At 42.0% G+C, this 72,089-nt stretch overlaps 1 protein-coding gene, 1 long non-coding RNA gene and 1 other non-coding gene across 3 annotated transcripts; 1 reads left to right on the forward strand and 2 right to left on the reverse strand.

Moving 5' to 3' along the window:
• Window positions 1-3,997: 3,997 nt before the first annotated feature.
• ABT1 (activator of basal transcription 1) lies at window positions 3,998-8,949 on the reverse strand. The gene is given in 4 exon segments (XM_036882651.2): window positions 3,998-7,291; window positions 7,293-7,627; window positions 7,788-7,993; window positions 8,674-8,949. Coding segments are annotated over 4 exon segments (846 nt in total). The 5' UTR covers window positions 8,936-8,949; the 3' UTR covers window positions 3,998-7,248.
• Window positions 8,950-21,981: 13,032 nt separating this feature from the next.
• LOC130681377 (uncharacterized) lies at window positions 21,982-38,698 on the forward strand. Its single transcript, XR_008994495.1, has 2 exons — window positions 21,982-22,575; window positions 38,380-38,698. It is a non-coding gene; the product is annotated as an uncharacterized LOC130681377 (long non-coding RNA).
• Window positions 34,514-34,600, reverse strand: TRNAY-GUA (transfer RNA tyrosine (anticodon GUA)). The gene is given in 2 exon segments: window positions 34,514-34,549; window positions 34,564-34,600. It is a non-coding gene; the product is annotated as a tRNA-Tyr (tRNA).
• Window positions 38,699-72,089: the final 33,391 nt, after the last annotated feature.

The raw sequence follows: 72,089 nt of genomic DNA on the forward strand, positions 1-72,089 counted from the left end.
TAAATATAATAAAATTTTATCTGCCAGTTACACCTCAATAAAAGTGAAATATGAACAAATGGCTATAAACAATAGCATGGATAAATATCACAAAAAAATGAATGAAAGAATTGAGACAAAAAATAAATACTGTATACTTGATTTATATGAAGTTCAAATGCAGGTCTTTATGGAAGCTGATTTGGGTGATACAAATAAAAAGAATAAATATATGGATTACAAAGAGTCAGTTTAGTGACAATCTTCAGTAGGGGGCTATTTCAACAGGAAGTCTTACAAGAATGCTGAAAAGTTCCATTTCTTAATCTTAATTCAGTATTATGTGGGTATTGATTCTATAATGATCTGTTAAACTGTACATTAAGGTCTCATACATTTTCTGTAGTATATGAAATACTTTTAAAGAGAAAGGACTAAAACATGTTTTAGAATAATATTTAAGTAAGTGGTGGGGAAAAGACAAATTTCCTATGCAGAAGGATTCCAAATAATTTATATATATACTCTGTCCTCAAGGAGGTGGAGCATACATAACTCCTTGCTCCTTTAACTGTAGGCTGCACATAGAAACTTTCTTCCAAAGAGTACAGTACAGAAGGTGAGAAAGGGTGATTTTACAGTGGAGAAATCTGATACATACTACCTCAGCCAGGTGATCAAGGTTAACATCAACAGTGGAAGTTATACTGACAGTATGTATCTTTGACATCATGTGTTGAAAATGGCATATTACCTCTGTGGTTTTCCTTCCAGAAACCCATAACCACTGTCTAACCATGAAAATCATCAGACAAGCCCAAATTGAAGGACATTCTATAAAACACTTGACCTGAACTCAAAATTGTCAAGATCATAAAAAAAAAAAAAAAAAGGAAAGCCTAAGAAATTATTCAAGCATCCTGAAACAGAAAATGGATACTAGGTAAAAACTGAGAAAATGTGAATAAAGTATGAACTTTAGTTGGTAGTAATGTGACAAAGCAAAAATTCTGTTATGTTCTAAATTAAGTGACATAAGGACAAGAGGATGAGGGAGAGAGACAAGGGAAGGTCATCAGTCAATAGTTGCAGGCTGCAGCTAACCAGAAACCCCACATTCTTGGATGAAATCATTTCAACAAGCATCTAGAAGATTCCCAGGACCACAGCATCCCCTTCATATATGATCAGTGTCTGACCATCAACAACCAATCTATGAGCTATCTCTATGGACTAACCACCTATTCCAGGACTTTGTCCACTTCGCATTGGCCTTCCTTCCTTATCTGTAGCCAATGTGAATTTAACTTTTTTTCCTAGAGACCTATCATAACTGAACCGTTTCTTGAGTCTGGTGGACAAGATGTTTCTGTTAACTGACCTTGGTGCTGGTGAAGCAGAAACTTCCTGTCCCAGGACTCAGTCTTTACCTGGCTCTCATCTGTAATGGCTCAATAAACCCTTTTATTCCAGATCTCTAGAGTTTTTGACTTGTCAAATGTATGAATAGTGGTTTCTTAATTGTAAAAAATGTAGTATAGTAACAAAAGATGTTCCTAATACAGGAATTTGATGTGGAATACATGGGAACTCTGTACTATCTTCACAAATTTTCTGCAGATCTAAAAATGTTCTAAGAAAATTAAGTTTAAGAAATAATATGCAAAAGGCTAAGTTAAGCTAAAAACATTTTTCTTTTGATTTTAAAATTATCTAAAGTTATAATTTTTTCAAATATATCACTTTTTCTTTGGATCTTCACTTGCTTTGTGTTTAGGAAGTCTTTCTGCATCCAGTCATCATTCATTTGACAGATTCACTCATAATGCTCTGATGTGCCTGACACCATTTTTAGTGCTGGGGATGCAGTAGAAATAGCATTCATTCACATGAAATACAACTTTTAGTGGTTGGATAAAAATTAACTACTAAGGCATTCATTGAAAATACTAATAATTACTGTTGGCAAAACTGTGAAGAAAGGGTCCTGCCATACACCTGTTTCAACCCGTTTGAAGGACAATTTGATGGTTCCTATCAATAATTATAACACAAATACCACTTGGGACAACAATTCCAATCCTATCTATCTTGCCGACATACTCATACCATACACATCCATATATGTACAAGGAAGTTCATCACAGCATTTCCATGTTAGTAAACAATTGGAGGCAAACTAATACTCATGTTAGCAAATGGTTAAAACTTTGTTATAATCATACAATTCCATGCAGTGGCTAAAAAGATTCTGAAGAATCAAACTATATTACTGTGACCACCAAAAAGCATGATACAATTCTACTATTTTTCTCCCATTTTTATATGCATAGAAAACGTCCCAAGGTACACTTTTCTCATTTACTCCAAGAAATGCGTTTTGGAAAACTGTTCTGGAAGAGTCAGTTTTCTCTGGCGGAGAGAATGTTTATGACCGAATTAGTAATTCCTAAATGGATTAAGTTGCAATTCCAAACCAGAGCTGCGGGGAGCGGGCAGGCTCAGGTTTCAGGCCAGGGTTCAGTTTGTGTGAAGCTGCAATAGTCTCTTCCAAGAAGAGAGTGGGTGTGTGTGGTGGGGGTCGGGGAGACGGGCGTGGAATCCGGATTATTCTCCTTCGCCTTCGGACGGGTCCTGGGACGCGGCAACCCATCCCTGGAGCTAGTACCCACTGGGCTCTCGGTTGAAGCGGATACCCACCAAAGCAGTTCCCCGGTTAGTAGACTGGCTTCTCTAGTGCATCTTCTGCCCTCCCTCCCCTTTTTGCCTTTACCGAGTGGTTTTCACTCAAATCCAGGATCTGCCTTCTTGTTGTTCCTGCCTGCGACGCACCAGATTCTGTTCTAAATTCTGCCTCCTCCTTAATGTCTTCATTCCTGAAAGGGGAGGTGGACGGAGGAAAATTCCACATTGATATTCATGGGAGCTTAGTTTGTCTCAGGAATATTCAGGATGTCATTTATATTGTAAAAATTTAGACACGCAGTTTAACCGACTTCTTTCCATTCCATTCCCCTGGCTATTACTCAGTCTTAGATAAGAGTTTTGTATGGATGTGGGAGTGACAGATGTAATTGACCCTAGGACAATTAACGGCATCTGCTGTGAATTCCAACTCGATTCCCTCATAAAGTGCAGAAATCAACACTGGTCCTCAAGAAATCTGCTAAAATATTAACCCTCGGCAAAACTGGTACATCCCTGAGGTTCACACGGAGTTTTTCCCTTTGTACCAAAACAACCTGCACATGGAAATGTAAATTGAGGAAGAGTGCTCTGATGACTTTTGTACATTTTTTAAACTTCACAACAAGCCCGGACACACCATAACAACCCTCTTACCTTAACAGACCCCATACAGACTTACTCTATTCATCTTCTTGGATAGGAGTGAAACTAAGTTGATTCAGAGTATTAATTGAAATAATAGGTTCATGACTGAGTCAAATTGTACAGGGTATGCTCTCTAAGGGCTTGGTCCAGAGGGAATCAAGATGACAGTTCCTGGGAAATGAATTTTCTTCCACCCATTTAAAATTTTATTCCTCACTCCACCTGTAATTTATCCAGCTTACCTTGCAGAAGATGTGAGCTCTTTATGAAGGACTGTTTGAACTAGAGCCTGAGATGTGGGCCTTGGTTATACTGATATTCCAAAGCCAACCAGCCTGGGAACACGATTTCTTTCATTCATTCAAAAAATTATTAAGCCCTATATGTTTTCCTAAGCTGTTGGCAACTTGATACTCCCTTTATCTAGTAAATGTGGCACTGGGCCCTCAGAATTCTGAATAAATGAATTATGACAATTGTCAAATTATGACACTGGATTTTTCCAGCTTGCTTGGAAGTCGTGATCTGAGGAAACAATCCACATGAAACAAACTCAAGAAAAGAACACAGAAACAAGGACATCGAATTTCGAAGATTGCCGGAGTCCAGCTCCAGCAGGGGGGCGTGAAGCCCAAAAGGATGAGACGGAGTCAGCATATGGAGAGACAGGACACAGAGTCAGATGGAGGTGATCTCTCGACAAAGTGTCGATGACAGCTTTATTTATACCATTTTGCACAAGGATATGATTATTTTTTATTGTTCTGATGATTAATTAGTACAGGCAGTATAGGCGAGTTTTCTTTCTTCTCCTTTCTAATCTATTCATGGTTGGTCAAGCGTTAGACAGGTGATGGTTTTTCTGTTCTTTGACCGAAACTTTTCCTATCAACATGTACTCTATTGTGTTTTACGTTTCTATGCAACGCAGTTTCTAAGTAGTGCATGTGACCACAGGAGCATGCAGTATGTAGCAGCGACTATGGCGTCTATCAGCTCAGGGCGAAATACAGGTCACCTAGTGCCACAGTTAGCTAGGATTCTTTCCCACAAAAATATTCTTAGAGGCTTTAATAAATTTATAATCAATCTAAAAATCATAAATTCATATCTTCACCTTATACCCCTTTATAGGACACAGTAGGCAGCAAACTAAATTTCCCCTTCTTATCTACGTTTCTCTTTCTTCTGTGTGGATACTAAAATCTCCCTGACATATACTACACAGGTCTATGACTCCACTACTGCAGCGACTAAAGTTCTTACATGGTGAACAATGCAAGGGCATTCATATCATAGAAACTGTTTCTGTTTTAACTACAAACCTTAAACTATAAACAATCACATCAAATATAATGTATGATTATTCATTTGATTTTTATACTTTATATGTGAATCTAATAAAATGTTAATATAGTAGGTAAATGCAAGATATAGACAGCATGATTTAGAACTGTAAGAAGGCAGGTGTAGATGATCAGGTTTGTGCCTACAGACCAGGTCTTAATCCAAGCTGAACAAGGGCAACAAAACATCCACAGGTGTAGAAGATTTCTCTCAAAACTAGGGGGGTGAGGTTCTAAGCCTCACCTCTGTTAGCCCCCATTTTCTCACCTGATGGCCCCCCTGTGACTGTGCCTGTCTTAAGTTGTTCCTCCCTTGAGGAATCTTACCCATCTCTGGCTAACCAGCCATCTTATGGGGCCATACAGGGAGATGTAAAGCTGGCGAGAGAGACGTAATATTCTTTGAAAAGGTTAGTTTTTCACTTCTTTTCAGATTTATGCTCTGTGGCTTCTATGCCCAGCACTTGTTTTGAGGTATCTTTACTTCCTGGAAAATTATGGTACTTGGTAATTTCACATATGAGGCACAAATTCTAGTAAAGGGCTGTAATTAGGAAAGAAGAAAAACAAACTATAGAAGTAGTAGAGGGAAGAAAACATGAGATGATTAAGTGTCAACAGGGTTATTCCATTCAACATTCTCTCATAACTCTATTTCTAGAAAACTTTCCATCACTAGTTTCACTAGCATTGTAAACAAGGGGGGCATTCTCAGTGGAAATGGGGCGGTCAATGTTTGACTAACAGTAGGTTTCGGTACTTTATGCCAAGTTCGCCATTTGGCCCCTGATTGTTCCATTCTTCAGGAGCACTGTCCTGAAAAGCTCCTGGGAAACTTATGTTCTCATCCTTTCCACACTGCTCAGTAAAGGTTAGCTTAGCCCTTGGAAACAATGCAAGCAAAAACAAAGCCAATAGTATAATGGAGAATAACAAAACCAAGGTGGGTAATAGAGGGAGCCAGCTGCGAAGGCCCCTGCTTTGTGGGGGGTCTTCCGCCAGCCTGAGCTTTGCTACACAGCTTGAGTAGCATGGCTCCCAGAAGATAACGGTTTAACATTTCACAGATGTGTTTGTGTGCTGGGTGTGAGAGATACATGAATTGTGGGAAATGTTATACCAAGCCAACCATAGTTTTTTACTGGATGGTCATTTTTATTCTACCAAATACAGTGTATGTATCAATTAATATCTTAATCTGGCTAGGTTATTTCAAAGCCAAAAATGTGGATGAATTCACTTTACCCAAAGAATACATGGATAATTGTATTTATGACAGTGAAATAAAAAATAGTACAAGCAAAACCCAATTATTGTAATCACTCTATCACTTCTTGTAAGTTTAACAGCCTGAATACTGACCAGAGTTTTTCATCTATATGAGGTGGTGTGTAGACTTCTTACTGTGACACCTCAATTTCTGGTTCCTCTTGGTGGCTTACATAGATTCTTTGTAGGCTCCAGGTTGCTTTGCATGTGAACCCTCCCTTGTTTAAGCCCCAACACACAGAAATGCACCTGAGGGGCAACATTTGTACCTGACTACCTCCTAAGCTTTACCACCTTTACAAGTGGTTTGAACCCAACACTCCATCCATGGAGCTTTGTTTGCAAGTGTAGGAGTGTATCAAGTTCTTTCAGAGTTCTATTCACTTTACAGGAATGCTATGGAAAACCTGGTGAAGACTGACCCATCTCTGATGACTGTGATCAGGAATCAGTTCCTCACTAAGAGCACTGCTCAACTTCCCAGAGTCAACCATGGCCTTCCATGGACCCCACTCCACCCCTTATAAGTATCTACCATGATGCCTGTGGTACTTCTGTATACTTATTTACTAAATATCTGTCTTTTTCTAGTGGTCTGTAAGACTCTTAACACCAAGGGCCATGTGTTATTACTTACTGTCACTATGTCCTCATATAGTGACTTAGTAAATGCTAAATTAGATAACTGATTGATAAAATGGGCTAAGAAACTAATCAGACAGATAGAAAAGGGTCCAGGTTGAAGTGGGGGCAGGGAGGAGTCTGAGGCCAGGAGATAGAGTGAAGGTAAGTGAATGAGGAACAAGAAGTCAGAAGTTGAAACTTATCCAACAATCCCCCTGCCCCATAAACTACAAAAGCATATAAAAATATTTTTTACTTTTCTATAAATATGTTTGGAAGGGGCTCCTAACCCCATCCCACCCCTCCTGTTAATCTTTTCTAAGTAAAAAGGATGCTGCTGCCACCATTTGCCTGTAGACAGTAACCAGCTGCCGGGACTAGCCATTATCCCTCTGGCTCTAAGTAAAAGCTCTTTCAAGGGCTAGGAAGCAAGACTTTTAGAGTGCCCTACTGGGCCAGAGGCAAGCAGCCAACGATCAAACAAAACAAAACAGTTATTTGCAGTAGTTGTAATCATGCTAGCATGAATTAGGTGCACCAGACAAGCGAGTTGGAGTGGGGAGGAGACCAACAAAACTTCTTTGCCTAGGCATTCATGGGACTCCTGGTCAGAGAAACACAATAAAATATCTGCATAGCTAGTCATTATCAGGTAGACAGGAAGCAGGCTAGGAGGTGGAAGGGACCTCTCTGCCTCTCAAGAGTTCCTGACCAGTGAGGGTTCCTCCATGTTCTCTGAGTGGCTGGGCTCCAAAGATCCTAGCAAGCAGCCCTGGGTTGGTGCGGGCCTGGTCCTGGGCATTGGCTAGGCGACACCGTTCACGTCCTCCTGGCCGAGCTGCCTTCCGGGCTCTCAGCTCCTGCTCTGTAGGACGCTGGGCAAAGGCCCAAGAGCCATCTGGGCGGGTAGAGTCCCCATCAGCTGCAAGGAAGCGCTGTCCCCGTTCCACACTTTGCAGATAGAAATCAGTCTCACGCTTGGCCTGGGCAACCTCGGCCCTAAGGCGCTGCCTGCGCACCTGGCGCTCAAAAGCAAGATGCTCACTCAGGTGGGACCAGGTGAAACGGTGCAGATACTACTGAGAGGAAAACAAGAAAAGATCTGGGTTGGGTAGGGCAAGTAGTCAGGGATGGAAAAGTGATGGGAGGGGGGCGGGGCCAACAAGAGGTCAGAGGTGCCTAAGCTGGGACTGGTAAGGCAAGAGGATGACGTGGCAGACAAGCCTAGCCTCTCACCTTGAGGTTCCATAAGTCATAACGGAAGGGACTGCGCCTGCGCGCGCTCATGGGCGTGCTGTGGAGACTGGCTGCCACACGCTTGGCTACTCGTTTGTCCCGGAACTCCACCCAGCCCTCGGTGTAGTCCTTGCTGTACTTGGACCGCTTTTTTCCTCTCATGGCGGAGGCTGCCGCTATCTTCTTCTTGCGCCTCACGAAACCATCTGCACACCGAAGACAGAGCAGTGGTCAAGGAGACTGACGCGGCACCCACTTAACTTCACTCCCCACCAAGTCCCCAAACCTACCCGCCGGCCAGGATCCCATCTCAAGATCTTTGCAAGGAAGGAGATAACTGTAAGATCCATTCTTCATCCCTGCACCTTTCCCCATATCTAATTCAATCCTTTCCTCAAATGTCAACAACTTAATCAGGTCTGCCCTGAATGTTTTATTCAAAACTCGCACAAACCCCCAACCCCAATTCCAATTAGTGCATGTGTGAGAGTTGGGGGCGTTTGATCATATATTTACTGTCTCTGGACCTGGGTCGCAATGACAAAGGGATGGGTTCAGTTACGTGAAAAAAAACACTGAGACTTTTATTCAGGCTGTACTCATTTAACTAGTAAATTCAGGTCAAAAAAGAGGAGTAGGTGGAATCAAGATTAGAAGCCAACAGCTAACTCTCCAAGAACTGTCAGCTACGCATATGGCGCTACCCATTCCACTCAGGCCTCCAAGAGACTTGCGCACTATCAATTTACTCAAAGAGCCATGCTCCGGACGCCGGTCCCCAACCCCCCTCAGTGCCTCCCACCCAGCACAGCTGAGGCAAGAAGGACTCACCAGCTAGCGAGCGCCACCCTTCTCCCTTCATTGCTGGGCCTGCGCACTCACTCACCTTCGGGCTGGAAAAAAACACGCCCGACTTCGCCGTACGCACTGAGAAGGTTCCGTACGTGCAGAGGCCGAAAGCGGGGCGGAATGTGGCCTAGATACACAATGCCCGGCACAACACGTTTCTTGCGGCCCCGAGCCGCCTCTTCGGATTTCTCCTGCCCCTCTTCTGCCTCTGGTTGCTGTTCTCTCCCTTCCGCAGGCTCTTGCTCGACAGATCCCTTCTCCGACTCCCTAGCTTCCATGCTTGCGGACATGTGATGCATGGCAGCCGTAAAGCGCTGAGCCATCTGACGCGAACCGCTGAGCGAGGGGGCAGGGCCGATGCAGGTGATGACAAATCAAAGAACAAGATTGCACCATGAAGGTGGGTCCAGGCCTAAGGGTCCAGAAGAAGGCGGAAGTGGAGTTCCAAGTCAGCGGGGAGATTGAAAGCGTGACTGCGATGTAAAAGGCCCATCATAGTAAAGTGACAGGCCCCCTGAGCTGGAGAGGCAGAACCAGAAGAGATAGATACCCAAATATAACATACCCTATAGAAGTTTTGGAAATTCAAGCCTTGTAAAAAGAATAGGATGCGGCAACTTCTTCCGGAAATTTCGGAGAACTATTTTGGGAGTAGGGGTGGGTGGTGAGTTTCTGTGTGTTCTACCTATCAAAATAGCATTTTACCCAAGGGACCCGGGTGTGACTACGGTTGGGATATGACCCACCTTTTAAAGGTTACTTAAATTTTGTGTAAAATTAAGTTTGACTTCTGAAATCTTAATTTTTCAAATTTTAGCAGTTTTGAATATTTTTAAATTTGAAGAGTTGAAAATGTAGTTTGACTTGGCAAATTTAAGTTTTGCAAATTTAAGTCGTGAGCTTTTAATTTAGTTTAAAAGATTAATTTTAAATTTGATTTTGTGAATAAGGTGTCCAAAAATTTTAAATGTGTGACAACTATTCCTCGTATTTTGAAAACTTTTTTGGCACCTATTAGACATTTGTAGTGATATATGCATATTTGTATTATAAATACATGTCAGGTACACACGGCCAGACTCAGGCAACTCCAAGGCGGCACGCCTAATTCTCGTCTCCGGGACCTATCTTCACAGGTTTGTCCTCAGGTCACCAACTACTTTTCCCTCCATGCGCTAAGCAATTGCAGAACTTACTAGGCCCCAGCGGTTCTGGCCTCTCGCAGGAGAGCCCCGGGGGTGATCCCTGACCCAAAGCAGGGCCTCTTTCCCCGCGCTGGCGCTGGACCTCAGCGCCTTCTGGTTGCGCGACTATGCCCCTGACCAAAGGATGCTGTCCACGTTCCTTTAAGGCGCAGCAGTTCCTGGTGCGTTTTGTGCAGTGCAGACTGCAAAAGGCAGCAGCCAGGAGTGCACACAAATAATCCGCCAGGTTTTTGCAAGGGGCCCCGGGCCAGTTTGAGGGCAATACTAATCCGCCCTTGCTCCATCCAGACAAAATTTCCCAGCCCACTCAAACAGGGGTGCAAAATAACCCATTGGACAGAAACGAGGCTGTAAGTCCTGGGAAAGGAAATCCCGGGGCAAAATACCACTAAAAACCAAAATCAGTCTAAGGGAGAAACAAAGTTTAAAATCCGGATTTTAAACTGCAACCCGGGCCGTCTCTCTTTCTTTCTCCAGCAGAAGCAAAACCGGCCTTCCCTCTCATCTCTCAAGTACATATAAACCTTCTGTTGCCCAGGTAATTACCCATTGATACGGAGATGAACTTCTCTCCACCCCTGAGGAATGATGCAAATACACTAAAGCCAAACTTTCTTCCACCTCTGAACGCCTAATTAATATGTAGATGTACTAAAGCCAGACGAGGTATTCTGGAAATATTACAATTTTACCCAGAAAGGCAAATGTGTCCACAGTTAAAATACGAGATCGCGAGCTATTTGCCGGACAGGCCTCCGAGTATTTCTAAAGTAGCAAGGCGCCGTGCTCTTTCTTGGAGCAGTCTAAAGATCTACTAAATTTGACTCGTGTTCTCATGCCCGTTTCATTAATTTTATTGAAGAGAACTGTTAGTTGCCCTCTACTCCCTTTTCGGAGGTGTAAAAGACGGTGAGAGGAGCAGACTGGGTCCACTTTTAATTCTTAATACAAATGTCTTCAAAAACATGGAGCAAGCAACAATGAATGAAATGAGAGCATATCTTGGATTGCTTAAATGGTCAGAGGCAGGGAGAGGGGCGTGCAACGGAGTAGATGCTGTCAATTGTGCCAGTGTGATGGACTTGCTGATAACTTATCCTATTTTCTCCTTATTTGAAATTGTCATTAATATAATGTTTATTCACGTAGGTGTCAACAGAGAGCCCTATAGGGGCGTCGAACCTCAGAAAAAAATAACATTTTTAGTGAAAACCTTGGAGCAGGACGTCCTTATTCTCATTCCGCATGACCCCATCTTAACTCCTTGAAATTATCAATCTCCCGAAGAACCCATCTTATTTCAGCCACCCAGTTGACTTTCAGGGAAGTAACTGTTTTAGTACACAAATGATAACCTGTGTCTGTGTTCATGTTTTCTCACACTCGTTAAAGGTCCGGGTCTGCATAGTATCACTAGAATCTCAACCAAAAGAGTTGCTGCTGCAAGCCAGTAACCTAAGGATGGTTGTGTATCAAACTACAGTCCTCTGCTTTACCAGCTGAGCTATCAAAGATCCTGAAGTACTTTGTTGTATAAACACCTTAAATAATATTTATCTCAATGGCCATTTTGCTTCTGTGTTTACTGTTGAAGAACATGCAAACATGAAGGAGTTCCCTAGGGTGCTGGGAATTTTCTAAAACTGACATGGATAGTGATTATAGACTATTAAAAAAATTAATGACCCTGGACTCTATAAAGATTTATATTTTTTACTGTATGTTTTAGGTCTTTAAAAAAAAACAGCACCAGTGTTCCTAGTTCTGCTGCCTTAGGTTTAATATAGATAGGACCATCACCTTTATTACTGCTGCTGTCCTTCTGTCCCATCCACTTAGCACCTCCTCTCTCTATTAGAACTGAAAGATAGATGGTAAGGTTAGCCTAAATACAGTCAATAGGGTTGAAAACGGACCTACTGTATTGAAAGAGTTGCTTCCCAGTTGTTTCCGGAAACATTGCAGTTCTCCCTTTTGAAGGAGAAGGGAAATAACTGTAGATGCAAATGTACTACACACAAAATATGAGAGGCATTATGTATGTGCCTGTGTGTTAAGCAATTGGGTGGCTTATATTGCAGTGGGGCAATTAAATGAAACACACCCCTCCCCAAATTAAAAAAAAAAAGTTAGACATTCCATTTATAGGTATGTTGTCATGCATTGCTAATTAGCACCAATTACGGAGTTCAGTTTGCTGGCACCTAAGACAGAAATGAATACCAATAGAGAAAACAGGAAGCCATCTAGACTGACTTTTCTTCGTGCTTTATTTATGGAAAAGATTTCTGGTGAATTTTTCTGATTAATAATCGTTGCTTATTAAAATCAAATTTCTGCATAATTGTAGTCTTGAAAAAAAATTAATTTTTCTTCAAAAAGTTCATCCAAATGATTTACATGAGAAATATCTGCAGCATGTAATTAATATTTAATTTATTTATTCAGTTCTTAGTTTCCATGGGAAACTAAAAATATATCGTCTAGTACATTTCTTTCCAATAATCTAACCTAATCTGGGGAAAATGTGAGAAGCCAGAATAGAAAAAGCCTAGAGAAATAAGCAGTCTCTGTGTGCTACAGTCTCTTCTGTGTAATACCAACCTTAAAAATAAAACAGTTATTTTACCAGCAAAACTGGGCTTATTTGGGAATAGCAGAAATTGCAATTCAGGACAAGCAAGCTACAGCAAAACCTCTACAACAAGTCTAGAGAACAGAGAGGGATGCTCTTTTATAAAAGAAAAGGACCGAATTAAGATAGTTGTTTGTAACCAAAAAGTCCTCTGGAGTAAACTGGAAGTCCCACAAATAGTGGCTTATCACTGACTGACTTGTGACAGTCTGTCACTGCCTAGGCTATTGCCAGAGTGGGAGAAGAACTTCCTTCCTCCTGCTGGGTGGGAAAGTAGTTAAAACAATGTGGACTTGCAGGGTGTCCAACTCTTTCAGTGGGGTCTGCAGTTTATGAGAAGTGGTGGGTGTCAGAGCTCCCACTGCTAGCCTCCTGACTCCACTTTAGTGAGGTTTCCCTTTCTCAGTTTTCACATTACCAAGTGTCCTTACTGAGTCTCGGAAACCAGACATGAAAGCAGCCAAACCCTAGGATTTCAATTCACATTGTCTCAAATAAAAACTTCACCAATTTTCATGGAGGACAGCAGTGGGACTTTTTGAAAGTTCAACACTTTTTTCATCAACTAGTGCCTATTGGGGATCCCAGAGCCTCATGTCTCACAGTTACATGGTATTACAAAGTTGATTAGTCTTAAAAATTTCTGTAACTGATCTCACAAGTTATTTCCTATACCTATAAGCTAATCTCAGTACAAAATTGGCACTTTAAGGCCTTTAAAGTTGCAATTCTGCCTGGAAGCTCTTTCCTCTGATAACCCCCTGGGGATACAAGGGCAAGTAATTCTTACTTTTCACACTGATTTGCAGGTTACCTTATGGGGAAACTTCCTTCATCTTCTTTCAGTCTGTTGTCAGAGCTACCCTCTTCTCTCTTGCTCCAGACCCAAGGTCAACACTGGCTTCTGTGTAAGCAAATCATTCCTGGAAATGCATCATCATCACTTGATTAACATCTACACTCACTGTGTATGTAGCACAGTAAATATTTGTTTTTCAAAAGATACTGCTAAGAAAATGAAAAATCAAACCAGAGATTGGGAGAAAATATTTGCAGAAAAAACAGCTGGTACAAGACTTTTATCCAGAATCCATAAAGCATTAGAACTCAGTGAGGAGGCAATTTTTTAACAACTCAATTTTTTTTAAATAGTGGAAGGATTTCAAGACACTTTACCAAAGAAGATAATGCAAATGAGAGATAAGTACATGAAAAGGAACTTGACATCATTACTCATGAGGGAAATGCAAAATTAAAACCACATGAGATGCCACTACATACTTACTGTAGGAGGCAGAATTCTAAGGTGGCCCTCAAGATTCCCACTCATAATGTCTGGAATAGTCCCCTCTCCATAAGTGTCTGTGGGACATGTGAATGTGTTGTGAACAGCTAACATTTAAAAGACTTACTATTGCAGGTGTTGTCTAAAGTCTAGAGAAACTGGAACCTTCATCTAATGCACATGAAAAAGTAAAATGGTACAACCATTTTGGATAACAATTGGTAGTCTCTTTGAAAGTTAAATATTCACTTACCATAGGACCCAACACTCTCACTCCTAGGTGTTTACTAAAAATAAATGAAAACATGTTGTCCACACAAAGACACATGCTCAAATATTTATCACCATATATTAGTTTTCTAGGACTGCCATAATAACATACCACAGACTGGGTGACTTAAACAAAAGAAATTTATTTTCTGACAGTTCTGGAGGTTGGAAGTCCAAGAGCAAGATGCAGGTTGAGTTGGTTTTCTCTGAAGCCTCTCTCCTTCCTTGCAGATGACCACCTTCTTGTTTCCTCTTTACGTGGTCATTACTCTGTACACACACAACCCTGGTGGCTCTCTCTGTGCCCTAACTCCTCAGGAAGACACCATTTAGAGTGGATTGAGGCACACCCAACAGCCTTATTTGACTATAAGGACTTCTTTCAAAACCCTATTTCCAGTGTAATCTCCTGAGATACTGAGAATTAGGGCTTCAACATATGAATTTGGGGGTGAGGGCATAACTAGTCCATAATAAATAAGCAGTTTATTAATAATAGCCAAAACCAATATCCATACAATGAACTACTGCTTTACAGTAAAAAGGAATGAATTACTGATACACACAATGGCAAAGATGAACCTCAAAAGCATTATGAGGGAAGGCAGACTCAAAAGGCCAATACTATATGATTCTATTTCTATGACCATCTGGAAAAGGCAAAAGTATAGTGAGAGAAAGCAGATGAGTGCTTCTGAAGACAAACTTTCTATATCATGATTGTTGTGGTAGTTATATACAAATATAAATTTCAAAACTCATCAAACTAGACACTTAAAAGGAATGAATTTCACTATATTTAAATTAAGTAAAGCTGATTAAAAATTAGACAAAACGTGGGTTAACCAAAAAAACCTCAACACCAGTGAGCTTCACCCTGTGCAGTCTATTTATTGCTGCACATAGTCCCCTCATCACAGATTCCCAATTTACTCTTATTCTTGTTCTTTTGCCCATAGTCCTTACTATTTTTCATATATATACAATTATACAAACTTACTTTCACCATATTTTTAAGTCTCTAACGCTTTAAAGCTGATGTTATTCAGAGTATATCCAATATTTTTAGTTGTCCTAAATGCCAGATTTGGAGGAAATTACCCAGTTGCTTTTATGAAAAGCACTATAGAAATACCTGCAAATCTTTCCCCAGTGAAGGAACCACTAAGTATCATTCAGAAGTCCTAGACTTTTCAGAAAATTAATGTTCTAATGGATTTTTATTTTGTGACCCAAAAAGAGAAGTCAAGTGTATTTGACTTTTAAGAAAGACAGTGGCCAGAATAACTGGTGGCCATATGGTGGGCTGTAAGGGACATTATTGCCTTTCAAAAAATTCTGATTCACATTCTTCTAGCACATGTAGGATTAAATTTCATAACTCCTTTGGAAATAGGTGTGACCATGTGACACATTTGTTTTTGCGAATAAGATGTCCCTTCTGAAAGTTTGAAAGCTAATGAGCAATCCACTAGATCCCTCTTTACCCTTACCCTGACAAAATAATTTATGATCTTGGTTGTAAAGGATCTATAAGTCAGGATCCCTGAATGGAACAGAGCCCACCATGATAGATTTATATGACACAGAAATGAGAACTTATGGTTATGAGTCCTGTGATTCAGGGTGGTAGAGGTGGCATGGGTGGGGGACAGGGGAAACCTTTTCTTTTTTGTTGGTACCTTCTACCATTTAGTTTTTGGGAACAGGTTTCCCCAAAGACAGACTAAAAATTACAGCATGAATCACCAAATCCAAGCCCTCTGGATTTTTTGGTGTTCTTGAAAATTACCAGATGAAAGCTTGTCTTAATGTTGAGTTTTACACCTACCTATTATTAGAATATGAGCATATTCTGTGTCATATATAAGACTCATATATGTATGCCATCTCTAGCCTAAGGTTTCTACGTTCATGGATGAAATGGCTATGGGAACCATGTTCTTTGTCTTGTTTCTACTTTAATTTCTGTTGGTAGTCAAAGCTTCCCAACACTCTACATCCTTCTACTTCAGCAGTAGCAAATATTACCTGGGAGCAGGGCAGATGTCTTCAGTCAAAAGCAAACCCACATGTGTGCAGCACACAAAGGGTTAGCACTCTGGGGTCTTAGCCATTCAACCACCTTGCTCTCTTTCATCTTTGTTTCACTACCAATATTTAGCACATCAGCCTTGCCTCAGTAAAAGATTTTGTTTATTCTGTTAAACACCAAAGCAAATTTAAATAAAATAAGCTTTCAGACAAATGAGTATCTGCATGCCTGTTCTCAAATCCTACCCTGTCTGCAGGGTACATCCCAACATCTATAAGTCCGGCACAGGGACATCACTTGCCCAATCTCCTTTACTAGCTCTAGTCAAATTTTATATAATTCAACTTCAATTTTCATTCCATAAATCACCATTTTCAGCTCTAGGAACACTACAGACTTTCTAAGGCATCTGAGCCTTTGTTTTAACTGCTCATTCTTTCAGGAATGATCTGGAAAATGTGTTGACCATTAACCAACTTTGAAGACTGTTTTCAAAGGTCAGCTCCACATTGAAGATATTGTTGGAGCCTCACCCATATCCTCTTGGAACTCCCTGGCCTAACTTCCACTTCCTGGTCATGTTCTGTTGAATGAGAACTTTCTGAGTGCTGATCCCACCCTACCCACACACATGGCAGTCCAAACATTCCATGGAATTGGAGGTTTAGAACAACCTCCAAGCAGTAACTTTGGTAATTGGTATATGGCTATCCTATCTCCCTTGTCCCTAAAGTTTGATCATTGTGGGGCATAGTTTCCACATTTCTATACCAGTGTTTTCTGGGATAAACAACTTGAACTCAAATCCTTGGATAACCCAAAATAACACAGTAGGTTTTTAAAGAAGTGTCCATGATGCTGTGCAAGAATAGGCAATAATCAGGGATATAAGTAGGAAATAATTAGAGGCTACATCAGTGGTCCAGGTGGAAATGATGATGTCTTGAAATGGAGCTGTGGAGTTGTGGCAGCAAAACTGGTGAGATGTTATAAGACCATGGATATATAATGAAGATAGAAATATTACCTGATTGATGTGGGGTGTGAGACAAACAAGACTCAAGAATTTCTCCAGGGCATTTAGCCAGAGAATCTCTAAAGATAGAATGAGGTGGGGATGATTGTGGGTAGGAAAGAAGATTGGTAATCCAGTTTTGATGAGTATTAACCTCTAAGCAGAGATATTGAGTTGATAGGAGTGTATGAATCTGGAGTTGGTGGGAGAGTCTAGGTTAGCCACATAATGCTGTACAGAGTTACCTGCACAGAGATAGCTTTAAGTCCATAAGACTGGAGGAGATTCTCAAAGTTTGAGGTTGGCAGATAACAGAGGTAGGCCAGAGGACTAAATACTGGGTGGGGATCAATATTGAGGATCAGGGAGAAGATGAAGAACCAATAAAGAGGATTGAAGAATTTGATCATTGGGAGCCAGATGAAATGTACCAACAAGATTGAGTGTCCCACTCTAGTGACACCACTGATGGGCCATGTAGGAGGTTGACAATCAGCCTCCTACAATGAAATTTTGTAACCCTGAGGTCATTGGTGACTGACAAGAGCCATTTACATGAAGAGATGTGAGAGTAATTGGAGTTAGTTTAAGACAGAAAGCAAAAATAGGAAAGATTCTTCTTTCAAGAGACTGTGCTGATACAGGGAGTGAAGGAATGGAGCAGCAGCTGGCAGGGGAAAAAAAGTCAAGAAGGGTTTATTTACAGAATGGTGAAAAAAGAACATGTTTGTGTATGAATGTGAACAGAGCTGGCTACATAATTGCAGGGCCCAGTGTAAAATGAAAATGAGAGTCTCTTGCTTAAAAAGCAAGAGAAAAGAGTCACCAAATATACTAAAATATAAAGCTTTTCCCTTCTTCCATAGTCTCTCTCTTGACTTATCATGATGCTTTTTTCTCTTTGTAATGCTGTTCTAAAAGAAAATCAAATGTTTAAATTATTAAATTAGTAAACTAATGTTGTAAATGGCAGTTTTAAATGCAAATATAAGAATATTTAAGTCATATTTGGAATCACCAAAAGTATACAATTCATGTTTTATAGCTCATACAAACCTGTGTATCTCATTAATACCCCAACAGTGGAAACACTTTTCAAAACTCACTCACTCCTTGATCATACATTCTACCAATGAAGGCAAATTCTGGCATGCTAAGACTCCCACCCCTTAAGATCCAATCACCACTGACTAGATGGTCGCCCACCCCTTAAGATCCAATCACCAACGACCAGATAGTTGCCCACCCCTTAAGATCCAATAACCAACGCAGAATACACCCTACCCCTACTCCTTAAAAACGCGCTTCCTCACCCACGAGCTGCTGCTCCCTCTATCTGAGGGCAGCCATTTTCTCTTTCAGATAATAAAATCTCTTGTATGGGCCCGCGTCTCCTGAGTCGTTCTGGGGTAAGGAGGGTCGCGGCGAGATACCCTTTCAACCAACACTTTTTGGCCTCCTGAAGAGTAAGGAAAGACCAAAAGGAAAAGAAAATATGGTTGCCCTATATTTCTATTTCCTACTATGTCATTTTCTGTATAAGTGGCTGGAGAATACAGGGGAGCAACATTAGTGAACAGTATGTGATTGGGTTCCTTCGACATTAGTGTTTTTTAGACCCTACCATTGCCTTCTTTCTGCCTCCTAAGCAAGTTTTGGTTCAAACAGAAACTGTAGCCTCTCTGTTCAGTCACAGAGGTAATGTTCAGTCTGAATGTTCAGTCACAGAGGTAACACACTTCCCTTTTACTCACTTTAAGTCTCTCTGAATGGTTCCCGTGGAATTCCATTGCTCACAGGGCATTGTCAAAACTGTGTGTGAGTGGGGTGGCAAGGAACTGCCACCTGACCTATCCCTTCTGTTCACATGAATGCTCTCCAGCTCTCCATTGCCCCACTGGACTTCACTTTCAAAACACAAGTTCAAAGATAAAATTACGAGGAATTTCAAGAGGGCAACAGCAGAGTATTAAACCAAGAGCAGGTCTTTCCAAACACAGAACCTCATGCAATGGCCCAGGCTGCACACCCTCATGGCCTCTATTTGAGAAGCTGAAATAGTCCCTTGTTTTAGACTGTACTCTTACACTATGCAAGAGAGAGGTGATTAAAAACCACAAAATGTCTCCATTTCTGCTGTTAGACAATATATCTTCCCCACTCTCCACCATCTCTCATTTGACCTTTTAAATACTCTCTTCCTTTTCCCCCCAAATCCTTCCCTGTACCCTTTTCCAACACTATTTCCCACTGTCATAGTGCCAATAAAGTGACCTTTTAAAAATACAAATCTACATAGGTAACTACAATTGGGAACAACTTTAAAGCCAATGCCCTCAAGGTAAAGAAAAAAAGTCATCAATTTTAATTAATGTTTATTCTAAAATAAAAATTTCCATCTTTGCAGGTGATACAATCTTTGAATCCCAAGGAGTCCTACACCCAAATAGCAGCAGAACCACCCCTTTGGTTCCTTTTACCTCATTTTGGCTTAATTTCTCTTTTCAGACAAATCCCTTTACATGAAAAAAAAATGACTTTTATATTGTTAGTCTACCATCAGTGGCATAATAAAATAAACAAACCTCTTAAGTTCTGAAGAGCACAGGTGACAAATTTTATTTTCTCTTTCATTTGAATTAAAAAATAAAATCAAGAAGGTAATCTGAATACAAATGTAGATGCCAGCATCTCATGGTTCCTATGAATTTTTCCCTTTGAGGTTTTTAGTCTAAGGATGAAGATTTTGAAATTAGTCTACATCATCTATTAAGGGGATGGAGAACTTTACACACAAAGACAAAGATGAATAGTGTAGAAACTTCATTAAACCATACCAAAAAGAGATCATAAAAAATTAGCCCTTCCCTGAGTAGCCTAGTCTTGTACTCAACCCTTAATCCAGATGTACCCCACCCTCCCTACTCATCCAGATGGCCCCTCCCACACTACTCACTAGAGAGGGCCCCCTCCTCTACTTATTCTTTTTTCCTGTCATTCACTGCTTTCCAACATTTACAATTTGCCTCCTAAGTTTATGACATCTTTTCCAATCTAAAAAAGTAACTGACTAGAGGACAAGGATATTTGTGTGATTTTTTGACATAGGCTGAGTGACTTAGAAGGGTTGCTCTTTTGGGCATACTCAGTTACCATTTATTGAGTGAATAACTCAAGTTCTTGAGGACATCACACTAGCTAGAAGCACCCATTTCAGTTAAATCTGATGGAAAGGAGAAAGAAAAACAAGGTATTAAACAACACTGGTTACCTCCTACCATTAGGCATTACCCTTCCCATCCACTCAGTTAGTTTTGAGAATGGAGGATAGCTGATTTTTAAATCTTCATCCTTAGACTAAAACCTCAAAGGGAAAATCCATAGGAACCTTGAAATGCTAGCATCCGTATTTGTTCCCAGATTCTCTTCTGGATTTTATCTTTAATTCAAATAAAAGACAAAATAAAGTTTGTTGCCTTCTGTGTTCTTCAGAACATTGACTTACTAGACAGTAGGAAAATGCTGTGCAGTGCGGAGCTGGAACCTTGTGGTAAAGTAAATAGTTCGCTTGCGTTTGGCCTCCCATTCAAGCCATGGCCTCATTGTCATCCCCAGACAACTTAAAGCAAACTTTCCCTCTCCTCTTGATTGTCAATATTTTATCCTCCTAACGTGCATATCTAGGACAACGAATCGCTGGATAAACACAATACGCCAAAATACTGTCTTGAAAAACAAGAAACAACGGACCAAACAAGTCAGCCCTGACAAGTATAATCTGATCGTGGTTCCCATGGTAGGCTTTGGAAGCGCGCCGGCATAGTCAACCTCGTCCGCCAAGGCTTTATTCCAACAGTGACAGTGGATGTTACTGAACGCGAGACTCTTGCAACGAAGGTCATATTTGTGGCGAAACTTCTTGCTCACTGCCCTTCCAAGGCGACTTTCAGCCTCACTTCGAATCTGGTAGGGTCCACGCAGGCGTGGTCGGGCTGAACCCGGCTCCCGCCCTCAGGCTCCTTCCCACCCTCTCGAGGTGGCCCTCCCAACTCCGCGTTTTCTTAACGGTTACAACCCAGGCAACTCCTCACACGTGTCCTCTCAGATTACAAAAAAAAAAAAGGTCCCCTGCGATTTTGCCCCTGGGGGCAGCGGGAGAAGGAGTCTTCCTCCACTTGCCGCGCAGCCGCTTTCCCGGAGCCGGAGCTCGGCCTCTGCTCCTTGACGTTAGTGGAGGACGCGCCCGCCAGAGGGCGCCATCGCGTCCTTAAGGCGCCGTGGGGCCTACAGGGACCGCGCTAGGGTTCTTTTTGTTACTTACTATTCGGGTTTATACTATTTATTGCTATATAATGCCCTTGCGGGGGCCTGACAGCTTTTTTTTTAATCCGACCCGAACCTGCTCTAAGCTATCTAGGAGTGAAGCGGGTGGCAGATATGAACACAGTTATAATATGGGCTTGACAATTTTTCTCTGGACAGATTCCAGTGACATTGCAAGGTACAGGCGACACGGTACAGCGCTCTCCTCGCGTTCCCACCCGAGCACTGTTGATTTTAAGGGGGACAACTTTTTGTCATTTATCCTCCACTCCTGGTACTGGAGGGTGGGGGGTATGAGCTGATTCTGTCCTGTTTTTCATCCTTAACACTGAACTCTTCTAAACACCTTGGATTTGTGTAGGGAGATCAGAAGTGGGGACGGCTGTATATTTGGGATAGATGGTGCAAAAATTGTGGTTGTATCCGGGTGATGAGTACGATGAAGTTCGTTATACAATTTTCTACTTCGGGGTATGCTTGAAATTATCTCTAATAAACGACTTCCTAAAAAATTACCTATATAAGGGAACCCCAAAGGTCTCCTCATATCCGTCCAAACGAACTGTAAGAATGAGAATAAGTTAGCATAAGAGTAGCCATCTTAAGGGCCTAGAAGCAGTTTTCTGAAGTTGTGACTTAAAAGAAAAAAAACTGGAACTGGGTAAGGCCTTGGAAAACAAGTTAATCATGAACACCGGGATGGGGGCAGCTGTGGCCTTCAGTCAGCTAACCTTGGTCAGTTAATCCTACATACCAAGCTTATCGTGCAGAACCTCTCTAACAATTGAGGAGTGGTCTTACCTTGCTCTCGCTTAACCCCAGGATGTATGTCTTGCAAAGATAATGTGCAGCTGTGGAAAATTACTAAGAGTTAAGTGTTTTGAAAATGCCATATAAACCCTTGGTTTTGAGTGCTCGGGGTCCTTGTTGAGACCTGCTGCGTCGGGCTGACACTTGGACCCCAGCTAGCTGGTTCCTGAATAAATTCCTCTTGCTTATTGCATCAAGAGACGCCTTCTGTGAGTGATTTAGGGTAGCGCTCTCCTCTGGGAAAAATCCAACATTTGGGGGCTCGTCCGGGATCTGCGCTCACCCCGCTTCACTCCTGAAGTCGCTCTTGGAGGAAGAGGTAAGATTAGTGGCGCCTTGGGTTGTCTGTATTCTGTTTTCTGTTTTTCGGTGAGACCGGTCAGAATTCTGAAAGAGTACCCGTTGTCTGGCAGCCGTCCCGGTCCCGTGAGGGGTCGCGACTGCGGTCGGTAGACGTACTAGGAGCACCGCAGGCTGCAACCCTGGGGGACGCCTCGGGGAGGTTGGGGGGCCAGGGACGCCTGGTAGCCTCCCGTCTGTTTTTCCGGCAAAGTGAACCTGATGAGATAGGGTTGGTTTTTGGGCGCCGAGAGTACCAACCCTCTGATTCCTTTCGGTTTCTGTTTGAGACTCTGAGGAGAACTCAACGCGGCCGCTGTGTGTCTAATTTGTGTGTGTCTTTGTTTTTTGTGTCTTTTACGTGTCTAATTATTGTTATACTGACAATGGGACAGACGCAGACGACCCCCTTGTCTCTCATGACAGACCATTTTTCTCAGACGTTAGGGAGAGAGCTCACAATTTGAGCACGGACATCAGGAAGAGAAAATTTCGTGTTTTCTGCACCTCAAGTGGCCATCCTTTATGTCTCAGTCTGTATGTTTGTGTGTCTAAGTGTGTAAATGAAAATATCTTTCTACCTCCGGATAGTATTAATTAAATTGATTTAAAGACAAGCGCTTGTGAAAATTGGGCATTCTAAAACTTCCAGAAAATCTGATGGAAAATGTTAAGCATTAATGCTAATTTGGGTTTGCCTGAGGCAGGCATGTCATTGTGGTTATCAGCTGCCAAAGTTTACTTAAAGTCATTTAAGTTGATGTTACCAGTTAAACATTTCAAGAAAATGCTCGAAGGAAAACTTGACTTTGTCTAATGTTTAGTAAAAGTTTTTTAAGTAATCTGGCATAGTTGCTAAAAATAAGTAAACAAGTGTAGCAAATAAACATCTTAATAATAATACTGTATTAATGTATAACAGTGTGTATGTATGCAAACAGCTTGAGAATTTTTGTGGTAACCAAAATTTTTAAAGTTTGCTAAGTTATATAGACATATTTTGTGCCTAATGAGAAATTGTGTTGTAAAGCACATTTCCAAAAATGATAATATATGTTCATAGATGAAGAATGCTAGTGTAACAGTTTATAGTAGCCTGTTTTTCAGTGTTCACTGAAAGTTAAAGTATCAAATGATTTTAAGTTCTAATAAAAACTACTTAAATAAAGAAAACATTTCTCTATGCTAAAAGATGTATGTTTTAATAAGAGAAGGTATAAAGAATAGAAACTCGTCTGCATGCTAAAGAATGTGTTTTTTGATAAAAGAAAGTGGCTTTGTTCTAAAGTGCAGCTGTTTGTTAAAGAGGGACGGAGAACAGAGACAAAGAGAGAGCAGTGTGGTGCAGCAGCGGGGTGCCTTATGTTGTAGCGGATCCGCTCAGCCTGTTGCTTTGGAGGAAGGTCAAGATGTTTAGAGATAAGGCGGGACAAACCCCGGCAAGCCCAGGCATAATTCTCACCCGTTTATGTGCTTGAGACCATGGGGCAAATGAAGAATAAATTACTATATTCTTACAGATATAGTCATGCTATGTGAAATTAAAGCAAGTGAGTCTTGATATCAAGTGCACAGCAAAATTAGAATTTTGTTTCCAGTTAAAAAAAACTGTTTTTTGTTTTGTTTTTTTAACTGTTAGTCTGCTCTTAATGTTGAAAGATTGCAAAGAGTTCTCTAATTGTTTTATCAAAGCAGTTTCTCATGCTTAAAGTCTCAGTGAGTTGCCAGAATTTTTTTTTAAATGAAATCTTAATATTAAAAAGACTAAAAGCTAAAGTTTGTTAACAACTGTGTAACCTTTATTTGCCTTTGAAATATTTTGTTATTAAAAACGACTGCATGGCATGAGAAATTGAATTATTTAAGTTAACAAACCAAAATTTATTCTTAAAAATTAAATTGTGTAGAATCTGGACAAGATTATGTTTCTCCCAGAAAAACAGGTTTCACTGTAAAAGTTTAGATGGGCAAACGTGTGACCACTTTTGAGGAAAGTTGTAATAGATTTTTTTGAGAACCACCAGGTCTTCTTGTTTAATTTATATGCTGTAGATATGTTTGTATGTTTTAAAAAACATGGAAGACTCTCCATATTTTTTAATGCAAATGATCTTATAAGTTGCTATGCAAATTCTATTAAAAGCTCTATCTACTATTAAAGAGTAAAACATTCTTGAAGCTTTCAGGGAAGACCTGTAGACTTAAGCACTTTCTCTGCTTTTTTGTATCTGGTCTTGGACACTTATGCTGAGTTATGTTCTTATTATTTTCACTGTTTGTAAGCTATTGATTGTATATAATCTTTAAACCATCCAAATATCCAGCATACATTTCCATGTCACCACAACCCACTATTAACGCCATGAATGAAATAGCTGGTTAGAAAGCCAAAGGTCATCATTTCTCAATCCCTAAATGAAGAGATAAAATGCCTGATCTCTTTCAACTCAAAGCATATTTCTGGTCAAATCCGAATATCTGTGTCAAGGAAAGAGACATTTAAATTTGAGATTCTGCTTAAACTTTTAAGTTGAATTTGACTATAGCCATATTCATTCTTTGTATGTATCTCTAACAGGTCTTTTGTATGCCTGGTGATATTATAGTCTGCCTTGAGTTTAGACAGTTCTTTCAGCTAAATGTGAATTCTTATTGTAGCTTTTTTCCCCTCCTGAAGATGAAAGCAGAAAAATCTACCATCTGCTACCATTCTCTCAAGAATGCTTGGTAACATAGATTATTTTGACTTTTTATATATTGTCTTTAAAAACTGACAGCAGCAGTCTCCCCTGCTGCCCCACCTTTTTAAGATATCTCGTTTACTGTGCTGGGTATATAGACAATAAATGTGTAATGATAGACAGTTCTAAAAGAATTAAATGCAAAAAAGTGCTTTTACCTCTAGTTAGCTCTGATATTTTCCAGAGGGCCCCTGGAACATGTCAGAAGAATTTTTTCTCATTAGAGAAAGTATTTGACTAATTTGGCTTATTTATCTGATATATATATATATATTTACCAGGAAAGCACTGTCAAAGAGAATAATGCTAAACTTTGTTACTGAATGTTTTGTATTACAGAAATATCAGAATTTCCTTATGTCAACTGTCTTACAGTGAACTCTCGTCAGATCTTTGACCATTGTCATTTGTAAGTTTTTTGTCATTTATAGTCACTGTTTTGTTGTTCCTGGACTGGTAAAGAACTGGATTTCAGCAGAACAGGTATTAGTTGCATAAGATTACATAAACTAAAGAAAATGGTTTTGTGTCTTTTTGTTTCGAATGTTGCTGATAGTGTTTTGAGCTTGTTCTCTTAAGCTGACAACAGTTTAGTAGATGGCTGTCTTTATAAGCAGAATTGAGACATCCTTCTCTCTACCTGATCCCTACAGAGTTTAAAAACTTTTAGTGACTGTTTTTGTATTCCATGGCAGTATGTTTATTTGCATGAGTTTAGTAAGAATCTGCTTTCCTTGTGAGAAGACTAATTAAAAACACTGGTTATACTGCCAGAGCTTTAGCTGGAATGTCATACCTGAGAGACATGTGCATGGACTGAGATGTGAACAACTTTAAAGAACTAAGATTGACTTTATAGGGCCAACAAAGCCCCTTAGAAGAACTAGCCTGGTACCTTGCTTGCAGAGTTCCCAGCAGCCTTACCAGGTGAGTAAAGAAAGTCGCTTCCTGGCAGGTGCAGAGACCTCGAGAAGAGAGGAATTCATCCAAATCTACAGGTACTGCAGGCAAAGCCTGATGGCAGGTCTGGCTTGGCTGTCTAGCCTCAAGAGGCCTTTAAAAGTTCAATCTGAAGTTCCAGCAAAGCATATTTAAAAGACCCTGTGTAATCAATTGCTCTTCTTGCTGCACTTGTGCAAATAATCAAGCTAGCTGTTAATTATTTTCTTAACCTAGTGTCTTCTAATAAAAATGAAAGTGATTTTAAAGTATTGTTTCAATAATGCAGCCTCCTTCCAGAATAAAAAATCCAACTCCAGATGTTGCTACATAACCTAATAACACAATTTGTTTTATCTTGCCTAGAAGCCACAAAACTGCAAATAGTAATAGAAACAAAACCCAAGATAGAAGCGCCAGCCTTCTGAAGCCCTCTCAACTGACCAGTGATAGAGACCTAGCTGCACCCTTTACTGCGCCCTCTTCTCAGCACGAAGCAGCCAGAGCGGTCATCGCCCCTTTTCCCTAGCAGCAGCTAGAGTCTCTACCTGTAGAAGAGAGAATGAGACAAGGACCATGGGCTTAGACAGAGTGGAGTGAGAGCCTCTGGAAAAAGCGGGGCGGGATATTTGCAGTCAGAGCAATGTAACTGCATGCTGGAACTCCCCCCCTGCTAGAACTATGTTGAACATGAAACTCTAGAATCATTCTTCAGTGAGATCAGTTGGTGTTCCCCAGATAGAGAAGAGTGGCACATGTTTTATTATGCTAGTCATTTGTAATCGTGTGTAAGATTCACTTTGACATACTGGAGAGCCTGAGCCTGTGTGCTGTCTTTCCTCCTTCAGATCTGACTGGGTGGTTTTGCAGGCTGGGCAATTGACTTGGCGTGCGGACCCAGCTGTAGACGACATAGTAAAAAGCAAGATTCTTTGGCAAATAGACAATATCTCAGCCCACCTTAGAGGCTGGGCATGCAATCTTTTGATGTGCACCCGAACCAGGGCACCGGTGTCCCAGAGAAAAATCAAAGAAAGAAATTATCTTTAATATTCAAAGACCCCTTCCCCGTTACCCAAACTGACAACCGCCATTTATATAATAAGTTAAAAGCTCTTCAGGCAGTCCAAAGAGAAGTGTAGACCCAACTAAAAGCAGTCTATGAGCCCGGCACTTCAGAAGCAGCCCACCTGTTCCAAGTTAAAGACTTTGTGTTTGTAAAGCGACACCGAGCGCAGACCCTTGAGCCACGGTAGAAAAGACCCTACTTAGTGTTACTGACCACCCCAACAGCAGTCAAAGTAAGATTGCCACCTGGATCCACGCATCTCATGTGAAACCCGTTGTCTCAGCCGAGACAGCTGACGACCATCTCACGTGGAGAGCCCAACCTACTGAGAATCTTCTCCAGCTTAAAAATCACCAGAAGACCCCTAAAGTGACCAGGTGCGCGTCCAGAGACACCAACGCTGTTTAGCTGACCCACACACCGTTCTCAAAAACTATTCCAAGATAACCACGTCAGCTGGACAAAGACAACCTTCAAAAGCTAAGACTGCGCCGTTCATATTGTGCCTTTCCCCTATTGCACTACCAAACAGATGACCTCTAATTTCATGATTGAAATAGTTACAAGAAGAAGAGGAGAATGTAAGAATGAGAATAAGTTAGCATAAGAGTAGCCATCTTAAGGGCCTAGAAGCAGTTTTCTGAAGTTGTGACTTAAAAGAAAAAAAACTGGAACTGGGTAAGGCCTTGGAAAACAAGTTAATCATGAACACCGGGATGGGGGCAGCTGTGGCCTTCAGTCAGCTAACCTTGGTCAGTTAATCCTACATACCAAGCTTATCGTGCAGAACCTCCCTAACAATTGAGGAGTGGTCTTACCTTGCTCTCGCTTAACCCCAGGATGTATGTCTTGCAAAGATAATGTGCAGCTGTGGAAAATTACTAAGAGTTAAGTGTTTTGAAAATGCCATATAAACCCTTGGTTTTGAGTGCTCGGGGTCCTTGTTGAGACCTGCTGTGTCGGGCTGACACTTGGACCCCAGCTAGCTGGTTCCTGAATAAATTCCTCTTGCTTATTGCATCAAGAGACGCCTTCTGTGAGTGATTTAGGGTAGCGCTCTCCTCTGGGAAAAATCCAACAGAACCACCTTAAAAAGCGAAAACCGTAGGAGCAAGGATCCCTTCTCATTCCCCACGCATGATTTTCTTCTGCATGTTTGGGGTGTTGATTTAAATTTCGTGGTAGGCTCAAGAGTATGCCATTTCCAAGACCCTAGTTTTCAAAGCCTAATTCGAACCCTCTACCTAAGGATACCAAAGTTGCAGTATCTAGAGCCCTCTGTTCTGCCAACTGTACTATTGAGGGACTCTTACTGAAGAGTTTTATAGAATTCCTAAAATACTGTCTGTCCAAATGGTTTCTGTTAAATTCCTAGCAGCTTTAAAAAATATAGTTTTAAACAATCTTCTTAGATGATGAATGTATTTTATATAATGATCTGGGTCTTTGGTTTCATTGGTTTAAGAATATATATAATTCATTGGGTTTTAAGATGTTAGGATATTACTCTGTGTGTACCTCAAAACAAAAACTCTAAGGGAAAAAAAATGCCCTCCTCCACTAGGATTATATTGCTAGAGTGAATCCCCTGAATTACACCCGATTTCCGGCTGTCTTCTCTGATTACCTCCTTTTTTCTCTCAAAAGTATCCAGGTTTGCTCAATAAGTGTTATGGTTGCCCTAAATACAGACATCTGGGTTGAAAAAGATCCCAGGGTTGTGAACAGAACCATGATCAGTGCATTTTGGTACTATTGCAATTCTCCATTATGAAAATTGAATGGGAAATTGTGTATATTCCTAACACTAATGATGAAAAGTGATGTGTGTGCGCAAATTTCCTGAGTTCAATAAATGATTCGTATGGGTCATATTATATTACATAAATACAGTGGAGCAACTGAAATGAAACAAAACTCTTAAAAGAATTTTTAAAAGAAATATAAATATTCCTTTTCCAAAGCAAATTGTGAAACATCGAGTTTCAACAGATTTCTGCACAATTTCCTTGCACCTGAGGGTAGAATATGCTGAACTATCTGGAGAGAAAAGACTTTCCTTGGTAATATATTTAAGGAAAAGATTAAGTGGATTTCTCTATAAAATATCTGTGCTTATTAAGTAAAATTTCTAGAAAACAATATTATTGAAAAAACTCCGAATTTTTCTTCAAATGGTAATCACCAATGCCTCCTATTAGAAATACTGAGAGCACGTAGTTGATATTGAACTCAGTAATTAAATCCCTTTCAATGAGAACCTGAGAATATATCACCTAGTAAGTTTCCTTTCAATGTTCCTAATCTAGTAGAAAATTAGCCCCTAGAGAGGAGGGATCCTAGGAAGTGGACAGTTTCCCTTAACATTTTAAGTGTCCTATCTGTACCTTGAATACCAGATGGAAAACAGTAAAAATGCCAACAAGTAATGAAATTTCATGGTGCCAGATTCGATTGTTGCTACAGAACTGCTGTCTCTGCTGTCTCTGTTGGGATACAGAAGTATTACTTGGAGTGACACTTAGAGGAACAGCAAGCCCCAGCAAGGAAACAAGGATGACCACCGTTTCTCCTCCTCTAACCTTGCATGCTCCTTTTAGCTTCCTTTTTTGCAAAGGTTACCATCGGACCAAGTAGGAAATTATTAATGTGGTTTAGAATCCCACCTCCTATATCACAAGGGAGATTAAAGAAGAGTGATTTTCACTCTGCTTGGGCTGTTACGGAAAATATCACAGACTGAGTGCTTAAACAGAAATTAATGTTTCTCATAGTTCTGGAGGCTGGAAATCCAAGATCAAGGTGACAGCCATTCGGTTCCCAGTGAGAGCTATCTTCTCAGTCTGTAGATGGTCATCTTCTGGCTATGTCCTCACATGGCAGAGTGAGAGAACTCTCCTGTGTCTCCCTTTATAAGGATACTAATCCTATGGGATCAGGTCTCCGCCTTTATGATCTTATTTACCTTAATCACTTCCTTATTCCAAAAACAGCTACATCGGGGGTTAGAGCTTCAACATATGAATTTTGGGGGAACACAATTCAGTGAGCTTTAGTTAATAGTTTTAACATCAGGTAAAACATCCATGTGAATTTTAAGATAATATGCTTGATCCTCATCCAATTAATCTCCGTGGAAACTGAGCAGTTGGAAAATTTAATACCTAATCCATTGTTACCAGAAACTAGAATTCTAGCTCATGGTTGAAAGCCCCCAGATAAATCAGTCACTTCCTGTTCACAGTCAATCATGCCAATGCTCAATCCATGGATCTGAGCTATGAGATTGGGCTACTTTCTTTCATTACACTTCCACACCTTTACCCCTAATAGCATCATGGAAAATAAACGGGGAGAAAAAAAATGAGTGGAAGCCAAACTGACCTCTATAACTGGGTAAATTCTGTCCAGGGAAGTGTAAGGAGAAAGCACCCTAATGGTGGTGAGAATGAAGGCAAAGACTGGCCTTGAGTCAACTTTTGAGATGAATGGTGGGTTTTTACACACACTTGGAACTGAATTTTCTCTTGCCTAAGATGTGGGGGAAAGGAGGGTGCAGGAAGGTGGGGGATTTCTTCCCGCAGAAGGTTGTCCACTTTTTTTGTCAGCTCTGATTGCAATGAAAAAGCAAGAGGAGAGCAAGCATTAAGGGCATTAGAAGGATCTCGGAAAGGCCTGCTCAGCATGCCCTGCACAGCAAACAGCCATAGAGTCACTTTCTTAAATGAGATGTCTCACCTTCTCCATTTTAATTTTGATCATCTCGTTCCAATTTCACTGAGACTAGGAAATAATATTAAGCCAAAAAGAGGAGGACTCTTAATGATGGAATCTCAGACAAAGAAGCAGTTGATGGTGTAGATGTTGAGGGCCTTTACGGCTTTTCTGCACCTGATGAGCCTCCGACAATCTTCCCAGCCAATCCTCCTCTTCAGAACTAGCTCTGAATAGTACCTAACACCTAACACCTAGCAACTAGCACAGTACCTGGTACCTCCAGATACACCGTAGGCCCAGAAGAAAAGGAGGCAACCACTGCCTTTGTCTTTTTGCAAGGACTACGGACCGGTGCCTGCAGCCACAATTGTATTCGCCTCTACTATTAATGTTTACCTTAGAAAAATAACTTCTACATCGCTTGACTGAAATTGGGACTATAGAAACCGGAATGAAGAGAAATTAACTGGGACACGTGCCGCTTAGTGATCACGAGTCCAGTAGCGGTGATTTTTTAAAAAGCCAAAAAGGCAGATCTTAAAGGACATCTGTAGGGACTTTGAAGAAGAATCTGTTTTTGAGGCCACCAAAGTCAACTGGTGGGAAAACTTAGGGGTGCAGGGATTGTCGGGAACTATCGGGAAGACCAAAACCATGCATCATGGCTTGAGAAACTTGAATTTTCCTCCTGGATGAACCTGCAATTTCCTTCCGGTTCCCTGTTTCCGTAGTTAGCATTACAGTGTTAAACTTGCCAATTTTTAATTGTTTCTGTGGACTCCGTGCCCTGATCCACCTGCACTGTACGATCTTGTCCCTAAAGGATCCAGCCCTGTAGAACAGATTACAGGTGACTTTGAGGGGTGGGGTTCATCCTGGAACTGTCTGATCACGTTTGATATGCAGTCCCGCACTTGCTTCTACTGGCTAACGAAAACAACAAAACGAAATCACAGCGAGTTCTGAATTACTTTCGGATACCAAAATTGGTAAGAGAGGCACAACCCCGGGTAGCGGTGGGGAATTAGCTCAAGTGGTAGAGCGCTCGCTAAGCATGCGAGAGGTAGTGGGATCGATACATATTCTCCAGTCTTATGTTCCTCTTAATGTTTGGCCTTTACTTCTGTGCTCCTGCAAATACCACCTTCTCGAACGCTAACAGCAAAGGCCCAGTTCATACCCGGACCTTTACTTCGAGATCCACGTACTCAAAGTTACTGTTTCTTCTACTTCAGTCATCGGTAGGCCAGGATAGGCAAAGCTGAATTCTTTGGGATTTTTTCACCTTTGGCAGATTTTGAATTGGTCTTTGCCACGTGGATTTACAAATCTATACTTCAATTACTTACGCATTAATATTACAATTCCTCCCCAGAATCTATTTCACACATGTCCCTTTTGAGGGCCACCTCAAGTTTTTAAAAATGGAACAAATTATTCCCATTTTTTAACGAGATGGTGAAGAGCCAAGGAATATGTAGGTGTGTTCAAGGTTTGTTTTTTATACATTCGCTCCTCCTCAAGTCATCTGGCTGTATCTTCGGAGGTGGAGGTGGTGAACTGCTATTGGAATATGGCAGAATATGGCCCAGTTACTCGAAGGTGGAGAACCTATCTGTATTTGAATCTGTAGGGCGTTGTCAAGAAGCTCTCAGTTCAGGACTGTCTTGCCAATGGGTTTGAGCCCCGGGCAAGTTCACTACAGATTCGGTGTGACCAAAGAAATTGACAGCAAAACGTTCTTTGGGGTGAAAGGGTTTATTACCCGGCTTGTTCTCTCGGCGGTAGGTGGAGCACAGGCGTCTCTGCCTCTGCCCAGAGCACTGGGACCAGCTCTCTATACAGCGCAATAATAGCTCATTGCCTGCACGTGTGGAAGCGGTAGCCTAGCAACAGGCCAGTTACATCATCAGGTGGTTTAAGTTCAGTGAGGATCCTGGCCATAGGAACCCCAACTTCCCCACAAGGACTAATTAACTTTGCATCTAAGGCCCAAATGTTATCTTTGAAAAGAAAATTGGACCATTTTTCTTTTTTAGTCTTTTACCCTAAATTGCCTTTCAAAAAAGCAAGGAGCTACCAGTTCAGACAAGTCTCCAGTCCTTAACGTAGTAAGTTTTCAAAGCATTTTAGGTAGTGGTTCTCAAACTACTAGCCTAATTCGACAAGTCTAGGCTTCTGTGTTCTATATTAGCTCTCCAGATTTGTCTGATACACAACGAAGTTTGATAATCATTAAGTTAAAGAATAAAAGTTCTGAAGCATGTGAAGAAAGATTTTTTTTTAATGTCAGGCACAAAATCCTCAGACAACTCTTCCCTACTCGGATCTAATACTTTGAGTTGAGGACTCTTATATAGACGCTCAGGATCACATTTTTGAGATAGGGTAGAAGTGGGATTAATATATTTTAAAGAGGTTGGCGCAAAATTAGCAAACTGGGGAAGTTGGGGTTCCTATGGCCAGGATCCTCACTGAATTTAAACCACCTGATGATGATGTAAATGGCCTGTTGCTAGGCTACCGCTTCCACACCTGTAGGCAATAAGCTATTATTGCGCTGTATAGAGAACTCGGCCCAGTGCTCTGGGCGGAGGTAGAGAGGCTAGTGCTTAATCCACCGTCGGAGAACAAGCCGGGTAATAAATCCTTTCATCCCAAAGAACGTTTTGCTGTCATTTTCTTTGGTCACATTGAATCCATAGCGAACTTGCCCGGGGCTGAAACCTATTGGCAAGACAAATGCTTTCTATCGTTAAGAGAGATCTCTACTTTTTGAGCTAATTCCAAAAGTGGGTAGAAAATCCTATCCATTTTTTCCCTTGTCAGTTATTTTTAATTCTCAATTTTTTGTTTCTCTTTTAGTAGTGTTTTTCAAACCTTGCAGCGCATTAAAATCACCTGGAACTACCAATGCATGGGTCCCACTTCCAAAGAGCCATATCCACCAACTTTTCTTAGCGTAGGTTAAGAACCACCTTTACATAATTAAACCGGAAAGTGGGGAATAGTGCCCCTGAATTTCACCTAGCCTTCCAAACTGTGAGCGGCTGCCCGGGGGTTGAACGTCCACCCGAAAAAAAAAAAAAATTCCCTCCACAGAGACACAATACAATAAACCCACCAGGGGACGCACGTGCCCCACCAATCACCCGCAGGTTGGCGGCGTTCCCCTCACCATGCCCTTGCCCCGGCCTCCCAGTCCCAGGTAGTGGAACCAAGACGCGTCTCTGGCCCCCCTAACCCAGTGGGTCAGCCTCTGACCGGCCTCTTCAGGATTTAGGACTTCTCTGTGGACTCAGCTGTACGTGAACCTTAGGGTTGAAGTCTGAGCGCGGGTATTAGCAATTGTTACGGAGAATAATAATTTTAAATATTAGATTCGCTGTACAGAGAGAGTCTTAAACAGATGAACATTAAGAACATATGTATGCAGCACACACTTTTACACACTTTTTGTGGGTGGATATGAAAAAAGACGCAAAACTAGAGCCTCCTCCGAGCCGGATTCGAACCAGCGACCTAAGGATAGCTGAAATAACCGCTACAGTCCTCCGCTCTACCAACTGAGCTATCAGAGGAACCGTAGCTTTCTTTTACCCGCCGGCGATGCCATGTCTGCGCGGCTGGGAGCCCTTAGATGCCTGTTGCTTATTCATCCGTGTTACTAGGCCCGCACTACCTTGCATGTTATAGTTCTTACAGTCCCTTCGTAACTGACACTCAAAGGTCCCCTGCCCTGGACCAAAGAGAAATTGGAGCACCCACCGGCGTGCTAAAGAAAGAAAGAAACAACAAATAAATAAATGATGAGGAGGCCCAGGAACTGATGACTTAGCAAGGAGCGTCTTTTATTGTGATGAATGAATTTAAATAAACAATTTTGAGTCCATTTGTAATTAGGATTTGAAGTACTTTAATTTGCAGTTTTAACAAGATAATTAACAGGAGGAGGAGGAGAACAAGCACAGAGTTCACTTCAATGCCCATGTACACCTCCATCCAGTCCCAGACTATCACACTAATTCTAAACTCAGCGAAAACAAGTCAATGGAGAGCAAAAACAATGTATTTTTTAATTTCTATCTTAACACAAGGTACAAATTAACGCCATTCAAATACTAGTTAATTATGCAAAGTATAAGATTCTAGCCTACTTTCCTGTAACTGAAACTCAAAATGGCTAGTAATCTCTTGTTAATGAAATCCACCTGAAGTGGAATCCGACAGGAATCTGTTTTGTGCTTCTCCACATTTCATTCAATATCATTGCATTGTTATACAATTGAGCAATACCCATAGGGCAAATGATCCCCCTTGTGCAAGTAAGGACCAGAGTTCACTCATCTGTGTCACAAAGAAAGGGTTTTTTTCCCCCAGAATAAGAATTAAAAGTAAATTGCTAATCCCTTAATCTGGCCATTACTCTCAAGTCTTCATGAAATACCTATTTTGAAAGTAGCGAGTCTGAATGAATTAAATATAAAATTTTATCTCCTTCCTAGTCCCAATTAACTGAACAAGTTACCTTATTTTATAGATATATTTAGTATTATCCAGTTTGTCAAAGCACAATTTTAAAGATAAGTGCATAACTCATACAAATCTTAAAAAATACTTGTCAAAAGATTTATTTAATTCACCAATGTGAATCAATAGAATGGTAATACTGGTTCAAAGAATTTACATACAGTTACTGAAAAAAAGCAATACTGTATGAAATACAGAAATGGACAATGCCCTATAAGGCAACAAAAACAATTACTTTTCCTACAGGGCAGAAAAAAAACTACATTTTAATTTGTACCAAAGTTCATTTATACCACTATCAGTAATTTACACGTTAAGATTTACCCTTATGGAGTTGAAAATACCCTCACCAAAAAATAGTCAAACAAAGGTTCTTACTGATGGAGCAGTGGTTCTTCCTTTGGGCAATTTTGCCCCCTCTCCCCCAGAAGACATTTGGCAAGGTGAGGAGACATTTTTTATCGTCCTGATTGAGAAGCTGCCACTGGCATTTAGTCGGTAAAGGCCAGGAATGCGACTAAACATCCTGCAGTGAACCGCACAACCGGCACAACAAACTGTCCAGTCTAAAATGTCAGCAATGCCAAGGTTAAGAAATCATGACCTGGAGAATGAAAATCATTCATCAGCAGGCTTGTTAGGAGTGTTAGGATGACATCGTGAAGATATGCAGTCTTTTTTTTTTTTTTTTTGGCCTATTTTCAAGTTTGGAAATATTTTTTTAATCAAAAGGCTGACAAAGTCTGGCAAATAGAATATATTTAATTTTGAAGTATGAAATTTATTTTTTAAAAAGGAGTCCATTATTTTTAAGGTTTTTATTTTATTTAAAAAGTGATGCCCCTCATTACGATTAGCATGTATAATGTGGAGGGGGGTGGCATGGGGAGGGATGTGCAACACGGGGAAGACAAGTAGTGACTCTACAGCATCTTACTACGCTGATGGACAGTGACTGTAATGGGGTTTGTCGGGGGGACTTGGTGAAGGGGGGAGACTAGTAAACATTATGTTCCTCATGTAATTGTAGATTAATGGTACAAAAAAAAGTGATGCCCCTTGTCACTCTCAATCTGTACCTTCGTCTAAATATTCATATTGATTTTTCTCAAGTTCTAATTTATCTTCACATTTTCTAAATCTCTTTTCTCAATTTCTACAACTACCACCTCATTTAGACCCTCACTACCTTCTGACTGGACTCGAGCAATCATCTTCTAACTGGCTCTCCATGTCCAGATGTGTTCCCTCTGTCCTGTTCCCCACACAAGTGCCAAAAAGGCTTCACTGGGAGGAGTGTGAGGCCCATGACATTGGCACCATTAAAAGAAGACCCTGCTTCCTGCCACTCTCCCCACAAGCCCTTTAAAGTGTGTGTGAAGTGGGTAGGGACCCAGCCAAAAGATTCAGAAGAAAGAAGGTAAACTCTCACACATTAAAATTCTAGTCTACTATTGATACTGGGGTTCTTGTTCACGGAGCCAAAGAATGAACTTCACAAACACTCAAGGTAGGAGAGCAAGCAAGGTGGAGACTTTTATTTAGAGATAAAGTGAGAGGACAGAGCTCCTGGCTCTCACCAGGACAGGACAAGAGAGTCTGTGGTGGTGCCTTGTCTAGGGGTTTTATGCACAGTTGAGGATTTTCAGGAATGGAGGTAAAGGGCTAGGGGTGCAGACTTGTTGAGTGGTCCCAGAATGCTCATTTTTTATAAGTAACAGAAGAAATTTGCTGCTCTGATTTTTTCTCAGGACAGCAGTTTCCTTCTGAGCATATCAATTGAGACCACCTGCCCTGCCCCCAATGTGGTCTGGTTTATTGCCTGTTTGCTAAAGAGTGTGTTAAGAGTCTTCAGATTACTTGATTAGGATTAGAGAAGGAAAAACAGCATATAGTTACAGTTAAAAATTAGATGGGCCTTTTAGCAGGCTAAGGTGAATTTTACGGTGTCATAATCTAATTGATACAGTGAAGTCATCAGTTATGCTGAGATACTCTTTTTGAGGAACATTCAAACATTCCAAGCTAAATTGCTCCTGGCCTTTTGAGCTTTGATTTCACTGAAGAATGTCTATATTCCTAGTCTGGTATCTTTACCCTAGAGAATTAGTGTGACTCTGACTTTGGGTAATGCTTAACACAGAGTTTCCATAGAGGCTTCTTTGCACATAGTTACTAACTGCATTATTCTAACTGCAATTATCTTGCTTTGCCTTTTTCTGGAGGCCCTCACCCTACTCTGCCTAAACCCACAGTCCCTGTCTCATTATCAGAACCATCCAGTGTGTTGTAAGAATGAGAATAAGTTAGCATAAGAGTAGCCATCTTAAGGACCTAGAAGCAGTTTTCTGAGGTTGTGACTTAAAAGAAAAAAACTGGAACTGGGTAAGGCCTTGGAAAACAAGTTAATCATGAACACCGGGATGGGGGCAGCTGTGGCGTTCGGTCAGCTAACCTTGGTCAGTTAATCCTACTTACCAAGCTTATCGTGCAGAACCTCCCTAACAATTGAGGAGTGGTCTTGTCTTGCAAAGATAATGTGCAGCTGTGGAAAATTACTAAGAGTTAAGTGTTTTGAAAATGCTATATAAACCGTTGGTTTTGAGTGCTCGGGGTCCTTGTTGAGACCCGCTGCGTCGGACTAACTTGGACCCCAGCTAGCTGGTTCCTGAATAAATTCCTCTTGCTTGTTGCATCAAGAGACGCCTCTCATGAGCGATTTGGGGCGGCGTCCTCCTCTGGGAGAATCCAACATTTGGGGGCTCGTCCGGGATATGGGCTCACCCCGCTTCACTCCCGAAGTCGCTCTTGGAGGAAGAGGTAAGATTAGTGGCGTCTTGGGTTGTCTGTATTCTGTTTTCTGTTTTTCAGTGAGACCGGTCAGAATTCTGAAAGGGTACCCGTTGTCTGGCAGCCGTCCCGGTCCCGTAAAGGGGCCGAGACTGCGGTCGGTAGACGTACTAGGAGCACCGCAGGCTGCAACCCTGGGGGACGCCTCGGGGAGGTTGGGGGGCCAGGGACGCCTGGTAGCCTCCCGTCTGTTTTTCCGGCAAAGTGAACCTGATGAGATAGGATTGATTTTTGGGCGCCGAGAGTATCAACCCTCTGATTCCTTTCGGTTTCTGTTTGAGACTCTGAGGAGAACTAAACGCGGCCGCTGTGTGTCTAATCTGTGTGTGTCTTTGTTTTTTGTGTCTTTTACGTGTCTAATTATTGTTATACTGACAATGGAACAGGCAGTGACGAGCCCCTTAGCCTGACGTTAACCACCCGCCCTTTTCAGAAGAACCGCAGAAACTAACTGGTCTGGTAGAGTCCCTGATGTTTTCCCACCAGCCCACCTGGGATGACTGTCAGCAGCTTTTGCAGGTGCTCTTCACCACGGAAGAGAGAGAGAGGATTCTCCTGGAATCACGAAGGAATGTGCCTGGAACCGACGGGCGACCTTCGCAACTCCCTCATGACATAGAGAGGGGGTTCAAGTTGACTAGACCCAACTGGGACTTTAATTCTCCAGAAGGTAGGGAGCGACTAACCATCTATCATCAGGCTCTGGTGGCAGGTCTCCGTGGGGCCGCAAGACACCCCACCAATTTGGCCAAGGTAAGAGAGGTCAGCCAGGGAGCCACTGAAGCACCCGCAGTATTCTTAGAGCGCCTGATAGAAGCCTTCAGGCGGTATACTCCCTTTGATCCCACTTCTGAGGGGCATAGTGCTTCAGTGGTCCTTGCTTTTATCGGACAGTCAGCACCCGACTTTAGAAAAAAAACTTCAGAGATTGGAAGGCTTACAGGATTTGTCGCTGAGGGATTTGGTGAAAGAAGCAGAGAAAGTTTATCATAAGAGAGACTGAGGAAGAGAAGGAGTTAAGGAAGGAAAAGGAAAGGGAAAGTAAAGAAGAAAAGAGGGATAGGAAGTATGAGAGAAATTTAACAAAGATCTTGGCCGCAGTAGTAGAAAGTAAGGGACGCCCGCCCTCTAGTGGTAGAACTAGTAAGGCAGGGTCCCTGGGCAACCGACCTCCTTTGGATAAAGATCAGTGTGCGTACTGCAAGGAGAAGGGGCATTGGGTGAAAGAATGCCCTAAGAAACCACCGCGGGGACCTCCAAAGAAGGTGTTGTCTCTGTTGAAGATGAGGATTAGGGAAGACGGGGCTCAGAGCCCCTCCCCGAGCCTAGAGTAACTCTGAAGGTGGAGGGGCAACCCGTTGAGTTTCTGGTAGATACCGGTGCTCAACATTCAGTACTGACCCAAGCTAGAGGCCCCTTTCTAGCAAAAAGTCTTGGGTGTTCGGGGCCACGGGTCAGAGATAATATGCATGGACTACCCAAAGAACAGTGAACTTAGGAGTGGGACAAGTAAACCACTCATTCCTTGTTATACCGGAATGCCCTACACCCTTGTTAGGAAGAGATATCTTGACCAAAGTCGGGGCCCAAATATCTTTTCAGGCTGAAGATACCCGAGTGACTAATAGAGAGAAGAAACCTTTGGGCCTAAGTATTCTGTCCATAAGATTAGAAGACGAGTACCGCCTTTTTAAGGAACCAGAACCCTCCCGAGTTAATCAAAGGTGGCTCAACCAGTTTTCAGGGGCCTGGGCTGAGACGGCAGGTATGGGGCTTGCTGTAAATCAGCCCCCGGTGGTCATAGAATTGAAAGCCTCAGCCTCACCAGTAACTGTGAGACAATATCCAATGAGTAAAGAAGCCAGAGATGGAATTAGGCCCCATATCCAGAGGCTCATAGAGCAGGGGATATTAGTAAAATGTAAATCCCCATGGAACACTCCCTTGCTGCCTGTAAAGAAAGTGGGAACAGGAGATTATCGACCAGTGCAAGATTTAAGAGAAGTTAATAAGAGAACACAGGACATTCATCCCACTGTGCCGAATCCTTATAACCTGCTAAGCTCTCTGGCCCCAGAAAACACTTGGTATACAGTCTTAGATTTAAAAGATGCCTTCTTTTGTTTGCGCCTGCACCAGAGTAGCCAACCGCTGTTTGCTTTTGAGTGGAAGGACCTCTCCACAGGAACTACTGGACAATTGACCTGGACTCGCTTGCCACAAGGATTCAAGAATTCACCTATGTTGATGACTTGCTGATAGCCGCCCCTACACAAGAAGTCTGCCAAGAGGCCACTGAAGCCCTTTTGACTGAACTTGCTAAGCTGGGGTATAGAGTATCTGCCAAAAAGGCACAGATCTGCCAACAACAAGTGACTTATTTAGGGTATTCCCTGAGAGAAGGGAAAAGGTGGCTTACTGAAGCCCGGAAGCAGAATGTGACGCAGATCCCGGTCCCTACTATTCCGCGCCAAGTCCGCGAATTTCTAGGAACAGCAGGGTTCTGTAGATTATAGATACCCAGATATGCCACCTTAGCCGCCCCCCTGTACCCCCTAAGCAAAGGGGCAGCCCCGTTTGTTTGGGGACCTGAACAGCAACAGGCCTTTGATGAGATCAAGAAGGCCCTCCTGTCGGCACCCGCTCTGGCCTTGCCAGACGTGACTAAGCCGTTCGTCCTTTTTGTGGATGAACGGAGTGGAGTGGCTCGGGGAGTGTTGACCCAGCAATGGGGACCTTGGAAGAGACCTGTCGCCTATTTGTTAGAGAGTGTAATTCGGCAGCCACCCGAGAGATGGATGTCGAATGCCAGAATGACTCACTACCAAACCTTACTCCTGAATCGTGATCATGTAGAGTTTGCCCTCCCTGCCATTCTAAACCCGGCCACTCTGCTCCCCGATTCGGGGAAGGAAGTGCTTCATACCTGCCAGGAAATCCTGGCTGAGGAGACAGGCACCCGCCAGGACTTGCAAGATCAGCCCTTAGGAGGACCGGGACTCCTGACTTGGTATACGGATGGGAGCAGTTACATCATGGATGGTAAGAGAATGGCTGGAGCTGCAGTAGTAGATGATAACTGGATTATATGGGCCAGTGGACTCATACGCCTTTGCCACTGCTCATATACACGGGGCTATTTATAGACAGAGAGGGCTGTTAACTTCTGCCGGGAAAGATGTTAAAAACAAACAAGAGATTTTAGATTTGCTAGAAGCCATCCATAGGCCTAAGGAAGTAGCAATAATACATTGCCCTGGACATCAGAAAGATGACTCTCCAATAGCTCGAGGAAACCGGAGGGCAGACCAAGCCGCAAAGCAAGCGGCTCAGGGAATGAACATTTTGCCCCTCCAAGTGTGTCCGGAAGCCACCCACATTAAGAGCTTCCAGTATACACCTGAAGATCTCGTTTGTATAAACAAATTAGGGTTCAAAAATTTCTCGCCCCAAGAGATATACAAGTCTGAAGAAGGGAAAGTTGTCCTGCCCCAGAGAGAGGCAGAGGAATACTTAAGGCAATTACATCAATTGACACATCTGGGAGCAAAAAATCTAAAAACCTTGGTTCGAGATTCCCCTTATCATGTTATTGGATTAGGAAAATTGGCTGACGAGGTTGTAAAAAATTGTGTACCCTGTCAATTAGTAAACGTGAGCAAAAATCAAGCAATATCTGGAAAAAGACTTCGAGGAGATCGCCCAGGAGCTTATTGGGAAGTTGACTTCACTGAAATTAAGCCTGCTAAGTATGGATATAAGTACCTTCTAGTTTTCATAGACACATTTTCAGGATGGACAGAGGCGTTCCCCACAAAAACTGAGACAGCCCAGACGGTGTCTAAAAAGATCCTTGAAGAGATATTTCCCAGATTTGGGATCCCAAAGGTAATCGGCTCCAACAACGGCCCTGCCTTTGTTGCCCAGGTAAGTCAGGGATTGGCCAAGATCCTGGGGACGGATTGGAAATTGCATTGTGCATACAGGCCCCAGAGCTCAGGACAGGTAGAAAGGATGAACAGAACTCTAAAAGAGACCTTGACTAAATTGTCCATAGAGACTGGCTTATGTGATTGGTTGGTCCTCCTTCCCTTTGCCCTGTTTAGAGTCAGGAACACTCCCGGCTGCTTTGGACTAACGCCTTTTGAAATAATGTTTGGGGCCCCGGCCCCGCTTCAGTCAGCACATCTTCATACATTCCCTGAGTGTGCAACTAATAAGTTTTTGCTTGAAAGGTTACGAGCCTTGGAGGACTGTGTGTAGCTTTAAGAGAAGAATGCTGCTTTTATGCAGACCACTCCGGAATAATAAGAGATTCAATGTCAAAGCTTAGGGAAAGGCTAGACCAGAGAAAGAGAGAGCTAGAGGCTGGCCAGGGTCTATTTGAGTCCTGGTTCACTAAGTCCCCATGGCTCACAACTCTGATATCCACTTTAGCCAGACCCTTGCTCATTCTTGTTCTGCTTCTTACTTTTGTTCCCTGTGTTTTGAACTGGCTAATATCTTTTGTTAGAGAGAGAGTAAGTGCTGTTCAAGTACTAATGCTGAGACAACAGTATCACTCGCTCACACATCAAGAAGAAACAAACATTCCATGATTGGAATGCCCCAAAAAGAGAAGTGGGGAAATGTAAGAATGAGAATAAGTTAGCATAAGAGTAGCCATCTTAAGGGCCTAGAAGCAGTTTTCTGAGGTTGTGACTTAAAAGAAAAAAACTGGAGGAGAGGGGGCGGAAGATGGCGGCGTGAGTAGAGCAGCGGAAATCTCCTCCCAAAACAACATATATCTATGAAAATATAACAAAGACAACCCTTCCTAGAATAAAGACCAGAGGACACAGGACAATATCCAGACCACATCCACACCTGAGAGAACCCAGCGCCTCGCGAAGGGGGTAAGATACAAGCCCCGGCCCCGCGGGAGCCGAGTGCCCCTCCCCCCAGCTCCCGGCGGGAGAAGAGCAGGCAGAGCGGGAGGGAGACGGAGCCCAGGGCTGCCGAACACCCAGCCCTAGCCATCCGGGCCAGAGTGCAGGGCCCTCGATACTGGGAAAACAGGGCAGCAAGAACAGTGAGCAGGCACTGGAGGCTGGGCGCCAGAGGACATAAGAAAAGCGCGCGACCATTTTTTTTTTTTTTTTTTTTTTTTTTTTTTTTGCTTTTTTGCTGCTTTGTTTTGGCGAGCGCTTTTTGGAAGTCTTAAAGGGACAGGGACCCCAATATTAGGGAAACAGGGCAGAAAGACCGGTGAGCAGAGGCCTGAAGCTGGCACCGGAGAATAAAGAAAAACGAACGACCACCTTTTTTTTTTTAATTAAAAAAAAAAATTTTTTTTTTTTTTTTTAATTAAAAATTTTTTTTTTTTTTTCTTGTTTTTTTTTGTGGTCATTGTTTTGTTTTGGCGGGTGCTTTTTGGAAGTCTTAAAGGGGCAGGGCGGGTCACTTAATCCAGAGGTAGGGAACCCGGGATCTCAGGGTACCCTAACCCCTGGGCTGCAGGGAGCAGGGAGGCCCCTTACCGAGATAAATAGCCTCCCAGCAGCTCCTGCTCCAACGCGACTCCACCATTTTGGAGTAGCTGCCCGAGCCAGGCCACGCCCACAGCAACAGCGGAGATTAACTCCATAGCAGCCGGGCAGGAAGCAGAAACCCTGTCTGCGCGCAGCTGCGCAGCACAAGCCACTAGAGGCCGCTGTTCTCCCAGGAGAGGAGGGCCACAAACCAACAAGAAAGGAAGTCCTCCCAGCCGTCACTCGTCCCAGTTCTGCAGACTATTCCTATCACCATGAAAAGGCAAAGCTACAGGCAGACAAAGATCACAGAGACAACACCAGAGAAGGAGACAGACCTAACCAGTCTTCCTGACAAAGAATTCAAAATAAGAATCATAAACATGCTGACAGAGATGCAGAGAAATACGCAAGAAAAATGGGATGAAGTCCGGAAAGAGATCACAGATGCCAGAAAGGAGATCGCAGAAATGAAACAAACTCTGGAAGGGTTTATAAGCAGAATGGATAGAATGCAAGAGGCCATTGATGGAATTGAAATCAGAGAACAGGAACGCATAGAAGCTGACATAGAGAGAGACAAAAGGATCTCCAGGAATGAAACAATATTAAGAGAACTGTGTGACCAATCTAAAAGGAGCAATATCCGTATTATAGGGGTCCCAGAAGAAGAAGAGAGAGGCAAAGAGATGGAAAGTATCTTAGAAGAAATAATTGCTGAAAACTTCCCCACACTGGGGGAGGAAGTAATCAAACAGACCACGGAAATACACAGAACCCCCAACAGAAAGGATCCAAGAAGGGCAACACCAAGACACATAATAATTAAAATGGCAAAGATCAAGGACAAGGAAAGAGTGTTAAAGGCAGCTAGAGAGAAAAAGGTCACCTATAAAGGGAAACCCATCAGGCTAACGTCAGATTTCTCAACAGAAACCCTACAGGCCAGAAGAGAATGGCATGATATATTTAATACAATGAAACAGAAGGGCCTTGAACCAAGGATACTGTATCCAGCACGACTATCATTCAAATATGACGGTGGGATTAAACAATTCCCAGACAAACAAAAGCTGAGGGAATTTGCTTTCCACAAACCACCTCTACAGAACATCTTACAGGGAATGCTCTAGATGGGAGCACTCCTAGAAAGAGCACAGCACAAAACACCCAACATATGAAGAATCGAGGAGGAGGAACAAGAAGGGAGAGAAGAAAAGAATCTCCAGACAGTGTATATAACAGCTCAATAAGCGAGCTAAGTTAGGCAGTAAGATACTAAAGAGGCTAACCTTGAACCTTTGGTAACCACGAATTTAAAGCCTGCAATGGCAATAAGTACATATCTTTCAATAGTCACCCTAAATGTTAATGGGTTGAATGCACCAATCAAAAGACACAGAGTAACAGAATGGATAAAAAAGCAAGACCCATCTATATGCTGCTTACAAGAAACTCACCTCAAACCCAAAGACATGTACAGACTAAAAGTCAAGGGATGGAAAAACATATTTCAAGCAAACAACAGTGAGAAGAAAGCAGGGGTTGCAGTACTAATATCAGACAAAATAGACTTCAAAACAAAGAAAGTAACAAGAGATAAAGAAGGACACTACATAATGATAAAGGGCTCAGTCAAACAAGAGGATATAACCATTCTAAATATATACGCACCCAACACAGGAGCACCAGCATATGTGAAACAAATACTAACAGAAGTAAAGGGGGATATAGACTGCAATGCATTCATTCTAGGAGACTTCAACACACCACTCACCCCAAAGGATAGATCCACTGGGCAGAAAATAAGTAAGGACACGGAAGCACTGAACAACACAGTAGAGCAGATGGACCTAATAGACATCTATAGAACTCTACATCCAAAAGCAGCGGGATATACATTCTTCTCAAGTGCACATGGAACATTCTCCAGAATAGACCACATACTAGGCCACAAAAAGAGCCTCAGAAAATTCCAAAAGATTGAAATCCTACCAACCAACTTTTCAGACCACAAAGGCATAAAACTAGAAATAAACTGTACAAAGAAAGCAAAGAGGCTCACGAACACATGGAGGCTTAACAACACGCTCCTAAATAATCAATGGATCAATGACCAAATCAAAATGGAGATCCAGCAATATATGGAAACAAATGACAACAACAACACTAAGCCCCAACTTCTGTGGGACGCAGCAAAAGCAGTCTTAAGAGGAAAGTATATAGCAATCCAAGCATATTTAAAAAAGGAAGAGCAATCCCAAATGAATGGTCTAATGTCACAATTATCGAAATTGGAAAAAGAAGAACAGATGAGGCCTAAGGTCAGCAGAAGGAGGGACATAATAAAGATCAGAGAAGAAATAAATAAAATTGAGAAGAATAAAACAATAGCAAAAATCAATGAAACCAAGAGCTGGTTCTTTGAGAAAATAAACAAAATAGATAAGCCTCTAGCCAGACTTATTAAGAAGAAAAGAGAGTCAACACAAATCAACAGTATCAGAAACGAGAAAGGAAAAATCACGACGGACCCCATGGAAATGCAAAGAATTATTGGAGAATACTATGAAAACCTATATGCTAACAAGCTGGGAAACCTAGGAGAAATGGACAACTTCCTAGAAAAATATAACCTTCCAAGATTGACCCAGGAAGAAACAGAAAATCTAAACAGACCAATTACCAGCAACGAAATTGAAGAGGTAATCAAAAAACTACCAAAGAACAAAACCCCCGGGCCAGATGGATTTACCTCGGAATTTTATCAGACATACAGGGAAGACATAATACCCATTCTCCTTAAAGTTTTCCAAAAAATAGAGGAGGAGGGGATACTCCCAAACTCATTCTATGAAGCTAACATCACCCTAATACCAAAACCAGGCAAAGACCCCACCAAAAAAGAAAACTACAGACCAATATCCCTGATGAACGTAGATGCAAAAATACTCAACAAAATATTAGCAAACCGAATTCAAAAATACATCAAAAGGATCATACACCATGACCAAGTGGGATTCATTCCAGGGATGCAAGGATGGTACAACATTCGAAAGTCCATCAACATCATCCACCACATCAACAAAAAGAAAGACAAAAACCACATGATCATCTCCATAGATGCTGAAAAAGCATTTGACAAAGTTCAACATCCATTCATGTTAAAAACTCTCAGCAAAATGGGAATAGAGGGCAAGTACCTCAACATAATAAAGGCCATCTATGATAAACCCACAGCCAACATTATATTGAACAGCGAGAAGCTGAAAGCATTTCCTCTGAGATCGGGAACTAGACAGGGATGCCCACTCTCTCCACTGTTATTTAACATAGTACTGGAGGTCCTAGCCACGGCAATCAGACAAAATAAAGAAATACAAGGAATCCAGATTGGTAAAGAAGAAGTTAAACTGTCACTATTTGCAGATGACATGATACTGTACATAAAAAACCCTAAAGATTCCACCCCAAAACTACTAGAACTGATATCGGAATACAGCAAAGTTGCAGGATACAAAATCAACACACAGAAATCTGTGGCTTTCCTATATACTAACAATGAACCAATAGAGAGAGAAATCAGGAAAACAACTCCATTCACAATTGCATCAAAAAAAATAAAATACCTAGGAATAAACCTAACCAAAGAAGTGAAAGACTTATACTCTGAAAACTACAAGTCACTCTTAAGAGAAATTAAAGGGGACACTAACAGATGGAAACTCATCCCATGCTCGTGGCTAGGAAGAATTAATATCGTTAAAATGGCCATCCTGCCCAAAGCAATATACAGATTTGATGCAATCCCTATGAAACTACCAGCAACATTCTTCAATGAACTGGAACAAATAATTCAAAAATTCATATGGAAACACCAAAGACCCCGAATAGCCAAAGCAATCCTGAGAAAGAAGAATAAAGTAGGGGGGATCTCACTCCCCAACTTCAAGCTCTACTATAAAGCCATAGTAATCAAGACAATTTGGTACTGGCACAAGAGCAGAGCCACAGACCAATGGAACAGACTAGAGAATCCAGACATTAACCCAGACATATATGGTCAATTAATATTTGATAAAGGAGCCATGGACATACAATGGCAAAATGACAGTCTCTTCAACAGGTGGTGCTGGCAAAACTGGACAGCTACATGTAGGAGAATGAAACTGGACCATTGTCTAACCCCATATACAAAAGTAAACTCAAAATGGATCAAAGACCTGAATGTAAGCCATGAAACCATTAAACTCTTGGAAGAAAACATAGGCGAAAACCTCTTAGACATAAACATGAGTGACCTCTTCTTGAACATATCTCCCCGGGCAAGGAAAACAACAGCAAAAATGAGTAAGTGGGACTATATTAAGCTGAAAAGCTTCTGTACAGCAAAAGACACCATCAATAGAACAAGAAGGATCCCTACAGTATGGGAGAATATATTTGAAAATGACACATCCGATAAAGGCTTGACGTCCAGAATATATAAGGAGCTCTCACGCCTCAACAAACAAAAAACAAATAACCCAATTAAAAAATGGGCAGAGGAACTGAACAGACAGTTCTCCAAAAAAGAAATACAGATGGCCAACAGACACATGAAAAGATGCTCCACATCGCTAATTATCAGAGAAATGCAAATTAAAACTACAATGAGGTATCACCTCACACCAGTAAGGATGGCTGCCATCCAAAAGACAAACAACAACAAATGTTGGCGAGGCTGTGGAGAAAGGGGAACCCTCCTACACTGCTGGTGGGAATGTAAGTTAGTTCAACCATTGTGGAAAGCAGTATGGAGGTACATCAAAATGCTCAAAACAGACTTACCATTTGACCCAGGAATTGCACTCCTAGGAATTTACCCTAAGAATGCAGCAATCAAGTTTGAGAAAGACAGATGCACCCCTATGTTTATTGCAGCACTATTTACAATAGCCAAGAATTGGAAGCAACCTAAATGTCCATCAATAGATGAATGGATAAAGAAGATGTGGTACATATACACAATGGAATACTACTCAGCTATAAGAAAAGGGCAAATCCAATCATTTGCAGCAACATGGATGGAGCTGGAGGGTATTATGCTCAGTGAAACAAGCCAAGCGGAGAAAGAGAAATACCAAATGATTTCACTTATCTGTGGAATATAAGAACAAAGGAAAAACTGAAGGAACAAAACAGCAGCAGAATCACAGAACTCAAGAATGGACTAACAGGTACCAAAGGGAAAGGGACTGGGGAGGATGGGTGGGTAGGGAGGGATAAGGGGGGGAGAAGTAGGGGGGTATTAAGATTAACATGCATGGGGGGGTAGGAGAAAAGGGAGGGCTGTACAACACAGAGAAGGCAAGTAGTGATTCTACAACATTTTGCTATGCTGATGGACAGTGACTGTAAAGGGGTTTATAGGGGAGACCTGGTATAGGGGAGAGCCTAGTAAACATAATATTCGTCATGTAAGTGTAGATTAGTGATAGCAAAAAAAAAAAAAAAAAAAAAAAAAGGGCAGTTCCTGTGTGGTAACCTCCAACGAGTTCTACACAAGGGTATAAAGGGCATATAAAAGTGTAGGCAAAGGGTCTGTTTGTGTTTATACAGAGGATCAAAGCCTAATTGGGCTACCCCGAAAATGAACTAAGATACGATATGAAAAAGAACTTCCAACATCTGCACCCTCTGGAAGACTCATGCCAGAAGATGATCATCAAAAAACCCCAACAAAGATCCACGCACTGCTACAGCTGTAGATGCACTCATCCCACCAGTTCCTGGACCTGCCATGGGAATGAGGAAGGAGATATCTAAGCTGGCCTGTGCATACAGTAAAACAACAAAATTGGACTGGATCTATACTGTTGGAACTCAACCAAGAATTTGGAGAAGTGCAAATTGTAGCGCTCCAAAGTCTTACAACTACAAACTATTTATTGTTAAAAGAACATATGGCATGTGAACAGTCCCCAGGAATGGGTTGTTTTAATTTGTCTGATTTCTCTCAGACTGTTCAAGTTCATTTGGACAATATCCACCATATCATAGATAAGTTTTCACAAATGCCTAAGGTGCCTAACTGGTTTTCTTGGTTTCACTGCAGATGGCTGGTAATTACAGATATGCTTTGGTTATGTAACTATACTCCTATTATGTTAACGTGTGTGCGCAATTTAAGTAGTAGCTTAAAACCTATACATGCTGAAGTTACTCTACAAGAAGATATGTCAAAGAAATAATCAATCTTCCCATGTTTTCTTCCGCCTGCTACTTCTATAGCTTTTCTTCTTCCTTCCTAATTACAACCCTTAAATAGAATTCGTGCCTCATATCAAATTTACCGAGTATCATAATTCTTCCAAGTGGTAAAGATACCTCAAGACAAATGCTGGGCATAGAAGCCACAGGGCATAAGTATGCAAAGAAGTTAAAAGCTAACCTTTTCAAACAATAAGGCCTCCCTCTCACTTACCAACTTCACATTTCCCTGTATGGCCCCGGAAGATGACTGGTTAGCCAGAGACGGGTAAGATTCCTCAAGGGAGGAACAACCTAAGACAGGCACAGTCGCAGGGGGGCCATCAGGTGAGAAATTGGGGATCAACAGAGGTGAGGCTTAGAACCTCACCCCCCCGTTCTGAGAGAAATCTTCTGCATACGTGGATGTTTTATTGCCCTGGTCTAGCTTGGATTAACACATAGTCTACAGGCACACACCTGATCATCTACATGTGCTCTCTTACAACACTAAACTATGTTTTCTACCTTTATCTTGTATCTACCTACCACTTCAGCATTTTATTAAAAATAATAATAATAAAGAGAGAAATGTGGTATCCACATATAAATCAAGTATAAAAACTAAATGAGTATTCATATTTGAACTGACTGTTTATAGTTCATAATGCATGAGCAAAACCGAAAGTTTCTGTGATGACTGCCCTTGTACTGTTCACTATGTAACTTATTCATTATGTAAGAATTTGTTCTACATGTAAAAACTTGTTTGTTATGCCTCAGAAGATTGGAGACTGACAAAAATTAGGCTTGGGGTGGAATAATGATTGTGCATTGAGCATTGACTCCCCTATACAGAATTTTATTGTCGTTAACAACCATTTGATCAATAAATATGAGAGATGCCCTCACAAAAAAAAAAAAAAAAAAAAAAGGACAGACTTCCAATGGTAAAATAAATTAGTAACCAGGATGTAAGGTATAACATAAGGAATATAGTCAAGATATTGTAACAGCCTGGTAGGGTGATAGCTGGAACCTAGAATTATGTATATAAATGTTCTACCACTGTGTTGTACACTTGAAACTCATGTAATGTAATAGTGTGTGTCAACTACCCTTCAATAAAAAATAATTATTAAAATTAAAAAAAAAAAAAAAAAAAAAGAAAAAAACTGGAACTGGGTAAGGCCTTGGAAAACAAGTTAATCATGAACACCGGGATGGGGGCAGCTGTGGCGTTCGGTCAGCTAACCTTGGTCAGTTAATCCTACTTACCAAGCTTATCGTGCAGAACCTCCCTAACAATTGAGGAGTGGTCTTGTCTTGCAAAGGTAATGTGCAGCTGTGGAAAATTACTACGAGTTAAGTGTTTTGAAAATGCTATATAAACCGTTGGTTTTGAGTGCTCGGGGTCCTTGTTGAGACCCGCTGCGTCGGGCTAACTTGGACCCCAGCTAGCTGGTTCCTGAATAAATTCCTCTTGCTTGTTGCATCAAGAGACGCCTTTCGTGAGTGATTTGGGGCGGCGTCCTCCTCTGGGAGAATCCAACAGTGTGACGACTGTGATTTATGAAGTCTTCTAAGCACAACTCTTAGTGATTATGGTATGGGGCTCATTGTTATGTGTCCTTTTGTGTAACCCTACACCTGCCTTAGAAGAAAGGAATCCAATGCTTAAGTTTCTCCTGCTACACATTATATAAGATTCAGACCAAGAAAAACTAACAAGCCTTAAGGAGCCTTGAGGGAAAAGGGAAGGTGGTGGGCACAGGCAGTAGATTTGAGGGATTGAGTGGTGTGTGTGCGTGTGTGTGTAACTTGTATTCTTGAAGGTCAGGAATCATGTTCGATTATTCTATATGTATCTACAATTACTTTCTATGTTTTCAAAATAAAAATATAACTTTGTGAAAATGGGGAAAAGCAGGAAAGTTTTGATGTTTCTACTTTCCCCCTTTCCCAAGTATTCTTAACGCAATTGGGAGATGACTTTCGAGTCCTACCTGCCCACCCTTCTAACAGCTCCCTAACCTAGCAAGACAAAGGAGAAAAGGTCACGCATGAGTTCCGAGCCCAGCAGGCGATGCCGGACGCCTAAGGCGCAGGTGGGAGTGGATGCTCAGAGCTCACCGACTTGTTAATTTGGAAGGCCGCAAGACTTGTGAGACGTAGGTGGGGATTACATGCAGGTTCAGAGATAACATGCCGCGAGGGTGCACTCTGGCTAGAAGGGTCTCTGCCCACGCCCCCACGGCCATTTTGGGCTCCCAGTGAGGAGCCACTCGCCTCCCACTTTTCTCAGCTTCACCCGCACCCATCCGACAGGCTTCTTTCTTCCACATATTTGGTATCGGAGCTGCCTTACGGAAGGGTGGAGGAGTATGATAACCAAGAGGCACAGAGCAAAGGAGCTACTCAGCCGGGGGCGCTCGACCAGAGACCTCCCGGCTGTCTCAAGATGGCAGGAAGGTCACGTGGTGCCGAGGGCGCCTCCTGGAGGCGTGGGACCTTGCCCAGGACTGGGGGTGGAGGTGACGCCTAAGGCAGTGGAGGAGGTCCTCCACAAAATTGGGGAATCCTTGGAGAAAGGGAGTACCCGCTTGGCGGCCGGAACTGTGGGTGGACTATTCTTGCAGTATTAAAAAAAGCCATAGATGAGTCCCTGTGAAAGGACGTGCTCCTGCGTGGTGCGTGGAAAGAGATAGTGCGAGAACGTGAGATGCGAGGTGCTGTGGAGAAGGTAAGGGGAGTATTGGAGGCCGAGGTGGCGGCGCTGCGCTGCACAGCAGCAAGGGCCCCAGAAGCTGCAGAGAGGAAGGAAGAGGGTTCTGAGGCAGTACTTAAGGCACCAACCCTCCATTATTTAAATCTGGCCCAATTGTAGTCCAGAAGGTGAAGATGCAGCCGCCACAGGTTCAGCCTGGTCCTCAGGTCACGTAGCACTCTACCTACCACCCTGCACACAGATGGAACTGGTGAATCTGGGTTCCCAGTTTCAGCAGAAACTCTCAAGAGTCCATATTAGCCTGGTTCCTGCACCTTTGGGATGTAGGAGTGGATAGTATGATCCTGTCTGGGATAGAGATGGGAAAGCTGGCTTTCCTGACAACTCATTCTGCCTTACTGCAAGGATTGCGGAATGCATACCAGACCCCAGGTAAACATTCACTCCTTGGTTGGTTGATGGCAGCCCTTCGCACCACATGCCCCAATCAAGGGGACTTACCATCTTCCCTTACTCTATGGCAAACATACACAGAGCTCCAACAGGTGTCACGGGAGTTGGGCATGAAGAATGTCATTTATAAACCAGGAAATAATGACCCAGATCAGGAACTGTTTACCGAGGGGATGAAGGATAGGGTGCTGCAAACAGCTCCCTCATCTCTCTTAGTGCACCTAGGGGCCATTCTCTGGCACTACCTGGGAAAGCCCATCAGTATAGTCATCTGCATTGTGGCAGATTTGGGGGAGGCTGAAGCAATTTTCACGTGGAAGGAAGGGCAGGACACTACTGAAAGGAAAGAATTAAAGGGCTCTGTGAAGGTCCCAATGACCCAGATGTGGGTTGATCTGATAGAGGTAGGAGCAGACAGAGAAACTGGGTGGGAAGTCAAATACAATCTTATTGGAGCTATGGTGACAATTGAAGCCAGAGCAGTGGTTCCGGCCACTGGCTAAGGCAAGAGCCAAAGAATGGGAGCGGGTGAGAGAACCCCAAGTCCCAGTGGCAAACCTGCAGGACTTGCTGCAGGAGAACAAGCCAGGCCCACCTGGACTCTCACAGGGGACTTACTGGGAAGTACAGTTTGACTGAGGGAAGGACTGAGGTACCTGCCTTACAGGGCCAGGTAGGGACTGAAGGCCACACGTTGAAGAATCAATTCGTTGGTCCCCAGTGAATATACAGTGTGTCCTGGCAGTGATGCTAGCACATATTGCTGCCTCCCCTATACAACTGCAAGTACAAACCAAGGAGAAACTGTTGAAGCCTGGGTTTGGCTATCAAAATTGTATCTTGCTGCCAGCTCCAACTGCAATAAGCCTGAGACTCTGTCCAGTGGACATGGCCTTGGACGTTTCAACAAACAGACCAGCGATGGCTGGCCCTACTGGCATCTTGGGAACAAGGCCTGAAGGCCAGTCTCTTGTGCATTCCTGGAATAATGGCTGATTGGCCTCCACAGATCACGGTAGTGTATCACTAATGGCTGGAAGGCAAGGGCATCTTACTGGGGAGTTTTGTCTTATCTTTATAGCCACTTCCAGTAGCACTATATGTAGACCCCCTCAGCAACCCTCACAGGAAGAGGGGTAAAAGTTTGGTATACTAGACCCGGATGGGACCTCCCTTCCTGCCACAGTTCTACCACAGGATCACTCTCTTGCATGCATTCTACCTGATGGCCAAGATTTGCCTATGTTGGTGTCATTAAAACATGTGTCTTACTGTCCTTAAGGTTAATCTCCTCTAATGTGCCAACACATCTGCCTGCTGGGTGTGCACAGAGCTCCCTACAAATTCCACTACAGGCCTCCTGTGGAAAGTGCAAGTTGTGAACTCATTTCAGAGGAACTGGTTTGAACATACCTGGAACAACCAACTCAATACCATTTTATTGAACGACACAGTAACTGCCATAAAATGTTTGGTATGGGAGCAGGTGAATGCCTCCCAGCCAATCATAGGGTATTGTATTTGGGTGGGTGTAGGGTGGCTTACTGCTGTGCCTGTAGCCTTAAGTGAAAGGACCCTAAAGTGTATAGAGCACTGTAATAGCACTCAGGCTGAGACATTGGTACACAGGCGGGTCCCTGAGCTCCTTTGTACCAAAATGCATGTAGCAACAGGATGATAAATAGGGTAGACAAAACCCCAATCATAGGGCAGGAGCATTCCCTGTTCCCTGGGTTACCCTTTGGGTGTGAGGCAGTACAGTATCTCCCATAAACTTGGATGGGTCATTGCACCTGGGGACAATCTATGTACCTGGAAGGTTCCTGTCCACCCTGCCACAGGTTCCCTCTTATCGGGACAGTTTCAAGAATAGGCATATAGTGAAGTGCACTGCATAGTAGTATTACCTTCTGGCCATATTTGCCCCACTGCAGATGACAATGGTAACAAGCAGAGGTCACTGCTTATCACTGTATACAGCACACACCTTCAGTGTTACCCATAAAGCTATTATCCTCCTTAATGGAGAAATAGGGCAGCTTAGGATACTAGTCCTACAAAATCACATGGCATTAGATATGCTTACTGCAGCTCAAGGGGAGTGTGTGCCATCCTACACACAGAATGTGGTGTGTACATACTGGAAACTCACCAGCCTTCTCGCACAAGGACCATTGCGGAAGACTGATTGTGTAGATTGTGATGCAAGAATCCTGGAGGGGTGGACTATAGAGAAAATGTCACCATGGCCAGGATACTTGCCTGGATGCTGTCTCATGATGGTACCCACTGCACAGGTGCATGCTGTTTGATGCTTATATAATCACTTAGCCCACTGCCTCAGGCTCCTGCTTATATACTCGCTGGTGGTGAGCCACTATTTATGCTGTTATAAAAGGAGGATCACCAGATACTTTGGTGTGGATGTGATTTCAGTGCTTCACCAGCCAGTGTGAGAATAAAGCCTGGCATGAACCCTCTATCTAACTCTCCCTTGTCTTTTTTTTTTCTTTGGTCCAGCTGAATTCAGTGTTAACCTACCAGAAACAGAGCCCCTGCACTGCATGATCATTCACAGACTCATTCATTCATTCATTCATTCATGTGTGCCTGTGATGGGCTTGGGGGAGGAGGTCCTGGGCCCTGGGAGACCTGGTGGTCCTCTGAGAGTGAGGAAACCAGAGTACAGACTACTACGTGTAGAACAGGACGTGGTAATGCAGCAGTGCCTGATGAGATCAGAAGAACCCCACATGGAGACCACTTGTGGCCTAGTAAGTGAGTACAGAACCAATTACTGTGGAATGTCTTTTAGTAGTTACTGTATTGTAATACTTTAAAAAAGGAGCAAGTATGTATTGAGCTACTCATATAATGGACCATGTTGAACACAATTTAAAAGTAAATGATGGTGGTTACCAAGGGATAGGGGAAGGAGACTGTTGAACTACTGTGGTGTACATTTGATAAAAGATGAATTTTAGTGGTAGGAATTACAGCAACATGGCAGATTATTTAGTAGTGTGTATGATGTAATGGAAAGAACACAGGCTTTGGAGCCACTTGGGCTGTTTTTTAATCCTGTCTTAGCTTTTAAGGGACAAAAGCTATGTCTAAAGTCTATATTCTTAACTCTTAGTGGGTTTTTTTTTCACATGCTATACTCACACTTACTTTTATGCCAACTAGCACAGAACTACATTGTATAATAAGTTTATGCTGAAACAGCAGCATACTCACAGAACCCAAGAATAGACTAACAGTTACTAAAGGGAAAGGGACTGGGGAGGATGGGGGGAAGGGAGGGACAAGGGGGGAAAAGGGGCATTATGATTAGCAGACATAATGGTGGGGGCATGGGGAGAGCTTTACAACACAGAAGACAAGTAGTGATTCTACAGCATTTTACTACACTGATGGACAGTGACTGTAATGGGGTATGTGGTGAGGACTTGATGATGTGGGAGTCTAGTAACCATAATGTTATTCATGTAATTGTAGATTAATGATACCAAAATAAAAATAAATAAATAAGTTTATGCTGCTAATCAGCTTCATCACTGTTTTTACTTCCCTCCAGTAGAAAATGGAAGTGAGTTCAATGGTCTAGTGGCTAAGGTCAGTGGGTTTCATGATGGTGTTAGCAACACTGAATTAGGTATAGCTTTTGGAAAAGTACTACATTGCATGGCTCTCATTGATCCACATATGGCACCTTAAGAAAGTATGTTTGGAACCCATTACTATAGGACAGGTGTTTTATTTCTTTTTATGTGATGGTCAGGTGTGGAGAAGGCACAGGAGAGGCTCAGGAAAACAAAAGTTTTTTTGTACTTACAGTTCCTATGGATGGGCATAGCGCACAACACAGGGTCACATGGGGAAGCCTCAGGTGGTCAGGAGGCAGAAAGCAGGAGTGGGAAGTCTGTCTGGGCCAGAGCTTTTATTGGGGTTTCTGCAAAAAAGACAAGGCAAGGCAGAATAAACAAAATTGACTAGCTTGAATCATTTTGACCATTTCTAAGTTGTAGAGGTGGTCTCTAGCTGCCTTGGACCTGAGTCTGGAATGACTGATGCAGAGGAATATTACTGTCTCCTCTGGTGGGAGAGCCAGATAGAGGAGGTCTCGTGATTTGTAGTTTGCATGTCAGAAACTAACAGTGCTTCAGACTAACCACTGAGCTATTTCTAAGAACTCACCAGCCCAGGAGGGATGGTCTTTCCCCAGCTAGAAAGGTTTTTAAGATGTCAAAACATGATAATATATGGAAAATAAAACATGTTTAAAAATACAGCATCACACACAGTCATAACAGATGAGGAAACAAAGATGTAAGCTCCTGATGTGTTTGCTCTATACTCCATGAGCTCACTTATAAAGACCATATTGTTAACATGTTCAATAAAAGGATATACAGATGACTTGTAAAATGTAAAAAGATGTTCAACCTCACACCTGTTATTGTACTGAAACACTATTTTTCACTTGTCACACTGACCAAATAATGTTTCAAGAAACACTGTGTTGGTGCATGTGTGAAGAAATAGACATTCTCAGATATTACTTATAAGGAAAATTGATACCATTTTTATGGAGCACAGTTTGGAAATATCTATCAAAATCGCAAAAGTGCATCTCCTTTGATCCAGCCATTCCGGTGATTTTTATCTAACTATGGCTTGCACATGCACAAAGCAAGCAGCAGGAAGTTATTCTTTGCCACAGTGATTTAATAGCATGGACACCCTAACAACCCCAGTGCAAGGTTGAGAAAATAAATTATGGCCTAGCCCTACAATGGAATACTATATAGTTCTAAAAATGGAGGAAGGGTTCTGTCTGCTAATATGTAAAAATCTATTACTGTACACATTGCAGAACAGTGTGTATTACCTATTCTGTAAAAAAGGAGAAAAGGAAAACAAATATGTATTTGTATTCACTTGTAAAATTAATTAGTTGTTTGGTTTGGGGGTTTTGTTTGTGTTTCTGTTTTTGAGGAGGCAGGAATTAAATTGATTGGAACAGGGATTTTTCACTTTATACTTTATCAACATTGTGAATTTATCACTTACATGAGGAATTAAACTGAATTTTTAAGATGAACATGCAATTTTCATGGACATGAATTACATGGATCAAATGTGTTATTAAAATGTAATATTCAGTAGTCATGCACATACTCCCTTCAATCATCTGTGATTACTTAGAATTGTATTTATATGCCCTAAGCTAAAATTTCTTTGGAAAGTGTTGGGGGAGTGTCGTGTATTTTCCTCCATCCTTGTCCCCGTCACAACAAAGAATTGAAGGGCAGAGACACAGTAGTCAAGCAGAGTAAATTTTTATTTAAAGTTACTTAAAGAGAGAAGAAGTGCAGCAGGCAACCTCAGCAAGGAGAGGCACCCTGAAAGGATGGAGAGAAAGTTTAAGATGAAAAGGTTACACACTTAGAGAGTGCGGGCCACCTCAGAGAAAGGAGCGCGCTGAAAGGTTGGGGGTTCCCCCTTTAAAGATTCTTTAGGAATGTGACTAAGGGCTGGGAGTGCAGACTTGTTAAGTGGTCTTTGAATACTTAGAATTAACTTAACACAATGAACTTCCTGCTCTGATTTCTCCTGGGGTACTGGAGTCTTGGTCTGGGAGCATATCAAAACAGACTGCCTGCCCAGTCCCCAAGGTGGGCTGATTTACTGTCTGTTTGCTAAAGAGTAAATTAAGAATCTCACATTTTTAACTTCCTGGGTATTAAAATACAGTGTTTAAGATGGAATCCTTCCTGCCTTTTACTATGTTGTTTACAGGATGTGCCTGCATGATTAACACAATAAAGACATGGGCTATGCTGACGTACCCTCCTTTATCTGGGAAATATTCAAACATTCCAGGCCAACTTGCTCCTGGCTTTTTCAGCTTTAATTTATTAATTTTGGGTCTTTTTAATGGACTTTCTGGCCTTTTTCTCTTTCCACCCTGCTCATATCTATTTTTCTGCCTAACATTCCTCAAGCAGTTGGGACCCAAATTATTGGGGTGAGGGGCAATGACAGCTCTGGCTGCTTCCTGCTTGTGAGGGTCAGTGGGGTGTGGTTATATGGGTCCCCCTGCTTGCTGACTGTCAGGATGGTGGAGGTTAGGACAGGAAGCGCACCCAGTTAGTTGTTTTAGTTGCTTGCTGTCTACGGAGCAAGGAGGATGCAGATTGGCTGTAGGGGCGTCCATCAAGTGGTGCCATGAAGATGGAGGTGTGGTCATTGGAGGGTACTGGTTGGAATTGTCTTACGACCATCTGCAGTTTAACTGCTTCTAGGTGAGAAGACACTAATTGGATCAGTGGGTTAAGTAAGCACAGTCTAAATCTGAGGGGTAATACTATTACTACAAGGAGGGGGATGAAAGGGCCCAGCCAGAGCTAAACCCACCCCATGAGGGATTTAAAGATTTGGCTTACCCAGGAATTTTGTGTTTCTTCTTTGGTAAAATTAGGGCGTTGGGGCAGTGGCTTTGGGCCAATGCTGCATTGACTCGTCCAGGAAGGAGCCTAGGTTAGGTGGCTTCCCAGATGTTGGGAAGGGGGTACTGTTAAGAATTAATACATTAGGGATGGCTGCAATTATTGTGCACCTTTCTCTCCATCCCACAGGCAGGGTTAAGTACACATTTGTTCCACAAAGGAAGAATAGTCCTGTTTCTGCTGGCATAACTCTAGTAGACTATCCTTGTAGCCTAGCATTTTCACATGAAGTTAGGAGGCTATTCTATTTGGCTAAAGTAGAGGGATCCCGTGGTCTTCCAGGGTTAAAAGTAGTGGAATGTATGCCTGCCAGGAGAGGAACTAGTAAGGTAAGGGTTAATAATGATGGCATGTTTAAGGCCATTTTTTCTTTAAGATTTAAACTTAATAGGGACAGAAATATTGCTGGCTAAAGGAAAGCAGTTTTACTTTAGCACAGAAAATGAATAATAAGTCCCACTCTCATAAGGATGCCCAAAAAGCTTGGGAGTTGGAGTTATGGAACACTTATCTTTAGTGGGTGTCACTGGAAAGTTGTATTTCATACCTTCTACAAGCACACAGGTGTAGCTATGTCCTTGGGTCTCATGACTGCACTACTGGATCTTTCCACAGCTGGTGACTTCAGGGACTTTGACAGCTATTTTTTATTTAGAGGGAAACAGACTTTTACTCTGTAGACATAAGGACAGGGTAGGGTCCTTCCCAAATAGGCTTCAGTTGAGATTGGGGTGACCCGTCTTTCCATACTTTGATGAGGACATGGTTCCCTGGGCTATAGAAAGGGTTTTTCTCTGATGGGTCAGAGAACTGTGGCCTGGGTGAGCCCAAATTCTCTTTAAACCTGCTGGGACTGATGTATAGTGTGGCATATTCTGATAAGGCAATGGCCTCAGGAAGTTAGCTGACTTATCAGTTCATAAGGGCTTGAATTTTCAGGACAACAGGACTTTAATCTTGAGGGACTTAGTCTGGAAGAAATAAATTTAGATAAGAGGTTTAGTAGGCATGGTTCATACAGTGGGACAAGTAAAAGCATTAGTAGAAGTTTAGCAAAGGGTAGTAGCCAGGACGTCCAGTTCTAAAAGTGGAACTGAACTCCTTATGATTCTGAGAGTCTCTGATGAATCTGAGACTTAATCGGGTAGTTTATTTGCTGCTTCTCAGAGACAGAGATTGAAATCCTTGTCTGAGCAACATCTGGAGTTGTATTTTCCATTCTGGAAGGACAAACTTGACAAGGAGATTAAGAATACATGGCTAGGCTGAGAGCCAAGATGGCAGCGTGAGTAGGGCAGTGGAAATCTCCTCCCAAAAACATATATATTTTTGAAAATAAAACAAATACAATTATTCCTAAAAGAGAAACCAGTGGATACAGTACAACAGCCAAGCTACATCTACAGCTGGGAGAACTCAACACCTCACGAAGGGGATAAGATACAAACCATGGCCTGGCGGGACCCGAGCACTCACCCCACCCCAGCTCCCTTGGCAGGAAGAAAGGAGTCAGAGCCGGGAGGGAGAGGAAGTGCAGGACTGCTAAATAACCAGCTCTAGTAATCCACACCAGGAGTGCAGATACTAGAGAAATGGAAAAGTAAAATCTGTGGGTGGGTCCTCGCAGCTGGCTCCCATGGGACAAAGGAAAAGTGAGTGCTTTTTGAAAGTCTTAAAGGGACAGGGGCCTCACAGCTGAATGGAAGCATCCTGGCACACTTAGCCCAGCAGCTGGGAATCCCGGGGAACATCGGGTGCCCCAGCCACCTAGGAGGCAATGCAACCCTGAGGCCCCTTATGGCGATAAACAGCCTGCCAGTCATTCCCACTCCGGCATGCCCCACTGCAGTGGCTGAGCAGCCAGAGAGTGGCCTGGTGTGTGCACACAGTGGTGAGGCAGCCAGGAAAAAGCCACACACCCGCTCACAGTGGCAGAGCAGCTGCAGAGTGGCCACACTCACAGCAAATGACCAGAATCTCCTCCCGGCATGCAGCTACCCAGGCCAGACTCAGAGGCTGCTGCTGATGCGCAACTGCCTGACACAAAGGAAATAAGGACTAGATGCGAAGGGGCACTGTTCTCACAAGAGAGCACACCCAGTGTGCCTGACACCTCCTGCAGGGCTCTGGGCTACCCTGACAATGATCCCACCCATGGCAGCTTAGGGGATTAATCCGGAGGCTGAGCCAGGTGTGTGGATAACCAACACAGGCATTAGAGAAGGGCAAGGTGACCAGCAAGCAGGAAAGGACTTTGTTCTCCCAGCTGACATAAGTGCAACCTTCCTACAACTACCTCTATCGACATGAAAAGGCAGAAGAATTTGATCCAGTCCAGAATTACCCAGACAATCCCCAAGAGATTAAGAATGCATGCCTAGGCTGAGAGCAAAGATGGTAGTGTGAGTAGGGCAGCAGAAATCTCCTCCCAAAACCATATATATTTTTGAAAATACAACTATTCCTAAAAGAGAGACCAGAGGATACAGTACAAAAGCCATGCTACATCTACATCTGTGAGAACTCAGCATCTCATGAAGGAGAGATACATTTAACCAATCTTCCTGAAAAAGAATTAAAAATAAAGGTCATAACCATGCTGATGAACCTGCAGAGAAATGTGCAAGAGCTAAAGGATCAAGTTGGGAGGGAGAATATAGAAATAAAACAATCTCTGGAAGGACATAAGAGCAGACTGGATGAGGTGCAAGAGGCCATTAATGAATACAAATCAGAGAACAGGAACACAGCCAAGCTGAGGTAGAGAGAGACAAAAGGATCTCCCAGAATGAAAGAATATTAAGAGAATTCTGTGACCAATCCAAACGGAATAATACTCGCATTATAGGAGTACCAGAAGAAGAGGAGACAGAAATAGGGATAGAAACTGTCTTTGAAGAAATAATTGCTGAAAACTTTCCCAAACTGGAGGAGGAAATACTCTTTCAGACCATGGAAGCCCACAGAACTCCAAACACAAGAGACCCAAGGAGGACAACACCAAAACATATAATAATTAAATGGCAAAGATCAAAGACAAGGACATAGTATTAAAGGCAGCCAGAGAGAGAAAAAAGGCCACCTACAAAGGAAAACCCATCAGGCTATCATCAGACTTCTCAACAGAAACCTGACAGGCCAGAAGAGAATGGCATGATATATTTAACACAATGAAACAGGAGGGCCTTGAATCAAGAATACTGTATCCAGCACAATTATCATTTAAACATGAAGGAGGGATTAAACAATTCCCAGATAAGCAAAAGTTGAGGAAATTTGCCTCCCATGTAACAACTCTATAGGATATTTTAAAGGGAATGCTCCAGATGGAAGCACTCCTAAGGCTGAATAGACGTCACCAGAGAAAACAAAATCACACCAAAGAAAGCAGACCAACCAAACACTAACTAAAGGCAAAAAATAAAATCAACTACTCACAAAAGCAAAGGAAACACAAAAGAGTACAGAATAAAACACCTAACATATAAAGAATGGAGGAGGAGGAATAAGAAGGGTGAGAAATAAAGAATCATCACACTGTGTTTATAAAAGCTTAATAAGCAAGTTAAGTTAGACAGATAGTAAAGAAGCTACCCTTGAACCTTTGGTAACCACAAATTTAAGGCCTGCAATGACAATAAGTACATATCTTTCAATAATCACCCTAAATGTAAATGGACTGAATGCACCAATCAAAAGACACAGAGTATCAGAATGGATAAAAAAGCAAGACCCATCTATATACTGCTTACAAGAGACTCACCTCAAACCCATAGGCATACACAGACTAAAAGTCAAGGGATGGAAAAAGATATTTCATGCAAACAATAGGGAGAAAAAAGCAGGTGTTACAGTACTAGTATCAGACAAAATAGACTTCAAAACAAAGAAAGTAACAAGAGATAAAGAAGGGCATTGCATAATGATAAAGGGGTCAGTCCAACAAGAGGATATAACCATTATGAATATATATGCACCCAATACAGGAGCAACGACATATGTGAAACAAATACTAACAGAATTAAAGGAGGAAATAGAATGCAATGCATTCATTCTAGGAGTCTACAACACACCACTCCAAAGGACAGACCCGCCAGACAGAAAATAAGTAAGGATACACAGGCACTGAACAACACACTAGAACAGTTGGACTTAACAGACATCTATAGAACTCTACAACCAAAAGCAGCAGAATACACATTCTTCTCAAGTGCACATGGAACATTTTCCATAATAGACCACATACTAGGCCACAGAAAGAGCCTCAGTAAATTAAAAAAGATTGAAATTCTACCAACCAACTTCTAAGACCACCAAGTTATAAAACTAGAAATAAATTGTACAAAGAAAAAAAAAAGTATCACAAACACATGGAGGCTTATCAACATGCTCTTAAATAATCAATAGATAAATGACCAAATTAAAACAGAGATCAAGCAATATATGGAGACAAATGACAACAACAGCACAAAGCCCCAACTTCTGTGGGATTTCTGTGTTTTGCAGCAAAGGCACTTCTAAGAGGAAAGTATATAGCAATCCAGGCCTATTAAAGAAGGAAAAACAATCCCAAATGAATAATCTAATGTCACAATTATTGAAACTGTCAAAAGAAGAACAAATGAGGTCCAAATTCAGCAGAAGGAGGGGCATAATAAACATCAGAGAAGGTAAATAAAATTTAGAAGAATAAAACAATAGAAAAAATCAAAAAAACAACAGCTGGTTCTTTGAGAAAATAAACAAAATAGATAAACTCCTACCCAGACTTATCAAGAGAAAAAGAGAATCTACACACATCAACAGAATCAGAAATGAGAAAGGAAAAATCATGACGGACCACACAGAAATACAAAAAATTATTAGAGAATGCTATGAAAATCTATATGCTAACAAGCTGGAAAACCTAGAAGAAATGGACAACTTCCTAGAAAAATACAACCTTCCAAGACTAAGGAAGAAACAGAAAATCTAAACAGACCAATTACCAGCAAAGAAATTGAATCAGTGATCAAAAAACTACCCAAGAACAAAACTAGACCAGATGGATTCACCGCTGAATTTTATCAGACATATAGAGAACACATAATATCCATTCTCAAAAACAGGGGAGGGGCGGAAGATGGCGGCGTGAGTAGAGCAGCGGAAATCTCCTCCCAAAACAACATATATCTATGAAAATATAACAAAGACAACCCTTCCTAGAATAAAGACCAGATGACACAGGACAACATCCAGACCACATCCGCACCTGAGAGAACCCAGCGCATCGTGAAGGGGGTAAGATACAACCCCCGGTCCCGCAGGAGCAGAGCGCCCTTCCCCCCGGCTCCCGGCGGGAGAAGAGCAGGCAGAGCGGGAGGGAGACGGAGCCCAGGACTGCCGAACAGCCAGCCCCCGCCATCCGGGCAAGAGCGCAGACACAGTATGTACACGGGGGGCCCTGGATGCTAGGGAAACAGGGCAGAAAGAACACTGAGTGGGCACTGCAGGCTGGGCGCCAGAGGACATAAGAAAAGCGCGCGACCAATTTTTTTTTTTTTTTTGCTTTTTTGCTGTTTTGTTTGGGCGAGCGCTTTTTGGAAGTCTTAAAGGGACAGGGACCCCAATACTAGGGAAACAGGGCAGAAAGACTGGTGAGAAGAGGCCTGAGGCAGCACCGGAGAATAAAGAAAAATGAAAAACCACCTTGGATTTTTTTTTTTAATTAAAAATTTTTTTTTTTTTTTTGGTGGTCGTTGTTTTGTTTTGGCGGGTGCTTTTTGGAAGTCTTAAAGGGGCAGGGTGGGTCACTTAATCCAGAGGTAGGGAATCTGGGATCTCTGGGCACCCTAACCCCTGGACTGCAGGGAGCAGGGAGGCCCCTTGCGGAGATAAATAGCCTCCCAGCAGCTCCTGCTCCAACGCGACTCCACCATTTTGGAGTAGCTTCCCGAGCCAGGCCACGCCCACAGTAACAGCGGAGACTAACTCCATAGCAACCGGGCAGGAAGCAGAAACCCTGTCTGCGTGCAGATGCCCAGCACAAGCCACTAGAGGTCGCTGTTCTCCCAGGAGAGGAGGGCCACAAACCAACAAGAAAGGAAGTCCTTCCAGCTATCACTCATCCCAGTTCTGCAGACTATTCCTATCACCATGAAAAGGCAAATCTACAGGCAGACAAAGATCACAGAGACAACACCAGAGAAGGAGACAGACCTAACCAGTCTTCCTGAAAAAGAATTCAAAATAAGAATCATAAACATGCTGACAGAGATGCAGAGAAATACGCAAGAGAAATGGGATGAAGTCCGGAAGGAGATCACAGATGCCAGAAAGGAGATCGCAGAAATGAAACAAACTCTGGAAGGGTTTATAAGCAGAATGGATAGGATGCAAGAGGCCATTGATGGAATTGAAATCAGAGAACAGGAACGCATAGAAGCTGACATAGAGAGAGACAAAAGGATCTCCAGGAATGAAACAATATTAAGAGAACTGTGTGACCAATCCAAAAGGAACAATATCCATATTATAGGGGTCCCAGAAGAAGAAGAGAGAGGAAAAGAGATGGAAAGTATCTTAGAAGAAATAATTGCTGAAAACTTCCCCAAACTGGGGGAGGAAATAATCGAACAGACTACGGAAATACACAGAACCCCCAACAGAAAGGATCCAAGAAGGGCAACACCAAGACACATAATAATTAAAATGGCAAAGATCAAGGACAAGGAAAGAGTGTTAAAGGCAGCTAGAGAGAAAAAGGTCACCTATAAAGGGAAACCCATCAGGCTAACGTCAGACTTCTCGACAGAAACCCTACAGGCCAGAAAAGAATGGTATGATATATTTAATACAATGAAACAGAAGGGCCTTGAACCAAGGATACTGTATCCAGCATGACTATCATTCAAATATGACGGTGGGATTAAACAATTCCCAGACAAACAAAAGCTGAGGGAATTTGCTTTCCACAAACCACCTCTACAGAACATCTTACAGGGACTGCTCTAGATGGGAGCACTCCTAGAAAGAGCACAGCACAAAACACCCAACATATGAAGAATCGAGGAGGAGGAACAAGAAGGGAGAGAAGAAATAATCTCCAGACAGTGTATATAACAGCTCAATAAGCGAGCTAAGTTAGGCAGTAAGATACTAAAGAGGCTAACCTTGAACCTTTGGTAACCACGAATTTAAAGCCTGCAAAGGCAATAAGTACATATCTTTCAATAGTCACCCTAAATGTTAATGGGTTGAATGCACCAATCAAAAGACACAGAGTAACAGAATGGATGAAAAAGCAAGACCCATCTATATGCTGCTTACAAGAAACTCACCTCAACCCAAAGACATATACAGACTAAAAGTCAAGGGATGGAAAAACATATTTCAAGCAAACAACAGTGAGAAGAAAGCAGGGGTTGCAGTACTAATATCAGACAAAATAGACTTCAAAACAAAGAAAGTAACAAGAGATAAAGAAGGACACTACAAAATGATAAAGGGCTCAGTCAAACAAGAGGATATAACCATTCTAAATATATATGCACAAACACAAGAGCACCAGCATATGTGAAACAAATACTAACAGAACTAAAGGGGGATATAGACTGCAATGCATTCATTCTAGGAGACTTCAACACACCACTCACCCCAAAGGATAGATCCACTGGGCAGAAAATAAGTAAGGACACGGAAGCACTGAACAACACAGTAGAGCAGATGGACCTAATAGACATCTATAGAACTCTACATCCAAAAGCAACAGGATGTACATTCTTCTCAAGTGCACATGGAACATTCTCTAGAATAGAACATATACTAGGCCACAAAAAGAGCCTCAGAAAATTCCAAAAGATTGAAATCCTACCAACCAACTTTTCAGACCACAAAGGCATAAAACTAGAAATAAACTGTACAAAGAAAGCAAAGAGGCTCACAAACACATGGAGGCTTAACAACACGCTCCTCAATAATCAATGGATCAATGACCAAATCAAAATGGAGATCCAGCAATATATGGAAACAAATGAGAACAAAAACACTAAGCCCCAACTTCTGTGGGACACAGCAAAAGCAGTCTTAAGAGGAAAGTATATAGCAATCCAAGCATATTTAAAATGGAAGAGCAATCCCAAATGAATGGTCTAATGTCACAATTATCGAAATTGGAAAAAGAAGAACAGATGAGGCCTAAGGTCAGCAGAAGAAGGGACATAATAAAGATCAGAGAAGAAATAAATAAAATTGAGAAGAATAAAACAATAGCAAAAATCAATGAAACCAAGGGCTGGTTCTTCGAGAAAATAAACAAAATAGATAAGCCTCTAGCCAGACTTATTAATTAGAAAAGAGAGTCAACACAAATCAACAGTATCAGAAACGAGAAAGGAAAAATCACGACGGACCCCACGGAAATGCAAAGAATTATTGGAGAATACTATGAAAACCTATATGCTAACAAGCTGGGAAACCTAGGAGAAATGGACAACTTCCTAGAAAAATATAACCTTCCAAGATTGACCCAGGAAGAAACAGAAAATCTAAACAGACCAATTACCAGCAACGAAATTGAAGCGGTAATTAAAAAACTACCAAAGAACAAAACCCCCGGGACAGATGGATTTACCTCAGAATTTTATCAGACATACAGGGAAGACATAATAACCATTCTCCTTAAAGTTTTCCAAAAAATAGAGGAGGAGGGGATACTCCCAAACTCATTCTATGAAGCTAACATCACCCTAATACCAAAACCAGGCAAAGACCCCACCAAAAAAGAAAACTACAGACCAATATCCCTGATGAACTTAGATGCAAAAATACTCAACATAATATTAGCAAACCGAATTCAAAAATACATCAAAAGGATCATAAACCATGACAAAGTGGGATTCATCCCAGGGATGCAAGGATGGTACAACATTCGAAAGTCCATCAACATCATCCACCTCATCAACAAAAAGAAAGACAAAACCACATGATCATCTCCATAGATGCTGAAAAAGCATTTGACAAAGTTCAACATCCATTCATGTTAAAAACTCTCAGCAAAATGGGAATAGAGGGCAAGTACCTCAACATAATAAAGGCCATCTATGATAAACCCGCAGCCAACATTATATTGAAGAGCGAGAAGCTGAAAGCATTTCCGCTGAGATCGGGAACTAGACAGGGATGCCCACTCTCTCCACTGTTATTTAACATAGTACTGGTGGTCCTAGCCATGGCAATCAGGCAAAATAAAGAAATACAAGGAATACAGATTGGTAAAGAAGAAGTTAAACTGTCACTATTTGAAGATGACATGATACTGTACATAAAAAACCCTAAAGACTCCACCCCAAAACTTCTAGAACTGATATCGGAATACAGCAAAGTTGCAGGATACAAAATCAACACACAGAAATCTGTGGCTTTCCTATATACTAACAATGAACCAACAGAAAGAGAAATCAGGAAAACAACTCCATTCACAATTGCATCAAAAAAAATAAAATACCTAGGAATAAACCTAACCAAAGAAGTGAAAGGCTTATACTGTGAAAACTACAAGTCACTCTTAAGAGAAATTAAAGGGGACACTAACAGATGGAAACTCATCCCATGCGCATGGCTAGGAAGAATTAATATTGTCAAAATGGCCATCCTGCCCAAAGCAATATACAGATTTGATGCAATCCCTATGAAACTCCCAGCTACATTCTTCAATGAACTGGAACAAATAATTCAAAAATTCATATGGAAACACCAAAGACCCCGAATAGCCAAAGCAATCCTGAGAAAAGAAGAATAAAGTGGGGGGGGGGATCTCACTCCCCAACTTCAAGCTCTACTATAAAGCCATATTAATCAAGACAATTTGGTACTGGCACAAGAGCAGAGCCACAGACCAATGGAACAGACTAGAGAATCCAGACATTAACCCAGACATATATGGTCAATTAATATTTGATAAAGGAGCCATGGACATACAGTGGCGAAATGAGAGTCTCTTCAACAGGTGGTGCTGGCAAAACTGGACAGCTACATGTAGGAGAATGAAACTGGACCATTGTCTAACCCCATATACAAAAGTAAACTCAAAATGGATCAAAGACCTGAATGTCAGCCATGAAACCATTAAACTCTTGGAAGAAAGCATAGGCAAAAACCTCTTAGACATAAACATGAGTGACCTCTTCTTGAACATATCTCCCCGGGCAAGGAAAACAACAGCAAAAATGAGTAAGTGGGACTATATTAAGCTGAAAAGCTTCTGTACAGCAAAAGACACCATCAATAGAACAAAAAGAATCCCTACAGTATGGGAGAATATATTTGAAAATGACACATCCGATAAAGGCTTGACGTCCAGAATATATAAGGAGCTCACACGCCTCAACAAACAAAAACCAAATAACCCAATTAAAAAATGGGCAGAGGAACTGAACAGACAGTTCTCCAAAAAAGAAATACAGATGGCCAACAGACACATGAAAAGATGCTCCACATCGCTAATTATCAGAGAAATGCAAATTAAAACTACAATGAGGTATCACCTCACACCAGTAAGGATGGCTGCCATCCAAAAGACAAACAACAACAAATGTTGGCGAGGCTGTGGAGAAAGGGGTACCCTCCTACACTGCTGGTGGGAATGTAAGTTAGTTCAACCATTGTGGAAAGAAGTATGGAGGTACATCAAAATGCTCAAAACAGACTTACCATTTGACCCAGGAATTCCACTCCTACGAATTTACCCTAAGAACGCAGCAATCAAGCTTGAGAAAGACAGATGCACCCCTATGTTTATTGCAGCACTATTTACAATAGCCAAGAATTGGAAGCAACCTAAATGTCCATCAATAGATGAATGGATAAAGAAGATGTGGAACATATACACAATGGAATACTACTCAGCCATAAGAAAAGGGCAAATCCAATCATTTGCAGCAACATGGATGGAGATGGAGGGTATTATGCTCAGTGAAACAAGCCAAGCGGAGAAAGAGAAATACCAAATGATTTCACTTATCTGTGGAATATAAGAACAAAGGAAAAACTGAAGGAACAAAACAGCAGCAGAATCACAGAACTCAAGAATAGACTAACAGGTACCAAAGGGAAAGGGACTGGGGAGGATGGGTGGGTAGGGAGGGATAAAGGGGGGAGAAGTAGGGGGGTATTAAGATTAACATGCATGGGGGGGTAGGAGAAAAGGGAGGGCTATACAACACTGAGAAGGCAAGTAGTGATTCTACAACATTTTGCTATGCTGACGGACAGTGACTGTAAAGGGGTTTGTAGGGGAGACCTGGTATAGGGGAGAGCCTAGTAAACATAATATTCATCATGTAAGTGTAGATTAGTGATACCAAAAACAAAGCAAAAAAAAAAAGGGCAGTTCCTGTGTGGTACCCTCCAACGAGTTCTACACAAGGGTATAAAGGGCATATAAAAGTGTAGGCAAAGGGTCTGTTTGTGTTTATACAGAAGATCAAAGCCTAATTGGGCTACCCCGAAAATGAACTAAGATTCGATATGAAAAAGAACTTCCAACTTCTGCACTCTCTGGAAGACTCATGCCAGAAGATGATCATCAAAAAACCCCAGCAAAGATCCACGCACTGCTACAGCTGTAGATGCACTCATCCCACCAGTTCCTGGACTTGCCATGGGAATGAGGAAGTAGATATCTAATCTGACCTGTGCATACAGTAAAACAACTAATTTGACTGGATCTATACTGTTGGAACTCAACCAAGAATTTGGAGAAGTGCAAATTGTAGCGCTCCAGAGTCTTACAACTACAGACTATTTACTGTTAAAAGAACAAATGGCATGTGAACATCCCCAGGAATGGGTGGTTTTAATTTGTCTGATTTCTCTCAGACTGTTCAAGTTCAGTTGGACAATATCCACCATATCATAGATAAGTTTTCACAAATGCCTAAGGTGCCTAACTGGTTTTCTTGGTTTCACTGGAGATGGCTGGTAATTACAGATATGCTTTGGTTATGTAACTATACTCCTATTATGTTAATGTGTGTGCACAATTTAAGTAGTAGCTTAAAACCTATACATGCTGAAGTACTCTACAAGAAGATATGTCAAAGAAATAATCAATCTTCCCATGTTTTCTTCCGCCTGCTACTTCTATAGCTTTTCTTCTTCCTTCCTAATTACAACCCTTAAATAGAATTCGTGCCTCATATCAAATTTACCGAGTATCATAATTCTTCCAAGTGGTAAAGATACCTCAAGACAAATGCTGCGCATAGAAGCCACA

This window comes from Manis pentadactyla, chromosome 16 (genome assembly GCF_030020395.1).
Source record: "Manis pentadactyla isolate mManPen7 chromosome 16, mManPen7.hap1, whole genome shotgun sequence".
Taxonomy (NCBI): Eukaryota; Metazoa; Chordata; class Mammalia; order Pholidota; family Manidae; genus Manis; species Manis pentadactyla.